Here is a 67,429-nt window from a genome sequence, read left to right on the forward strand (position 1 = left end):
ACCAGAGGGGGAAAACTGCTCGTTGTGTTGGTGGTACTTGCAGCAACCCATGTTAAGGGCTTGCCCAGGGGTGGATTCGAACTACCGACCTTCAGCTTGCTGGACGGACACGCTAACCACTGCACCAAGAGAGCTAGCTCCCTTGGCAGAGCTGATTAACGTGCCTTTATACTGGGGGAGTGCAGTTTAACCAACCTACTCGCTACCACTCGGGACTCACATTCATTTGGTTACATAAGCACAGCAGAAAAATGTCACAACAAGATAAAGGACATAACAATATTTTCACTATTTTATCTTCTTTTTACTAAAAGGTTTTGCTAACAATATCCCTTTATTTGTTTACTTAAGATGCTTTGCTTACATATTGTTTCCTATTGTAATGGGTTTGATTTACTTTGAAAGACTAATACATATTTGTAAGACACAGACAACAAAACAGACTCAGAAATGCAAGGTATTTCCCCCAAAACAATTTTTTAATAAAAATATTTTTCTTCCCGTTAACACACAGGAATATAGTCATTAGGCAGTTAGAACGTTTTTTCCTCCTCTGGTATTTTGTGGATGCTTGAGTTGATGAAACTCCACTGAGAGGGTGACAAAGTACTGTCAGATGAGAGAGAGAAGGAACGAGGAGAAGGAAATGGAAATATGGAGAGAGATGTAAATGTGTGGTTAGCGTTGGCAGAGAGGGTGAGATCTCAGGAGGGGGGATGTCAACGCTGCTACGACTCATCATCTCCTCCACAGATTTTGAGCAGAACCTTCTCATAATCCCCACGGCAGTCAGACTGAAACCACACACACACAAACAGAATGGGGTATTAGCACTTCAGTTGGCGCGGGACATGTTTCAAATCGATCTTTAAATGCCCTGCGAGTCTCTCCTGAAATTCTCCGGGCTCTGCGTTATCTATGAATATTAATTTCATATGATGCCATCTTTCAAAGCCATTCACTCTGAAGACTACAAAAAAGTTTCAATTAGTAGTTTGAAGATGAAGCGCACATTTGAAATGGAAGGATTAAAGGGATAGTTTGGATTTTTTGACATGTGTTGTATGAGGTACTTGCCGACAGTCAGTATTAGTACGGTACTACATGCAGTAGAATGCAGTTTGGAGAAGTGGAGACCAGGGCAGGACTGGGACAAAAAAATCCTGTAGACATGTAGGCCAAGAACGTGGGCAGCAGTTACTGTAACCTGCTACAGTGCAGATTTCAGCTAAAAACAGGGTGTAAATGACATATTTTCAAGTCAACTTGGCATCTCAGGGCTTGTGGAGACTTGGATTATGCCAGGTGAGCAGTATGGAAACATTTTCTGTTTGTTGTTGTTTCTTTTACATTTTTCCTCATGACCTTTTTCACACTCAGCAGACAGCTCTACTTGCCTAACGCAGCCGGCCTCCATTTCTCCAAACTGGGACCGCGCCGGCTGCATGTAGTACACGGACTGTTGGCGAGTAGTACCTCATACTAGCCCGCATCAAAAAGTGTGAACTATCCCTTTAAGAGTGAGTATGCCTACAGTGAGTCTCAGAGGAGAGGAAGCAGCTCTTCTGGGTCTTGGACGGACAGTTAGCTAGTCGTCTCCTCCACAGATGGCCTTCACACAGTCCCCGTGATCGCCCGACAGATCCGACTGGAGGAGAGCAACACAACCAAGGCAGGAAACCCACGTTTTAGTTTACTGGCCACACTGGCTAGTAGGCTAGATCTCCAAATTCAGCAGATGCTTTCACTAGATTAGAATACTAGCCAATTAGGTTTTTCGGTGAAACAGATTGGAGTTTTAGTTGAACTCAGAAGAAGCTGAGCTGCTCTGAAGGTAGAAAGAAATTGATTGGTTGAGATAAAGCTACACCTAAAGCCTCCAGAGCAGCTGTAGTTCCTGGAAATATTTATACAACTAAAACTCCAACAAGTGCTCCATCTGAAGTGTGCATACTTCAGCAGGTGCTCCAACTGAAGCGTGCTTACTTCAGCAGGTGCTCCAACTGAAGGGTGCTTACTTCAGCAGGTGCTCCAACTGAAGGGTGCTTACTTCAGCAGGTGCTCCAACTGAAGCGTGCTTACTTCAGCAGGTGCTCCAACTGAAGCGTGCTTACTTCAGCAGGTGCTCCAACTGAAGCGTGCTTACTTGCCAGTGTGGCTGGGAGAGAAAACAAATGTACTGGCCTCTTTTTGCCTCTCGGGTTCACCAGGTAGGTGGTGTCTTTTTTCCCCGCTTCTACATTATTCAACTGGGAGTGGAGACCCCACCCACCTGGACTGCCCCAAGTTGCAAAATAAAATAGCCCGCAGAACCCCAGCACCATACACCCTAAAAAGTAAAAGGACAGATCCAAGTGCTACATGTATGGAAGAGACAAATTACATATAGGTCCAAAAAGTGCCAAACGTATCCTTTAAGTGTGAACAAGGCATTGTGGGTAACTGTGTATGGATAAGGAGAGCAGTCCCTCACCTCGATAGCGGAGTGCAGAGAGTAGCTGTAGAGCTTCTTGAACTCGGCCCTGATGTCCAGCAGGTCAACCTCAGAGCGACTCACCATGATCCGGTTCACAGTGGCTTCGTCTGTTCCTCCGCCCTGCACGCACACAGACAGACACACACGCACACACACACACACACACACACACGCACGCACGCACACAGACACGCACGCCCGCACGCAGACACGCACGCACACAGACACACACACACAGACACACGCACGCAGACACGCACGCACACAGACACACACGCGCGCACACAGACACGCACGCACACAGACACACACGCACGCACGCACGCACACACACACACACGCACACAGACACGCACACACACACGCACGCACACAGACACACACACACACGCATGCACGCACGCACACACGCACACAGACACGCACGCACGCACACACAGTCACGCACGCACGCACGCACGCACACAGACACACACCAAGGTCCGTGACATCTTACACAGCTCTGTTTCCCTTCTAGTGTTTATCCTGCATTAGCACTGCATTAGCACTGCATTAGCACTGCAGTAGCACTGCAATAGCACTGCAGCAGACAGTTCTTTATGGAATGTTATTCAGTAACGTTCAACCCAAAATGGTAGATCAGGGGTCAGCAACCTCTGGCACCTGAAGGGTTAACCAGTGGCACGTCGGCGCACAGCAGCGATAAGTGCACAATTGAGATTTTTTGGTAGAAATGTTGACATATTTCAGACTACACCAAATACAGTATATGAACAAGGTCTGTCTAAAGGCATGTATCTGTGTTAAAATTCCACAAAACTACTGTTTCTCTAATCAGATCATCATATTTTATGTGATCTCCCTTTGTTAACTAATGTATAATAACTAATACATTTTTAATTTCCATTCACTGAGCATCCCCTGAAACTGTTTGGAGCCCCCCTGGGGAGGTCCACCTCCCACTTTGAAAACCCCTGATCTACAACCTACATACAATCTATTATAATTATAATAATTATTATAATAATTATTAGTAGTATTATATTCACCTTCATGCTGTCATACAGGCGTTCTGCTAAGTAGGCCGGTACATTCTTCACACATTTCACTGGAGGAGGGACAAAGTTATGTTTAATAATGGGGGGATGGTGTTAATACAAAAGTAAAGTTCACTCTCTTAATCATAACCATTTGACCCCCCCCCCCCCCCCCCTTAATATATGATAGTAAACATTTTTGGTGATCCCATCATCTTTATTTTTGAAATATCGAACCGAGAACATATTTCCCCCCACAAACAGATATACTATATTTTGGACTAAAACCCTTCCCAGTACAATATTGCATCAGTAACTAAATTATATTACCAATAGCCACCAGCAGTTCTTCCAGGTCCCCTGACATCTCTCCTTCAATGCTTTCCTGAAGGCCTTTTCCACTGATATTCTTGTATTCCACAAGAGCTATGCAAAGAAGACAAAGAAAGTGTCACTCTAAAGCCTTAATTACTCTACATTCTCTGTGATTTGTCAAAACCAACTCTGTTGTAGGCCAGCTGGACACAAAGGGTTAACATGACGTACTTTGTCTCAGCTGAGGAATGCTTCTGTGGCACAGGATATCAATGAACTTGGCTTCGTCGGTGCCCCATTTCTTCTCCCCGGCATCGTAAAGAGTCTGAAAGAACATTGTCAAAAGCAACACGCCCAACATGGAGAGACACAATTGTGTTGAAAGATGTTTCACATTTTCCCTAAGCTGAAACACTGCTGCACATCATGCATCACAAGCTGAGTGTTGAGAAAGGCACCTTGGCATCTTCTCTGGCCTTTTCTGTATCTACGATGGTGCTCTCATCTCTTTTGCCCTGGAAATCAAACAAACACATTACATTCACATCAGGTTTGGACTCACTTCACTTTCAATTCAGCCAATTAAAGAAGAATATATTCCCAAATTTGAAGTCTTCTGAAGTCTTACATCCTAGTATCCTGGATGAAATAATCAAAAAATGAATGCTCATTCATCAGTGAACCCAGTTTTTTTAATCCACAATGTCATACATTTTAGCTTGAAATTTTGAGACACACATCAATATAACAACCAGCCAATATTTAGATGTAGGCTAAATAGGGAGACAGGTGGACCAGTAGCATTTTTTTTTCATTTATATAAGTGGGACAAACCTCAGCCAAGAGGAGCAAGGCTGTGGAATATTCTCCAGAAACCTCCTTCTTCAGGTCAAGGGTCAACTTTTTCTCTGTTTCTGTTGGGGAAAACATCCAAGAGGAAACAGATGATAGACCTCCTCCAGATACTTGAAAGGAGTTTCATTTCACTCAGGACTCACGAGGACTCACATTCACTCCTTCACACTGGCGCGAAGTTACGGCACATTTCAGGTTGCTATTCAAGTTTTGGGTCGTCTTAAGACCCTTCTAACACAATTATGTAACAATATTCACTGATAAATTGCAAGTGGCAAAATCGTATTGCCTGCAGTGTAGGCCTACGCATGCAACATCATATCACTGCTTGCTATTTTTATTGGATTGTTTGATAAGAATGAACAGACTTCATGATCTTTACCTTCCAAGTAGACGTCACTCAGAGCTTTGATCTGCTGGTTGGATCTGGAGGTGAAGATTTCAATCAAGATACTGTCCCGCGTCCCGGCTCCCTGCAATGTCACAGTGTTACTCCAGCAGCTGATTGTCTCAATTGCACTTAGATCATGAAAAATAATAATAAAGTAGAAGATATGCAGAGATTTAAGTTCAAGATAAACCACTGGGCCGGAAATCTTGGACTCTTCTATGTGTCCTTTTTATGTCATTATTGTGTATTTTGTATGTATTAATATTTATTTTTTATTTTTTATTTTTATTACGATTATGATTAAGATTATTATGATTATTATTATGATGTGGAAACCTCTGCACACTAAAATGTCCATAAAGTTTCATCTCAGGCATCACAAAGTGAATCTGTGGAATGAAATCTCCCACGGATCAAACAACAATAAGGAGAAATGAGGTGGCTGACTTTCATGGCCTGGGTGACTTCATGGCAGTCGAACGCTGCAGGAGGAGTGACCAGTGCCACCAGGATGTCCTCAAAGTCGCCGTGGGTGTCCCCTTTCAGGTCCTCCTCCAAAGTCTAGGGTAAACACAGGGAGAGATGGCACACACTCATTTGTGTACTCGCTCTCGCACAAAACCACACCCATGCTCATGCAAATAGGCTACTGAACAGGCTTCCAGCATCTACAGGTGAGCAACGCTGTAATTAGCTGCTTCTTATCTGGGTCACCGGAGAGGAAGGAACTTGTAAAATGTTGCTGATGCTGCTATTTAAAGAATGCATGTTCCACCTTCTTTTTTTCTTGAAGTGGAGAATGGAAATCTATAAAAGTAGACATTCCTCTCCAGAGGCCATTTTTAAATAGCTCATGTTTCAAAGTAACTAGCTGTTACATAGTTAAAGTCCCTAGAAACCAAAATCCACAAAAAACTTCTAACTATTAAATTTAGGGTCTTATGTGAGTAATTGTGTGCCTCAGAAAAGAGAGAGAATTACTTTCAACCCTAACCCCAAAAATCGACACTTTTCTACAAGGTCTGGATTTCCATTTCCTCATTGAAGAGAGCGGAGCACGCGGTGCTAAAATGCATGATTTTATCACGTCATAAGATTTAATCGAATCACACACACGCACGCACGCGCGCACACACACACTGACACACACACAGTATCGCTGTGCAGCGCAGCGGCGAGTGTGTTCGCCGAGCAACGCGCGAACGCGAACACACACACACACACACACTCCATCTCTCTTTCCTTCTCTCTCTCTCTCCTTCTCTCTCTCTCTTAACGGAGAGAGAGGTCTCCTCCGAGCAGTCTCCTCCGAGAGCGAGAGAGAGAGAGGAAAAGACCTGCTGCAGAAAATACAATCTAAAATATAATTGATTCTCATGACTTTTGCCATGACTGTCAAACCTAAATTTATATACTTTGCGACGTTCATCATCGTTCAAATTTGGCTGGTGGCTTATTAACATAGGTTCCTGTGATGTGATGAACTCAAAATGCTAAATAATAAAAACATATTTCTGGTTTCCAGGGACTTTAACTATGCACCAGGCCTGAGATCCAAGGAGTGTGTAGGACATGTGTGTAGTTTACATGATTTCTGGGTTTTGAAGTTCTCACAGCCAGTTGGAGCCGTCTGTGAGTAGACCCAGCTGGCACACAACGTCATTAGACGTTGATCTTTGGTTGGATGGAGGTCGTGACGTCCGTGACCATAATCCAATGTCAGTCCAACGTCTAATGTCAACGTCAGGTTGACGGTTAATACTGACGACATCTGACGTTGATATTATGTTGGTTTTAAGTTGTGTTTTTAAATAACCAAAATCCAACGTCTGGTAAACGTTGTAATATTAACATCCACACAACGTTAAATTCTAACATCATCAGACGTTGATATTTAGTCGATTTTAAGTTGTGTTATAAAGTAACTAAAATCCAACGTCTTCTAAACATCCCAATATTAACGTCATTATAACGTAAAATCCCAACATCATTAGACGTTGAGATTATGTTGATTTTAAGTTGTGTTATAAAGTACCTAAAATCCAACGTCTTCTAAACATCCCAATATTAACGTCAATATAACGTAAAATCCCAACATCATTAGACGTTGATATTATGTTGGTTTCAAGTTGTGTTTTTAAATAACCAAAATCCAACGTCTGTTAAACGTTGTAATATTAACATCCACACAACGTCAAATTCTAACATCATCAGACGTTGATATTTAGTCGATTTTAAGTTATGTTATAAAGTAACTAAAATCCAACGTCTTCTAAACATCCCAATATTAACGTCATTATAACGTAAAATCCCAACATCATTAGACGTTGATAATATGTTGGTTTTAAGTTGTGTTTTTAAGTAACAAAAATCTAACGTCTGTTAAACGTTGTAATATTAACGTCCCCACAACGTTAAATTCTAACATCATCAGACGTGGATATTTAGTCGATTTTTAGTTATGTTATAAAGTAACTAAAATCCAACGTCTTCTAAACATCCCGATATTAACGTCATTATAACGTAAAATTCCAACATCATTAGACGTTGAGATTATGTTGATTTTAAGTTGTGTTATAAAGTAACTAAAATCCAACGTTTTCTAAACATCCCAATATTAACGTCAATATAACGTAAAATCCCAACATCATTAGACGTTGATATTATGTTGGTTTTAAGTTGTGTTTTTAAATAACAAAAATCTAATGTCTGTTAAACGTTGTAATATTAACTTCCCCACAACGTTAAATTCTAACATCATCAGACGTGGATATTTAGTCGATTTTAAGTTGTGTTTTAAAGAAACTGAAATCCTACGTCTTTAAACGTTCCAATATTAACATCAATATAACGTAAAAACCCAACATCATTAGACGTTTATATTATGTTGGTTTTACGTTGTGTTTTTAAGTAACCAAAATCCAACGTCTGGTAAACGTTGTAATGTTACTGTCCACACAACGTTAAATTCTAACATCATCAGACGTTGACATTTAGTCGATTTTAAGTTGTGTTATAAAGAAACTAAAATCCAACGTCTTCTAAACGTTCCAATATTAACGTCAATATAACGTAAAATCCCAACATCATTAGACGTTGATATTTTATTGGTTTTAAGTTGTGTTTTTAATTAACCAAAATCCAACGTCTGTTAAACATTGTAATATTAACATCCACACAACGTTAAATTCGAACATCATCAGACGTTGATATTTAGTCGATTTTAAGTTGTGTTTTAAAGAAACTAAAATCCAACGTCTTCTAAACGTCCCAATATTAACATCAATATAACATAAAATCCCAACATCATTAGACGTTGAAATTCTGATGGTTTTAAGTTGTGATTTTAAGTAACCAAAAATCCAACGTCTGTTAAACTTTGTAATATTACCGTCCACACAACGTTAAATTAGAACATCATCAGACGTTGATATTTAGTCGATTTTAAGTTGTGTTATAAAGTAACTAAAATCCAACGTCTTCTAAACATCCCAATATTAATGTCAATATAACGTAAAATCCAAACATCATTAGACGTTGAGATTATGTTGATTTTAAGTTGTGTTTTTAAGTAACCAAAATCCAACGTTTGTTAAACGTTTTAACATTAACGTCCACATAACGTTAAATTCTAACATCATTAGACGTTGATATTTAGTTGATTTTAAGTTGTGTTTTAAAGAAACTAAAATCCAACGTCTTCTAAACGTCCCAGTATTAACGTCAATATAACGTAAAATCCCAACATCATTAGACGTTCATATTTTGTTGGTTTTAAGATATGTTTTTAAGTAACCAAAATCCTACGTTTGTTAAACATTGCAATATTAACGTCCACACAACGTTAAATTCTAACATCATCAGACGTTGATATTTAGTCGATTTTAAGTTGTGTTATAAAGTAACTGAAATCCAACGTCTGTTAAACGTAGTAATATTACCGTCCACACAACGTTAAATTCTAACATCATCAGACGTTGATATTTAGTCGATTTTAAGTTGTGTTATAAAGTAACTAAAATCCAACGTCTTCTAAACATCCCAATATAAATGTCAATATAACGTAAAATCCCAACATCATTAGACGTTGAGATTATGTTGATTTTAAGCTGTGTTGTTAAGTAACCAAAATCCAACGTTTGTTAAATGTTTTAACATTAACGTCCACATAACGTTAAATTCTAACATCATTAGACGTTGATATATAGTTGATTTTAAGTTGTGTTTTAAAGAAACTAAAATCCAACGTCTTCTAAACGTCCCAGTATTAACGTCAATATAACGTAAGATCCCAACATCATTAGACGTTTATATTTTGTTGGTTTTAGAATATGTTTTTAAGTAACCACAATCCTACGTCTGTTAAACATTGCAATATTAACGTCCACACAACGTTAAATTCTAACATCATCAGACGTTGATATTTAGTCGATTTTAAGTTGTGTTATAAAATAACTAAAATCCAACGTCTTCTAAACATCCCAATGTTAATGTCAATATGACGTAAAATCCAAACATCATGAGATGTTGAGATTATGTTAATTTTATGTTGTGTTGTTAAGTAACCAAAATCCAACGTTTGTTAAACGTTTTAACATTAACGTCCACACAATGTTAAATTCTAATATCATTAGACATTGATATTTAGTTGATTTTAAGTTGTGTTGTAAAGGCTCTCTGCGTGCGATAGGTCTGCTCTGGGCAAATTGCCGGCGAGACGATGAGGGAGACGGCCGCCCTGTGAAGCATCTGGGGCTCCTGCCTCACCGTCCGCAAAGGCATGTCCTCTGGCTGGCCTGTAAGGGCCAGCTGCTGTGCTGCTGGATGTAGGAGCACGGTCCACTCTGAGCGGTCGTCCATTATGGCGTATGTGTCCAGCCTCTGGTCCCCATGTTGGGTCACCACTTTGCAGACCTTACGGAGGGCATGACGGTTTCCCCATGGAGGTTTCCCAGTGTAGTCGCCCCCCCCCCCCCCCCCCCGGTTCCCCCTGGGGGAGCAGGGTGGCTTGATCCGTCAGGGGGAGCCGGGTGGCCGCTTCTTTCTGGGGGAACGGGCTTGGGGCCCGTTCTTGGCTTCCTCTGCTCGGACTTCTTGGCATCCCTAGAGGCCTTGGCTGGAGTTGTCTCCATGAGCCCGGGCAGGGCCAGGAGGTGAATTCCGGGAATAGGTAATCGTGATGGCTGGTCCCGCCCTCTGGGGGGGTCCCAGCTGTCGTGTCCGGCTATCTTGTGGGAATGGTTGACGCCGGCCGGCTGACTGTGCCCCGTGCTGTTGGTCCCAACGTTCGCCATGCCTACCTGAGTGTGGTGTATCCCAGTGGCGGGCTCGGCGGAGCCGTGCCCGTTGCACTCTATTGCATGCTCAGGGTCGGCGACCTTTGTTGGCGGACGTGTCCTGGGTGCGGGTGTTGGTGGCATTGGCAATGGCCGTTGCCCTTGTCTGGGCAGTGGAACCGGGGGTTGCGTAGTTTAGGTCATTGGCTCTGGGGCTGCCGTGCTGACCTGACCCTGGTCGTGGGAGGTGCGAGGCACGGGTGAAATGTTGAGCCGGGGTGCGGGCACCGGTAAAGTGGGTGGCGCCCTCCGGGGTGCTAACCCTGAGGCCGGTACGCACGCCGGCTCGAAGGACCAGTTTGTATGGAAGTTTATGTGCTTGCCTTGTGTGAAGTGTGAAGTTGCTGGATCTTAGGTAAGGGCTCACGGGCAGTGGTCGATTAGAACCACAGAGATGTCTTTTCAGGCTTTAATGAAATATCAGGCAGATAGGAGCAAGGCAGAAGCCACGTATAGAGCTTACAGATTGCAGAAAGGGGAATAGGACCAAGAAGCATATCATAACAGAACAACACCTTTTTATACCCCCCCACATTCAGGGTATGACACCGTTGGTGATGTCACAACGTCCGGGGAGGTATGACATCATCGGTGACCTCATAAAGTCACGTCTGCCATCACAGTCAGCCTAGACCGTCTGCCATCGCTGATGACCTCACAGGTGAACTCTGACATCATCATCGCTGATGTCATGGCGGTGTCATCATCATTACGTCGTTGGCTCTGGAGCTGCCGTGCTGACCTGACCCCGGTCATGGGAGGTGCGAGGCACGGGTGAAATGTTGAGCCGGGGTGCGGGCACCGGTGAAGTGGGTGGCGCCCTCCGGGGTGCTAACCCTGAGGCCGGGACGCACGCCTGCCTCTGGTCTTGGGAGGCGGGAGGCACAGGTGGAACTGCCTGCTAGCCTGAGTCGTTTTTGAGATATAAGCTTTTACATATTACATGATAAAGCATGCGCGGTGTACACCAACATATGCAGGGTGAACACGGCTGTTTCTCAAGAGAGGTGAGGGCTAGAAGGCTGATCTTTTGGTATGTTTGTGGCACCCCCTGCTACTCTACGACCACCAAGTGTCAGCCTTCTAGCCCACACACAGCCCGCCCACATGCCACCAGGGCTACTTACTATCTAAATTGATCTCAGAAGGGTGGGGGGTGACGCCCCTTGGCCTCGCCCACTTCCATTTAAGGTTATCATTGTAGTTCAGGACCTCCGGCTGAACAGACGTGCAAAGAATTTAGTCATTCTATCCATCCGTTGCAATGCTATGGCAAATTAGCTGTTCCCCGGCCTTCTGAGCGACCCTGATTGGCTCTCATCTTGGCATGGCTTAACGGAATGAAGCGATATTCGCTACACCAGTTCAGGACCTCCGGCTGAACACACGTGCAAAAAATTTAGTCATTCTATCCATCCGCTGCAATGTTATGGCAAATTAGCTGTTCCCCGGCCTTCTGAGCGACCCTGATTGGCTCTCATCTTGTCATGGCTTAACGGAATGAGGCGATATTCGCTACACTAGTTCAAGACCTCCAGCTGAACACACGTGCAAAAAATTTAGTCATACTCTCTATCCGCTGCAATGTTATGGCAAATTAGCTGTTCCCCAGCCTTCTGAGCGACCCTGATTGGCTCTCATCTTGGCATGGCTTAACGGAATGAGGCGATATTCTCTACACTAGTTCAGGACCTCCCCCTGAACACACGTGCAAAAAATGTAGTCATTCTATCCATCCGTTGCAATGCTATGGCAAATTAGCTGTTCCCCGGCCTTCTGAGCGACCCTGATTGGATCTCATCTTGGCATGGCTTAACGGAATGAGGCGATATTCGCTACACTAGTTCAGGACCTCCGGCTGAACACACGTGCAAAAAATTTAGTCATTCTTTCCATCCGCTGCAATGTTATGGCAAATTAGCTGTTCCCCAGCCTTCTGAGCGACCCTGATTGGCTCTCATCTTGTGCATCTAGTCTTGTAGCGAAGCTTGTGGGCTTGCCTCGTGAAGTGTGCTGGATCGAAGTTGAGGGCTCACGGGCAGTGGTCGATCAGAACCACAGAGATGTCGGTCCTCGGATGCGGTTGAAGGAATACCACTCGTGACCTGGCTGGTTGTAGGCAGTCGGTCACGAGGGCCTGGCTGGTTGTAAGACAGCCAGGGTTCAGCTCGGGTTCGGATTTGGTCGTGGTAAGGGTAGACATTATGAAGTAGAAAAGAAGTATATAAGAAGTAAGTATACCGGATACAGCGTCACAGAACACCTTGTATATATATGTTATGTCTGACATCGCCGATGACCTCACAGGTGAACTCTATGCTATGACATCATCGGTGACCCCGTAAAGTCCCGTCTGCCATCACAGTCAGCCTAGACCGCCTGACGTCGCCGATGACCTCACAGGTGACCTCTGACGTCATCATTGATGATGTCACGGCAGTGTCATCGTCATTACGTCATTGGCGCGCCGGTTCGCGAGCATCGACTGCCCCAAGAACAGGCCTAACGGTGGGCCATTATGGACCCTTTTCTACAAGTCTATTGAGGGTAATCTTCAGCCACATCAATCACATGGTTTCCTCCCGGTGTGCAGGGACCATATTTTCCATTGGGTAATGTGGGACGTGCACACGGTGACCTTGGAACTTTGACCCCACATGCCTGTCACTCTACTGAGGGATGGTACGCTCATGTGTATATTACAAGTCTTTGGTGTCTAAACATGATTATGAAACAATAAACTCCCCAAGTCCTTCAGGAAAAAAAGTTCCTTTGATCAACCTCTGCCCTGGGGGCCTGACAGCCCTTATGCCGCTGAGTCCAATGTTAGCAAAACGTTCTCTGAACATGGTAGCACTCCAATCTTTTAATATGTTGTATATGGGTCCCATATGAGTAGATTTGTGTTGTTTGGTGCCAATCGCTTTTCTCGTTTCAAGATTGCGGGCGCTGGAACATACACAGTCGTGCCAAAATGAAATGGCCGCCATTCAACCAAAAATGGATGAAACGACTTGAAACTTGACATAACACCTCATTTCTATGGGTGAAGTAAACCGCAGGACAACACACTGCGGCCCCCACGGACCCCGCCCGCAGCAAAGCACCCCCGACGTTCACTTCACATCAAAGATGCCTTGCCACAAGCAGAAACCGCAGGAGCTACGACATGCCGCCCCCACGGCGGTATTCCTTGGTGAGAGTGTGGCCAGAGCACTCACACCGTTGGAAACCCTTCTACATCCTCAGCAGGTATCTCAGGGTCACCAGCGTTTCGCCCCCCCAGCCTGTACGCCTCGCCTGAGTGGGGCTGCGAAGATTAATCTTCGTCTGTAGAAGGGCTCCAACTGCGAGCTCTAGTCAGCCACACCCATCTTGCACCCCTTCTTCTTGTGCTCTGAGCAGGTTGAGCAAAGAGGTCCAGGGCACTGTGGTTTAACTCCTGACCCCGGTCCTCCGCCGACTAACAAGCAGTACTAATAAACCCAGAGATAACTCTCTGGATAGTATCAGGTGCTTTGCGTTGCTGTAGCTGCTCTTTGCACTTGGTCTTGTACTTGTAGCTAGCTTGCGCAGTGCCTCAGGGTGCCAGCCCTAACACTGTTGCGTGCCGTCTTTCCGAGCTGTCATCCGTTCTTTCACAGATGTCCGTGGGTCTTCCCCCACCGCCAATCTATACATATATTATGAATATATACTATAGTCAGATTTACATTCAAACATAAGTTGCTGCTATTTGGGCTACTTGGTGTTGGTGTGTGCTGTCTGGGCTACTTAATAATATATAATAATAATCATAAAAAAGGTATTCTGAACAAAGTAGCGCTCCGCCCTTTTAACCCACATTTTTTCTTCAAACGACACGAAACGTCAGCATCTGCATCGTTAGACTGTCCTACACAAAAGTATCAAAAGTACCTAGGGTAATTAGGTTGTATTTGTGATGTCATCAGTCACTCGAGCAATTGTGATGCCATCAGTGATGTCACTCGAGCAATTGTGATGTCATAAATCCTTCCTGGCTCACCCTATATAAGTGGAAGCAGTGTGTCCATCCTGGCTCACCCTATATAAGTGGAAGCAATGTGTGTTTTTACATGCAAGCATCCAGTCCCATAAAACACCACTATTATGTTTAGGTAGAGGCTAAATAATCACACCATGTTGCTTGTTTCATGCTCTTTACTTCCCTGCCGTAAACCCACGCTTTTACAACAATGCCGTACATCGGGTGCAGTAACTCTTAAAGGCACAGTAACATGTACCTAAGTTAACAAGGCCAACCAGGCCGTAACATAACGTTATCAGACAACATTTTCTCCCCCCACCCCCCTTTTAAAGAACATAACATTCAGTCCACAACCCCCTGTGTCCCTTATCACCCAGTCACATAGTCTCCATGCCAGGCGGGCGGGACCCTCACTCTGAGGGCGCGCAGGCTGGGGAACAGCCTCTGGCTGTGGCGGTAGGTTACCCCCCACCCGATTTGCTCCTGGTCTGGGCTGCCAGCCGAGCGCCGTCGCTGCAGACAGGGGTGGTGCAGGTGCTGTTGGAGCTGCGACTCTGTGCAGGCGGTTTGCGTGCCAGCGGCTCCCGTTGTCCAGTCTGTACGTGGCCGGACCCAGCAGCTGAGTCACCTGGAGGGGTTCAGACCAGAATGACTTCAGCTTGTTCTGGCGGTGGGGATGTTTAATCCTGACCCAGTCCCCTGCAGACAGTGTGGGGGTCTGTACTCTGCGAGAGGCATCAAACCTCCTTTTCATCTGGGCCTGTGAACCTTGGACCCGGGCTCTGACTTTCTGGAGCCCTGGCCTCTCTTGTGCAGGAGCTGGCTCAGCTCTCAAACAGTCCAGTGGTTGCTTTAGCTTGCGCCCGATCATGAGCAGTGCAGGTGACACCCCCGTGGTGGAGTGCTTGGATGCCCGGATGGTCAGGAGAGTTTGGTTGAGTGCGGCACTGAAGGTTTTCCCTTCCTCCAGGCAGGCTCGGATTCCATTTTTGAGGGTTTTATTTAGTCTTTCCACCCCCCCATTACACTCCGGGTGATACACTGCTGTCCTGATGTGTCTGATGGACCGCAGTGCCAGGAACTCTGATAACTCTGCTGATGCAAATTGGGGCCCATTGTCCGTTGTGATGACACTGGGTAGGCCCCATCGCCCAAACAGGTTGGTGAGGCGGTCGATGACTGTGTGTGTGGTGATGGAGCTCAGTTCGACAGCCTCCGGCCACTTCAAATGCAGGTCATGCACCACCAGCAGGTAGCGCGCATGTGCGGGCGCCCCATGGAGCTCCCCACAGAGGTCAACCTGGATATGTTCCCATGGTGCAGATGGCCAAGGGATTGGAGTGAGGGGTGCTGTAGCCGGCTGGCCTGTCTTCCCGCTCAGAAGGCAGCAGGCGCAGTTACGCACCAGCTCCTCTATGTCAGAGTCTATATGGGGCCACCACACTGTATCTCTGCAACGTTGCTTCACCTTGACCACCCCCAGATGCCCCTCGTGCGCCATGTGCAGTATTCCGGCCCTCAGAGTCTCCGGTACAATGGTGCGGTGGCCGTGAGCGAGGCACACAGCCCCCCAGCAGGAGAGCTCATCACGGACCCGGTGGTAGGGAAGCAGATTGTCGTCCACCGTGGCAGGCCAGCCATCTTGGACATAAGCCCGGAGGGTTTTGAGAGTCTCGTCTTCAGCTGAGGCCTGCTGCAGCTCTGCCAGGGTGACTACCGTGCTGAGGGGCCCATGCAGAATGTTGACCCAGTCTTCGTCGTCCTCCAAATCGGGTGTCACCCCACCCGTCTCCTTCGTCACGGAGACCGCTCTGGATAGGAGGTCAGCCGCTGTATTAGCACGCCCCGGCACAAACTTAAGGCTGAAGTTGTACTGATTCAGCCTATCAGCCCACCTCAGCAGTCTGATGGGCCTGTGCCCCGAGCCCCGGGTTGCCAGCAGTGCCGTCAGCGCCTGATGGTCCGTGCGGATGGTGAAGGTACAGGGCGTTCCACCCCCTCCTGGACCTGGGAGAGCACCGCACCAAGCGCCACCCCAGAAGCATCACAGGTGACCAAGGTGGGTGCGCTCAGACTGAAATGCGTCAATGTGGGTGGGGACGTAAGCTGCTGCTTGATGGCATGCACGGCCTCATGGCAGGCAGGGGTCCACTCCCACACAGCATCCTTTCTGAGCAGCTGGCGCAGGGGGGCAGTTGAGTCAGAGTAGTGTGGTATGAACCGCAGATAGTAGGTGGCCATCCCCAGGAAAGAGGAGAGATGGGATGGCGACTGCGGGTCTGGCAGGGACAGAATGGCTTCAGTGTGGGACATGATCGGGGCAATACCGTCCTTGGAGAGCCTGAAGCCGAGGAACTCGACCTCCGCAACTCCAAACACGCACTTTTCAGCATTAAGTGTGACCCCCTGCTGTTCAAAACGTTGAAAAACCTGCTCCAGGCGAGCATCGTGCAGCGCGGTGGAGGGTGCATGTACCACTACGTCGTCCAGGTAGATGGAGACCCCCTGGATTCCGGCCAGGATGAGTGACATCTTCTGAAAGCAACTTGGGGCCGATGACAGTCCAAACGCCATGCGTTTATATCTGAAAACCCCCACGTGCGTGACAAACGCTGTGAGGCTCATGCTGGCAGGTGCCAGGCGAGTCTGCAGGTAGCCGTGACGTAAATCCATCTTACTGAAGACAATGGAGCCGTGGAAATGACTAGTAAGCTCCTCTGCCGTGGGTAGAGGGTACTTATCCGGGATGATGGCTTTGTTTACATCCGTCAGGTCGACACAGAGGCGCAGCCCGCCCCCCCGTTTCTTGGCTATCACCAAGTTGGACACCCACGGTGATGCGTTGATTGGTTCAATGACATCCCCCTCCACCAGGCAGCGTAGCTCCGCCTCCACTGCATCACGGAGGGCGAGGGGAATGCACAGCAGAGGCTGGATAACGGGGCGGACACACAGGTCAACAGTAGGCCGGTGAACAAATCCAGACGCAGCCCAGCCCTTTAAACAGATGTGGGAAACGGTCGGGCCAGGAAATGGCGACCTGCAGGACATGCAGGCCCCTCGCATCAGTCATAGTAAAGCCCAGGGCGAGGAACAGATCAAGACCCATGATGTTGGCTCCCCTCTGTGTGATGTAGAACTTGGTGTCAGGGGCAAATTGTTGGTCATATCTGACAGGAAGGCGGGCCACACCCAAAGTGGAGATGGGGGAGTGGCCATAACCCGACAGAGCGTTACCTGCTGCTTCCAAAGGCACGTGTTTGAAGAGTCAATCATACGTGCATTTGTTCAGTATTGACACTTTTGCCCCCGTGTCCACCAGGAGCGGTACGCTTGCTCCACCCACACGACATGTGCAATGCTTGAGTGAGGTCTGTGGGCTCTGTATTGTGTTGATTGGAACAACAGCTGTATCTGAGTGGGCAGGAGGGGAGCGACAGCAGCGTGCAAAATGATTCATCATGTTGCAGTTACGACAGCGCTTGCCCACAGCAGGGCATGACTGATCTCTGGTTGCATGTCTAGAGGAGCCACAGTTATTACAGCACTTGGGCCCGCCCTCTCTAAGGCCTCTGTCCACTCTCTGTACATCCCAACTGTCACTCACCACGTCTGCAGCAGCGGTCCCTGCCGTCTCCTGAGCCACAGTCTGAACTGACGGGGCGAATGACGTCACAGGCTCGTGCACAGCGCGGCCCAACTTGCGCACCTCCGATAGAGCCGTTTCCAACTGCTTCCCAATCACTAACGCATCCGCCAGTGTCATGGAGTCTGGCTCCAGTAACAGCCTCTCTCTCAGCTGGTTACAGGACGTTTTCTCTATCAGTTGGTCCACTATAAGTCCATTCTCTAAAACCCCAAAGTCACAAAGCCTAGCCAGCTCGCGCAAGGCAGACACAAAGTGCGCGACCATCTCACCCGGCTTCTGAGCCCTCTGACGAAACTCAAAGCGGTGCATGCGTCGGCTCCTTCCCGTGCTGAAGTGAGACTTTAGGGCCGCGGTAGCTGTAGCATACGAGCCATCCGTTAACGTGAGTGTGGCGAAGATCCGCTGTCCCTCCTGGCCGAGGCAGTGGCGGAGGAGCGCGCACTTCCTATCCTCTTCCAAATCGAGTGCCCCAAAGCCAGCAAATAATCCTCAAACGACCTCTGCCATCGATCCCAGGGAACAGCTGGGTCACTGGGGACGGGTAAAAAAGGTGGCGGCGGCGGCAAAATCAAGTCAGCCATCCTCGCTAAATAGGCTAAATAATCACACCATGTTGCTTGTTTCATGCTCTTTACTTCCCTGCCGTAAACCCACGCTTTTACAACAATGCCGTACATCGGGTGCAGTAACTCTTAAAGGCACAGTAACATGTACCTAAGTTAACAAGGCCAACCAGGCCGTAACATAACGTTATCAGACATAACAACCACCACCAAGCATCCAGTCAGCAATGGGTCGTGCCCGGCCACAACCCATTGCTGCGCAGCAGCTATAATTTTAATTATATTTTATTGGGGATACTGTAATCCTTTAAGGGACCACTCTCATTTGTTTTGAAACCATGCAGTAGCTATAGTAAAGATAAATTAAAATGTGCAATGTGTATACAGTGTTCCTGGCCATGGCATAAGGGGTTATCATACCAGTTTTTTATAAAGCAGGCTCTGGTAATGTTATACCTTCAAGGATTTTAGTAACCACATACTACTACTGATGTTGTAGAGGTTTTAAAGGCAGCCGTGGGGGACCAGTTCCCACCATCAGCTGTCTCTCTCAAGGGCCTGGCTCAGGTCTTGAAGCTTGCGTTGACACGGGTGTGTCTGCCAGGACACGGTCTAATAATCTCTGAGTACTTCTAATTATCCCGTCCTGTTCCGGACTGCTATTGGCTTCGTCTCCTGAATCACTCTGCATGGGGCGTGGTGTTCGTGGCATAGTTAAGAAGAGCTCATTCTACTTGATGTCATACATCGTCGGCAGGGGCATCACATCTGTCATGATGTCACAGGGCAGCATTGTGATGTCATGGATGGACTCAGGGATGTCATGTGATGGACTCAGAAGGCCCAGAATGTGCCCTGGGAGCTGGCCGGCCCCTGGTGTTGATGCGAAGTCTCCGAAACAACTGACATAATTATTGTTATTGTTATTATTATTGTTATTATTATTGTTATGATTGCTATTATTGTGATTACTATTATTATTATTATTAGTATTATTATTATTATTAGTATAATAATAATAATAATAATAATAATAATAATAATAATAAAGTCTGACATTTAGTCATTTCTGGTCATATCAAAATCAAGACTGAGCAATTACAACATTTTGATCAAACACAAATATAAGTAAAATGAATAACAAAAAAGAAGTCAGAGGTCTAATCATAAATCAAAATCTGATTGATTGTCTGTACTACCAACAGGAAAGACAGATCCTCAAGAACAGATTGGAGAGCAATCGAATCAAGCTGGAGTTAAAATAAATATTGCAGTTGAATTCAGGGAATGTGGGGTATAGGGATATATTTTTTTTTAGAGGAAACTGGACGAAATAGAAGAATATAGTCAGGATAGTGTTTTAGAAGTCCGTTCTGATCCACACTCCATTTCAGAAGGTGGCGGTAATGCACCATAAGTTGTTTGCCAACCGCCATAAAACACTACTAGAAGAAGAAGAAGCTGGCCTGAGTTTGAAGTTCCTGCGCGGGTTAAAGCATGAAGATGTTCACTTTTTGGCTCTCATCGGATGGTCTCATGGGATTAGCAGTATATTCAACTAAAGTAAGCAGGAAAGGTAAGTCCACTACTAGTAACAAATGAGGTTAGACCAGCCAAATCTGTGTTTTTAAGTCGCGCAAAGTGACGCTAATGGCGTTAGCATTAACGTTAGCATTGAGCTAACGCTGATGTACCACAGCCTGCCAGTTAACTTTCAGACCATGTCCGGCTAATTTGAATGAGTTTAGACTTATTTTAGTTTAAAGTGTGTTGTTACTAGTTAGCTTGCTAGCTAGGAGTTCTCTTCACAATGCATGGCTTGCAGAAATGGAAATTCGGGGACTGCCCCCTAGTCCGATACCTCACGAGTCCGATACCTCACGAGTCCGACACCTCATGGTTTTGGGTTAGGGTCTGGGGGAGGTTAGGTTTAGGCGTGGGGTGGGAGAGGTTAGGTTTTGGGTTAGGGTCTGGGGGAGGTTAGGTTTAGGCGTGGGGGTGGGAGAGGTTAGGTTTTGGGTTAGGGTCTGGGGGAAGTTAGCCTCTTTTTTCGGACTCGTGAGGTGTCGGACTCGTGAGGTATCGGACTCGTGCCATGGCACCGGAAATTCTGGGCCAAACTCAATTTATTTGGTGCAGGGTAATGGATAGCACAACTTAGTTGTGTCTTCTGATTTACTTCTCAACATGTGCTCATTAGCTCAGTGTCTATCAAAGTGTTTGTATGCAAAATGAGAATGTAGTGGGTAGCTTCAGCAGCACACATTGCTGTGTATTAATGTGTAAATGTATTCTTGTTAAGTTAGCTAAGAAAGCAGTATGATGAAACAGTATGAGATTTTGGTTGATTAAATTGATTGAGGACAAGGATGTTTTTACTCTATAGACCAGGAAATAACTGGGCCTGTAAGATGTTTCCCACCTGCTGCTGCAGTGTCCTCCCTGAAATCCATCCACAGCTTTCCCCCACCTGGATTTCATCTGTCTCCCTCTGCCTCTATGCTTCAGGTAAAATCTATTAGACTTCTGAGTACAAACTTGCTTGAATGATTCATAATTCACTGTATGAGAGAGTGACTGAGACGCTTTTATAGAAATGTCAGAGAAACCTGTATGTAAGTCATGCCTTTGCATATCTTTGCCAACAGCTACAGTGTGTCTAGCCACATATGTTCCGCTGTTCTCTGTTCCTCTGTGATCCACTCTGAACTCGCGTCACACAGCATAGCATAAGGAAATTGGGGAGTCAAGTGTTCAAAACTCTCTGCTACCAGTCTCCGACGTCCAATCACAGATCCAAAGATATAATAATATGCCTATGGAAGCCAGTAGTTTAGGCGGCGGTTTTAATGATATTCCTGCATGAAACAACCTTTAAAAAGCAGTCTTTCCACAGCCTGTGCTGAATTTACAGCAGGGTGTTTGATCTCACTATCATGGTGCATGCGTCTGAGCAAACATACAACATTGCAGTCACACGGATACGGCAGCACATTGATCAAATCATCAAATCAAGTGTTGAACTTGAATGATTTGTGTCTTGTAAGGACATACAGGCTAGGCACCACAAATATGGTGCATGACAGAAATAAAACTGATCTATCTAGTATCTATCCAGTGCACCTGGGAAGTAAAACTTCATGAAATATTATTATATCTTTGGATCCGCGATTGGACGTCGGAGACGGGTAGGAGAGCGTTTTGAACACTCTACTTCCCCAATTTCCTTATGCTACGCTGTGTGATGCTAGTTGAGAGTGGACCACAGAGGAACGGAGAACAGTCAGGCTGGGGACCTTCAACCTGCCTCTCGTCTCAACATGATGGAGCCCAGCAGATACAGGTAGAGCTGTTGTGTGGTGTGTTTCATTTCATGTTCACATGGATGACCAACAGAAGTTTGATGACCACTATTGACAAAGGCGCATTATCTCACAACACTACTATAGACGGTTTTCACAGAATGGCCAGTCCTCCACTTTAATGATTTTTTTAATGCAACAGGAAGTGAGCTGGGGTTCAATTTAGAATGTTTTTGTTGTCAAGTTAAAACCATTTATAATAAGGCATTATGACTGCATACAACCACACATAACATTACACTGCGTCATTGTATGGTAACACACTTGTCTGCTATCTTGTCTCTTGTGTCTGCTTCCAGGGCCAACCAAGTGATGCATCTGCCTCCCCCTCTGTCCAGCCAATGGACACGTCCACTGCCATCCACTCCAACTCCTCACACCTCTTCTGCCCAGTCTGAGGACAACAGCCCATGCTGGACCCAAGTAAGAAAACATCTGCATCTCACACTGGATATGCAGTACAAGCAACTTAAAAAAAAAATCTACTCCAAATTACAGGATTATTATTAACTTGTTGGATTAAATGTGGATGCAGGGGAATGTGATTGGCTCATTGTTGTTATACAATCTCTTTACTTCCACGGTGATAGACAGCTTGAAGTCTGGCATTGTAAGCGTGTATCTAACTTCTGTATCATGATGTACTTACTGCCGGGCACATTATAGAGAGCCAAAGTGAACATCACTTCCTGCCTTTCTCTCGGTACGAGCATCTGGAAAAATATGAATGGGGGTGAATGGTGAGAGACAATACTTTTTTGATCCCGTTTGAATTCTGCCACGGGGTACACATGTACATTTGTCAATTTAAAAGATAACTTTGCAAGTCAAGAAAGTCGCAGTTTGTTCTGAAACTGAAACGTAAGGTTTAGTTTTGTCAATCAACTACATCTCTCGTGTCTCACAATACGTGAGACACGAGAGATGTCTCACGAGAGATGTCCAACCCAGCCCGCAGGCGGGCTGGGTTGGCAAATTATGAAAATATCGCGGGTGCGGGCGGGGCAGGCTCAGAACGTGACAAAGCAACATTATTAAATAATTTAGAGCAATGAAACACGCAGAGTAATTAACCTTAAAGACGTTAACTCTCTCTCGCATGTAGGTACACACAATCAGACAGACTCCTGCTGCACTCTCTATAGCCTACATGGAGTAAAGAAACGTTTCAATGAGGTAGCCTATGTGCTCTCAAAACAAACACTTTGGAAGGATTATTCGCTGTAATTATTATTTGAAGTGTCCATATAATGCCACCGCAGATTTTCTGTTGTGGACTCGACTGTGATCTATTTGTCAACTTTACTGCAACGTGAGTAGGCTGTGAACAATTGAGTGCGCATGAGGTAATTAAAAGAAATCAGACAGCGAGTCTGGCCGTATCTGCAAGCCGTGTGCGCACCTGCTGCACTACTACGTTTAGCCTACTACTGCAACAATTGAGAGCGCATGAGGTAATTAAAAGAAATGGGGAAGAATAAGAACTGTTTCTGTAGCCTGCCTAGTGCCTACCTCTATACCTGCTACCTCCATTTGAAACACTGCGCGGTCACGCCATCCGCACTTTGGGGAAGCGTAGTCGGTCGTGCTATCTGAAGACCATGGATTAATTGAAGAAAGACCGACATGAAAGCAGCAGCGCAACTCATCCAGAGCAGGCCTAGGCTACAACTGTTGTCGCGCAGGGCAGCATGTGAGTGTCTGTGTGTGTGTGTGTGTCTGTGTGAGAGAGAGAGAGGGGGGAGAGAGACAGAGTTATTAGCTGCTTTGCACACCTTGGAAGCTCTGCTGTGCTCCTCCTGCGTCCGGAGACATATTACATTAAATTGGCCGTTGCGGGCTGCTGGGTTGGGCTGGGTCCGGAATTTTCAGATATTTTAACGGGGCGGGCGGGGCGGGCTGGCTCCGATGACGGGTTGGGTTGGGGCGGGCCTTAAAAAAACCTGACCCGCGCATCACTAGAAAGTAGACATCATTATTGTAGTAAGCTAAATTATTTCATACTTGTAAAATAAAACTAGAGAAATTATTCCATTTTCGATTTGGGTCTTTTGAGAGGGGGGTGGGTCGTTCTCGCGTGGGATCCTTACGTCACCTGACAACTTGGTTTTCACTTTGAAAAACATGTCAAAGAAGCTGTCTGAGAGAGCCAAGTCATTAAAAAAATCGATCCTAACCCCTAAACTAAAAAGATTATTGCTCCTAAGGGACCCTAAAGCTGCGTTCACACCGACCTATTAAAGTTTTTCGCTGGCATCGAAAATACGCTCTCCGCCCGGGATGAAATATCCCAGCTCGAGCTAAATTACGCTGGCATCAGTCGCTCCCTGTTCAACGCTGATTGGCTGCCGTGTGAGAGTGTGTCAAATATCACACTGGCTTGGAACAAACCGCTGGTTATTGTGTGGCAACAAACCGCATTGACAGCTGACATGAAGGCTACGTTCACACAGCCAGCCTTAGTGCTTGAATCTAATCTTTTCCCACCTAAGTGACTCAGGTCAGTCTTTTTTATGACTGTGTGAACAGTACAAGTCACATTGAAAGTTACTTTTTTAAAGACGACCTGGGCTACTTTCAAATGTGGAAAAACATCAGATTCAAATCTGATGTTTTGGAATGTGACTCCGGTGTGAACAGACATCTTGCCCATATCTGACTTAATGCTTCAATGTGACTTTTACGTCATTCCAGAGCGACATTCGTCACTATTCTGCACTGGCGGGAGGAGGGAGGACCAGATTGTGATTACAAACATGGAGGACAGCTGCGAGGGAGGTAATCAGTGGAGGAACAGTGAGGTTTTAGACCTCATAAGTATTAGCAAGAAGTAGCAGCTATTGCTCCACAGAAAGCCATTATTAAAAAAAAATCTAAAGGCTCTCTTTCTCCTCTTCCTCGCTATCATCTGCACCTATATGACGGCACGGTGGCTCAGTGGTTAACACTGTTGCCTCACAGCAAGAAGGTCCCGGGTTCGAACCCCGGTCCGTCCCAGGTCCTTTCTGTGTGGAGTTTGCATGTTCTCCCCGTGTCCGTGTGGGTTTTCTCCGGGTGCTCCGGTTTCCTCCCACCATCAAAGAAATACATGTATGTTAGGGTTAATACTCCTGGCTGTCAGTGCCCCTGACCAAGGTACTGGCAAAATAACTGGAGTTGGTCCCCGGGCGCTGCACAGTGGCTGCCCACTGCTCCTAGTTCTAGGAAGGTTCCTAGTAGAGGATGGGTCAAATGCAGAGGATGGATTTCCCCAAGGGGATAAATAAAGGATAACTTAACTTAACTTAACTATATTCCCTGTCTTCCACTGCACAATAACTTGTAAATTGAACCGTAAACAACAGATGAAACAACATCGTCAGCTACCGCCATGTTTACTGCTGTCTTCTTCTGGGTTTATGTAGAACAGCAGTGTGCTGCACATGCGGGTCACTTCAGGTCCGCGACCTGTTCACACTGGAGTCTGATATGGGCCACTTTTAAAAAGTCTGTGTGAACAGCCACACAAAAAATCAGATGTGAGCAACAAGTCAGATTCAAGCACTAATGTTTGCTGTGTGAACATAGCCGAAATGAAGTCTGTACTAGCTCACGTTAGGAGCACGCTGATAGGCTTAGCTTGTAAACAACTACAGTGGCTCGTAGTGGACAAATATCATGACATTGCGTAACGTTATAGCCCCCAGATGTCCGTCAATTATTGTGCCTGTTGACGAGCGATTTAAACAGAGCGACAGAGTGATTCCATAGGGTTGAATCAAGCGACAGAGAGAAAAATAAATATCTCGGTGTGAACACAGCTTTAGGAGCAAGAAATAAATGAGCACAGAATGATTAAAAAATAAGGAGGCTCTAGTTAGTCTCAAGAGATCAGAATGAGCAACAGATTTTTTTGCTATGGTTAGATGGATAACAGTGAAACTATGATCAATATACGGTAGTATTTTTTCTATGTTCTCCAATTGTGTTAACTATTAACTACTACTAACTTAACTACTTTATTCAGAATTGACATCACAACATACGTTTACTTGCATTTCACTTATGGTTATCCGCTTGTGTAAAGTAAAGTAAAGGTAAAGTCCCACTGATTGTCACACACCTGAGTGTGCGAAATTTGTTCTCCGCATTTGACCCATCCCCTGGGGGAGCGGTGAGCGGCAGCAGCACCGCGCTCGGGAATCATATGGTGATCTAACCCCCCAATTCCAACGCTTTGATGCTGAGTGCCAAGCAGGCAGGCAAATGGGTCCCATTTTTATAGTCTTTGGTATGACTCGGCCGGGGATCGAACTCACAACCTCCCAGTCTCAGGGCGGAGACTCAAACCACAAGGCCACTGAGCTGGTGTAAGCACACAAATTGAAATATATCATGAAACGACAATGGTTTAAGCAAGTGTACTCAAACTTTTGACTGAGTAATGGCTAACTTAAGTTCTGGCCAAGGGACAACAGTTGGAAATTAGCCATCTGGCTAACACTGTCACATTGACAGTGATGTTATGTGCACTGTAGTGCGAAAGCATGTGAACTAAGCACAAGGCCAAAACACATGCTGTGTGGCACTAAAAATCATTTTCCAAGGTTGGCAGGTCTGCTGTAGCAAGAGTGAGCAAAATCTCAGAACACTGGCAATTGTACAGGAAAGAGGAAATGTCACAATTAAAAAAAAAAAAGATAGTGGAATATCCTCAACTGTTATGTACACAAGGCTGAATTAATTCAGTGATAAGCTCAGTGTCTTCTTGCCCCTAACTGTAACTTCTGTTCCAGCTACTAATGTTGGAGAAGACTTGCTGCACTCACTCTCCCGGGATGAAATCAACAATCTTTTTCCCGGTCCTGAAAACTTCCTGAGGCTGTATGGCACCTTGTGATGTGAGACAAAAGGGTCAGTGCAGGGAGCACGTCAGTGCAACACCAGCCCCCTGCAGGAAGCACCAGCACCCCAGTGCAACACCAAGATCACAGTGATAACATGTATGTGGTATTGCATTTAATATACTGTATGCATCTGTGAGTCTTTGGATGAAAACGTTAGGCCACGCAACAGCTTTAGTGTCTGTCCAGGGATCTTAGTATTCCATTCATTTGTAAGTGTTTGGAAACCTAATATTTCCCAATACTTTTTTCTTCTGATGTAACCTGCAGCCAGCACCCAAGTGCCATGCCGATCTGAAACCAGCAATGCCAGTCACCTGCAATGAGCACCGCAGAGCAACGCCAGGATAGCAGTGATGAAACATGTATGTATTTTTTAATACTCTGTATGCAATATTGCAACAATACATTAGCCCACAGTCCACATACCTTTTGTTTTTGGGTCATGGTTTCACTACGCATTTTATGCATAAGGAGAAAAAAATGCTTCCATTTCTAAAATGGAAGCATGGAAAATGGAAATGCTTATTAGCAAAAAATCTATTTCTGGTCTATAATATGAAAGTATAAAAAAACACTTGCAAATGTAAAAGTGCTTCTTAGTAGGGCTGAACGATTTGGGTAAAAAATCTAATTGCGATTTTTCTGACCGATATTGCGATTTCGATTTAATTTCGATTTTTTTTTTAATCAAGTTTCAGTGCAATATTAACTGTAATAAATGTAAAACACAATGGAGCATTTGCCTACCACATTCAAACATCACAATCAACAAACTGCTCTATATTATAATGCAAGGATGAGAACTTGGATAAGAATTCCTTCAAGCAACATTTATTTGCTTTTAAACAACAGCTGCAATTCTCTCTGTGTCTCAGTCTTTAACAATACAAACAAAACAAAAAGCACCAGCATCGCTGCAGCTCTTGAAGTAACTGCCCAAGGATCGCTTGGCCTTTTTTGCAGCCGATGGCCTGGCTCCTTCCTGTGCTGCACTTTGAGGCACAGCAGCAGCATCTGGGGGTGATGGCAGCCCTCTTCTCCTGCAAAACACAGACACAACTGTTAAGTTTCACATTAATGCAATTCACAGCACACACATTCATTCACACATCAAATACGGGGCACAGGGCAGGCTATATACACAAGCAGTGTTTCAGTGAAGCCCTATTTTGCAAGGAAAGCCAGGGGAGAGAGGGGGAGGATAAGGAGAGAGGAGTGGGAGAGGAGAGAATTAATGCAAGTTACCTTTAGTGCCACCTGCACTTGTTCCATCTCTCTCTTCACCCGGGCCTTGATTTGTGGGACATTCTCTGCACTTATGTAGCTTGTTCGCAACTTTTCTGAAAAACAAAATAATTAACCAAATTATTCTATAAGTACTACATGGCTGTATTGCATTTTTAAGATTGGAACTAATTATAGATGATGTAGGAGGGAGAGAAAGTAGGGAGGAGAGATGGGGAGGGAGAGAGCAGAACGCTGGGAGAGAGGACATTAGCTACTACAGAATCATTCCATTTCCCAGACTGACAATATATTGGCTATATAATATATTGGGGGGAGGTGAAGAGGGGCATTTAGACATTACTGTAGGCTTACCAAGCTAACGTTACAATACAAGTAGCCTACTGCATTCAGGCAGAGTCAGACTGATAATGTTAAGTGAGAGGGGAAGAGGACATGTAACGTGAGCTAGCCAGTTAGGGCTAGCAAGCTAACTTTACTAGCTAAATGAGCTATCTCCTTAGGGAGAGAGCTAGCGTTAGTAAAGTTAACTTGCTACGTTGCTAGCCCTAGCTGCTAGGCTAAATAACGTACCGATGGCGAGGTGTAGTCTGTGGTGAAGCACTGGAGTCTGGTCCATCTGTTGATTTCCATAGCTTTTATGGCGTTTGAAGCGTTGTCGGCACCGCGCTTGCTTAACACTGTCTAACTAACCGATGCTCTAAATCCAAAGTAGTTCCAGCCTTTCTTCGGTGCTAAATCATCCGGCGGCCGCTTCTTGTTCTTGTTCGGCTGAAGCTATTACACTTCCGAGTCTTGTTAGATAGCTGCCCTTCCATTGTAGAGAATCCAGTCAGTGGCGCACTATTAAAAATCCAGTCAGAGTGAATAATGTGTCAACTTTTGTAAAGTTCGCTAATCGGCTCGCTAGCTATATTCTGCAGACTGCTGCAGCCATGGGGCTGCAGCTAGGTTTCTCCTCCTCCATCCAGGCACGTTTGATGCTGGTGCTGCTGCGTAAACATACGTCCGTCTACTACGGCGTGCTGCTGCTGCGTAACGACGTCACGTAACGTGTACCTACATGCAGTCATGTCACATGTTAAATCGAAGCCTTTGCGATTAATCTAATTGCGTTGTTTCAAATCTCGGTTTCGATTTAAATTCGATTAATCGTTCAGCCCTACTTCTTAGCCATGACTACTTGTAGGATAACCTAGGTAATAACATTACGAGACATTGTACATTTTATTTTCGAAGCAAATAGATAGCCGGAGCTACTTTCCTGATAAAACAGGAAATGTCAGGAAAGTAGTCTCTTATGGGGTTGTGTTTCTGTGGCTTTCTCTTTAAAGCTGGAGTGAGTACATTTACAATTGCTGGAGTGAGTACATTTACAATTTGTTTATATAAACAAATGTCCATTACGTTCAAGGCATTGCCAAACAAGTTCCCACAATGCTGTATTTCTCAATATACCAGAGTTTTCAATCCGACACAGTCGTGCCCGACAGGTAGAATACTCAGGTATACTGAGAAATGCACAGAGAGAGTTATGTGGTGCAGATAGGCTTAATCAGCATTGTGTGAAGTCGTTTTGCAATAGCTGAATATGTGCATAACATAAACATTCGTTTATGTTATGCACTCCAGCTTTAAGCAGCGAGGCCCAGTTCCATGTCTTTACGGTGAGACTTGTGCAGTATATTGGATACTGCATGCCTACATTATGTTTTGTACTTTGTCATTTTCACAATGACATAAGGAGAAGTGTTCACACTGTGATTTTTGTTTTAAGAGTCGCTTTATTGAAACTTGGTTTCAGTATCTGGTCAGCAAAAAAATTATACAAAATCTTTTTCTCCGATTTGATGTATAATGATTGTTTTAACTGTGATGGTTTTTCTAATTGGTAGTTTTCTAATCTTTTACATTGACTTTTGTCATCTAGGTTTCAGAAGACCCAAACGGTTTCCTGCGCCAACAACCTCTATCATCTCCAGTTGTGGTCATCAGTGAGGAAAACTGCATGATCGCCATGGGAGCATGCCAGTGGCGACCTTCGAAAGAGATCGGTTGAAAGAGGGACTTGTCTACCCGATGGCATATTATTATGTCCTACACCTCACTTACTCCAAGTGTGACTCAACAGTGCTCTCAGTACTGCAAGCTGAGATCCACCATGATGCCATCCGTGATGGACATTCAACCCCTTCCTACAAAAAGCCTATGGGCGAATGGAAGGCCTTCATGAGTGAGGTGAGTGTGAGAGAGTGAGGGACAGGCAAATGGAAGGCCTTCATGAGTGTTCTTTTTTTGGAGGAAAAATATATATTGGTCTGCCATCACTGTAGAAATGTCTTAAAACCTTGTCAATTGTTGTCTGAGCTTCAGTTCTGTGTTGTAACAGTCATGTTCTGCCATTTCACATTCAAGACCTTTTAAATGTGTTATTTTTTCGATGTGAATATATATGTTCTCAATCATGATGTTCATTTACGCTGAGTTAAAAATAATTTGCGTGCTTTTAAAAGAAATAATTTTATGTTACATGCATGTGACATTGTGTCCATGTGGGGGTGTGCGAAGAGTGCTCCAAGTGGTGCTCTGCTTTAACTCCCTGTCGTGGGCGTCCCCCCCCCTCCTCTCTTTCACTCATTCAGAGCTTCAACACAACAAACATGGCTGCTGTGAGCACATACGGTCTTGTCTTGGACATGGACAGAGCGAAATATGGGATTATTTTGCTTACGTTACATTGCTGACAGTGACAGGGACTGACACTACATAGCCCGTCAGTAAACAATGTTTAAAAGTGCAGAGGCGAACTGGCGAAGGGAGCTGACCAAACGCCGACAAACATCCCGACTTAAAAGAGCAACAGGTTAGCGAATGTGATCGATAACCTAATTACATTCCCTCAAATAAGTTTTTTATTTTGTGACGAGCAAACATTTTTCACCGTCAGTTTGACGAGGAAATGTGCTCAGTACGAGCGACCCTCTGCCAAGTAACATTATTGAGTCATGACGCTGTTTATTTAATAGGGTGATCTGGTTGTAAAAATAAAACATTTACATCAGAAAGACATTGAAAGCAGTGATTGATAAATGAAATCCAATGTTTTTCTACAAATTGCATCATTGGGAGGTTGATTCTGGCACTCAATATTAAGGGTGGGCAATATATCGATTTTATATCAATATTGTGATATGAGACTATACATGGCAAGGCTGTCCAAACCCTTTTGAATGGGGGCCAGATTTGATAATGTGAAAATACCTGGGGGCCAGCTACTTTCTGTTGTATCTGAATTCTGTTGAATTGATACAGTACATAGAAGTTATGGCAAACTTAGTCTCGACGCCAGACCCATGAGAGTTCTTACGCTGATACACTAGGTTACTGCATGCTGCAGAGCTCTCTCTGGGTCTGGGACACTTTCCCTCAAGAGGGCTGGTTATGGGAGGGAACCGTTCACTTGGCCAGTCATATGCCAGTGATGGCTTCAGTCCTCTCCAATCAGTAACGACTTTGCGATCAGACAACACGGGAGGCGCAGCCCATTTGCTCTCATCGGTGCTACGACCTGTCACTCATTCAATTTCAACCCGCCTTCAAAACCAGCAGTGGCTGTTAACTGGCACAGACTCACTTATGTAGTATACGGAGCGCAGCGATTCAACGTAATATTTGAGTCTGGGGAGAGACTATGGCAAACTAAGACAGATGGAATTGAATGCTTATGGGAGAGGAGAGTGACTGCTGTGAGGAAGATGTTGAAGATGATGATGGCTAAGACACATCCTTGTTTTACTCCTACTTTGACGTAGAAGGGTCAGACTGTTGTCCACTTATTTGAACGTGGGCTTGCATGCCGTCATGAAATAGCTTTAGAATGGAGAGGAATTTGGGTGGGACTCCAAATCGACTGAGTAGGTCCCAGAGTAGCTTTTGATTTACTGTGTCGAATGCCTTCGAGAGATCATTGAAAGCCATATACAGGTCTTGCTTATGTTCTCTGCACTTCTCCTGGATCCAGGCAGTGGTGGCCGATACAAATTGGCACTGACCTCAAACTATCCAATCAGACAAAAGTTGACATTTTCTCGGAAACGGAAGGTCAGATCGAGATGCCTATAAAGGACTATAATATATTTTCTCACCCCAAATCCATCCATGAGTCTCTACGAGTTACAGTTGCAGAGATACGTCCGCCCTGCATGCAGGACTACAGGAGAGACATAGAGGACAGCGAAGTTGGGGGTTTAAGTCACTGATCAAACACTCGATTTCAGTGATTGCTGTCAGAATATAGAGCCATTTAACACTTATTTTAACACAAAAACATTGCTGAATGTACCTTTAATGTGATAATCTAATTTCTTACGTTCTGAAAATAAATCCTGTTTTCTAAAATTCTGTATTCAATGTTGATTTTTTTCTTTTTGTGATACGAAAGTTTTGACATCAACCAGATTTAAATTTCTACCCATGTCTAGCCAACATTGGAGGCTGATGCCTAGCCAACGTTGGAGGCTGATGTCTAGCCAACGTTGGGTTTTGATGTCAACCCCAACCAAAATTCTGTGTCTATATAACGTTGGAGGCTGATGCCTAGCCAACGTTGGAGGTTGATGTCTACTCAACATGGGGTTTTGACGTCAACCCCAACCAAAATTCTATGTCTATCCAATGTTTGAGGCTGTCTATCCAACGTTGGAGGCTGATGTCTAGCCAACGTTGGAGGCTGATGTCAGCCCAAAGTTGGGTTTTGACATCAACCCAATTTTCATTCTCAACCAAACTTCTACATCTATCCAACGTTGGAGGCTGATGTTTATACAACGTTGGGGGCTGATGTCTGCCCAACGTTGGGATTTGATGTCAACCCGATTTTAATTTCCAACCAAAATTCTACATCTATCCAATGTTGGATGCTGATGTCTAACCAACGTCAGAGGCTGATGTCTATCCAACGTTGGAGGCTGATGTCTTGCAAACGTTAGGTTTTGACGTCAACCAGATTTTCATTCTCAACCAAAATTCTACATCTATGCAACGTTGGAGGCTGATGTCTATACAACGTTGGGGGCTGATGTCAGCCCAACGTTGGGATTTGATGTCAACCCGATTTTCATTTCCAACCAAAATTCTACATATATCCAACGTTGGATGCTGATGTCTAACCAACGTCAGAGGCTGATGTCTATCCAACGTTGGAGGCTGATGTCTTGCCAACGTTGGGTTTTGACGTCAACCAGATTTTCATTCTCAACCAAAATTCTACATCTATCCAACGTTGGAGGCTGACGTCTATACAACGTTGGGGGCTGATGTCTGCCCAACGTTGGGATTTGATGTCAACCCGATTTTCATTTCCAACCAAAATTCTACATATATCCAACGTTGGATGCTGATGTCCAACCAACGTCAGAGGCTGATGTCTATCCAACGTTGGAGGCTGATGTCTTGCCAACGTTGGGTTTTGACGTCAACCAGATTTTCATTCTAAACCAAAATCCTACATCTATCCAACGTTGGAGACTGACGTCTATACAACGTTGGGGGCTGATGTCTGCCCAACGTTGGGATTTGATGTCAACCCGATTTTCATTCCCAACCAAAATTCCACATCTATCCAATGTTGGATGCTGATGTCTAACCAACGTCAGAGGCTGATGTCTATCTAACGTTGGACGCTGATGTCTTGCCAACGTTGTGTTTTGACGTCAACCCGATTTTCATTCTCAACCAAAATCCAACGTCAGTTCAACGTTGGAGTCCAACGTCGATATGACGTTAAACTGACGTCCCGTGCCAGCTGGGGAGCGGCCATCTTTAAAATTTTCTTTAACATATTTTTTAAATAATATAAACGATCCTCTTGATTTTTAAATATTGACAACAATTTCTTTCCCAAACTGAATATACAGAGTTTAGTATTAAAAACCCTTGACGTGTCATGAGGACAGGAGTGGGGTCTTACTCTGCCTGTAGCTGCCTGGTACGCTGTGCAAATGAGCTGCCGCTGTGCACTGCTTCTGTGGGTCAAGATGTCGATCAGCGTCTTCTCTTTGGTGCCTAAAAATCAATCAATCAATCAATCAATCAATCATTAAAAAGTATGTTTTCTTGGAGCTGAAGCATCAATAAAGAACACAATATGACCACAGAGCTGTAAATAAGAAAGGTGGGTAAACTTCCAGACAGTGAGCATCATCAGGCAAGCATTTTCCCTACAAAGACCCTGCTCATATTGTGTGTGTCTGTGTGTGTGTGTGTGTGTGTGTGTGTGTGTGTGTGTGTGTGTGTGTGTGTGTGTGTGCGCACGCACGTGTGTATGCGCGTTTGTGTGTGTGTGTGTGCGTGTGTTGTGTATATACCAAGTCCTTCGATGGCTTTCCTGAGAGCCACAGCATCGTCTCCTGCATCAAAGTTGGCTTTGGGCTTGATGGTTCCTCTCTCGCCGGTCTGAAACACAGGAAGTGACTTAATGTTCTACAACAAGACAGGAAGGAACACTCTCGCTTCACCTCACCTGATTATTCTGCTGGAGTGAATTGATGTGAGTGAGGGAAGATCACAACCAACTGTTTCAAGACAAGTCTTGTCCTGAGTGCCATGTGTGTGTGTGACCATATCAGACAGGAATGGAGTGAGCACCCTCTCAATGACACATCTGTAGAAGAACGCCATGACTTTCTGACTTATACTTACACTACATTGATTATCAGCTGCTTTATGCGTTCTCTTGCACAGAACTTAAATCAGTGTAAATTCATCTAAAATCTGACTCTACCATTGCTGTGAAGGAGGTTGGGGCGTTCACGAGACTGTCCAGGTCATCCTGAATGAACAATGAAATGAATGAGTTGGTTTATTTATTCATTTGTGAATAGTCAAAAAAACGTGATGAAATACAGTAACCACACGGAGCCTAGCTCACCCATAGTGTCGCCATGACAACAGGCAGTGTGTGGGCTGGTAGGAGCTGTAGAGTAAACACATTTGAATATTAAGGCTTCTGTTCTCCCATTTATGGTGACAGGCCACGTGTTGCAGCTTTGCCCCATTAAAAAAATTACTAGAAAATTGATCACTGTGATTTTACAGCCGGGTGTTGCTGGAGCATCAGGTTTTTTACAGTCTGATTTATCACATCAAAATAATTCATACAAACTTACTGAGCACCACAGATAGTGAAATAATTTACTACAGGATTATTAGACACATACATTTGTGAGAAAATTAGCTCATCTGTAGGCTATACTGGTAGGCTAACTCAATAGGCTATCAAACTTTAGCTTTTGTTTTACTATTAACATCTAGCCTAATAACTCTTAATTAATCATCATTAATTGTATTAATGATGATTAATCATTAATCTTCACCATACAGTTCAAATGTAACATTACATTCACAGAGAAGACAGAAAGAAGATCATGAGGGAAGAGAGAAAATCTTACCTGGATCTCTGTGGTCAGAACAGGAAGCAAGGAACAGGTATTCGCCACACCTGAAACTAAAATGACAGAAACCTTACCTGACTTGCTTTAACAGGCCACACCCTCTCCTGCTGCTGCCTTCAGGGTGCCTTGGTTCAGAAGTGGTAAATACTGGTTTGCTGAATTCATTTGAGTGCTATCGTTTGGAATCCAAATCATCATTTATATAAAACCATGATAAATAATCTAAATAACTTTTTGAATACCATTTATGTTTTGTCTTTAATCCCCAAAGCCTATATGTATGTTTCTATTGTTTTACAACAAAGTAAGGACAAGGGACATGAAAACCTTTGTAAAGCCTGCTGTTGGGACTGTAGTGCCCCCTGCTGGGAGCTGCAATGAACAACAAGGCTATATGCCAGTCTGTCAGAGAGGACAAAATGTTAATAATGAACAGCATCACTCACCAGCAGTAATTGATAAAAATATGTTTATTATTTCTGGAAGTTACACTGATACCAGAGGGGAAAACTGCACAGAGCTGAATGATTGAATGTACATATTTGTGTACAAGGCCATGATTGGTAAACTCCCTTTATATTTATGTAATCTCCTGACGCAGACCTCCATCACTATACAGCTTCGTTCCACCAGGTGGCTTTCATACCAGGTCCCAAGGGTTTCCACAGAGCTGGGGAAAAAAGCTTTTTCCTATTTTGCTCCCTGGTCCTGGAATAATCTGCAGAGCTCTCTTCATCTAACTACTAGTCTCTTTGGGGAAATTTAAAGCCATGTTAAAAGTCTTTGTAACCGAGAAATGCAACTGCCTAAACTGAGTTGGATTTTAGTCTGTGTATTTGATGTTTGTATTAATTGTCTGTTTTATTTGTAGTTTAATTTTAATTTTGTAACTGTAACTGACTTGTAACTAACCTGTCTTGGCCAGGTCTCCCTCGGAAAAGAGATTTCAATCTCAAGGGACTTCCTGGTTAAATAAAGGTTAAAAAAAAAAAAAAAAAAATGATACTGATGAGATGCACTTATATACAAAATCCCAAAATGATAAGCATTTAGGCAAAACCTCAAAACATGTCCCAAAGCTTCATAAAACATACATGTCCCAAAGCTTCATAAAAAATAACATGTCCCAAAGCTTCATAAAAAATAACATGTCCCCAAAGCTTCATAAAACATTACATACAGAATGTGAATGTATTGGTACATCCCACATGATTCAAAATGATACATAGTAGGCACCTATTAATCCCAACCACACATTACACCATATCACTATTAATCGACATAATTCGTTGTAGCCCTAAAAATCAATAATAAAGTCAAATAACATCCAAAATCACACTAAACTAGGTGTATCTGGATGGTGGGAGGGGGCATGGGAAAAGGGGTGGTAGCTAGGAATAGGAAGGCCTGAGAAGATGGACGGAACTTCACAGATCAGTTGGAGGAGCTGCTGACTTGGGATTCTCATTTGGCAATAACTCTTTGAGACAACTCAGCAGCTTCTGTCAAAACAAGAGTGTGACAAAAAATATGTGAGGTTTTATTTAATGAATACAGCGTACAAAATGGATGCCATAATCAAGGGATACTGACAGACAGATAGCTTGATCCGTCAAACGAGATACTCACATACACCAGCTTTTTGTTTTCTTTCCCGTCTTGGAAAAGTTTGAACACAGACTTCACGCCCAAGAATTTCACCAGAAGCTTGGGATCTAGGAGGGGGAAGAACATAACGTGGGTGAGACGTGCATTTCTAATTCCCACGGATCCTCTGGGACGAATAACGGGGATAAAGTCACGTACATCTGGCATGGATGAGCTGGTCAGCCCGGTGCCTCGTCTCCTTGGCGGCGTGAGGAGCGGCCGCTGCCAGCGGACCGTCCGGCCACTGCTGCTCACGCAGGGAGTCGATGTACGTGGCCATCTCCGCTTCTGTCGGGATCATGTTGTTTAAGAAAGAGTTCACTTGCCTAGACAGGAACACAATCAGAAGTGCATCGTCATTCAAACACTCATTAAGTCATTAAGGAACGTTAGAAAGCAGTACAAAGAATAATTATTTTGTTATAATTTAAATGTCATATGTGATATATTTAGTAGTGTGGACTTCCGTTCTTGTTTAGAAAGCAGTACAAACAAAACATACTTTTTGGTGAAGGGCATAGCACAATTAACGATGAAGGAGTTGCCTGGAAGACACAGGGAAAAGGTTGGCTATGTAAAATCATAACTTAACTCTCATGGAACAAGATCATTATGAGCGATACAATTCTAATTTGAAAACGGAACACACCAGATATTTCTTTCAACAGGTCAAATATGGCTTTGGTGGCTTGCTCCCAGCCGGCCTCCCCATTTGACAAAGTCCCCATGTCCTTCGTTTTGGTCTTGTGAAGTTGACCAAACAATCCATCAATCTGGTCCTCGTTGGCGGATTTTGTTGAGTCTAAGACAAGGCAAGTTTATTTGTATAGCATATTTCATACAGAGGCAATTCAATGTAACCTGACATTGCCAGATGGGGGCGGTATTGTTTGTTTTCACAAAAACCAAAAATTCAATGTGCTTCGTATAAAATACATAAAAGAAATACAAATCTTAAGAAAAAAGTAGTATAAAGAGAACTTCCTGCCTATATTCACTCTTTCCTCCATCCTGTCTTCTCTCAGATAGATATATCAGATCTCACTGCCACTGCTGGATAGATATCAGACAAGGTTAAGCCTAAACTTTAAGCAATCCCTCAATTCTCAATATAGGTTAAAATAGAAATAACCCCACCCCCCCTTCCTGTAAAAAAAATAAAAAAAAATCTTTGTGTCAATGGGTTCTGGAAAATGCGTCTGTCTGCATTGTGATAACATCATTTCACAATTCAAAAGGTCCAATCTGCAGCACCATCACAAAACAGAACAGAACTGAACTGGTTTCAGGAGGAACGGAACATTTAAATCTGGTGAGACTCAAACAGAACCGAACTGGTTTCAGGAGGAACGGGACATTTAAATCTGGTGAGACTCGAACAGAACCAAACTGGTTTCAGGAGGCATGGGACATTTCTGGATTCTGGCTGTGGCTCCATAGGGCAAGGTTGAGTTAGTACCACTGATCTAATTGCTCTGCTTTGTCTTGGGAACAGCTTTCATTACCTGAAGAGTCAAACTACCGAACAAAAAATGTGGTTTCCTTGTCTGCCTCTAAATTCCTCACACAGCTCTGAAGGAGCGTCGCACTGGGAGATCATTTCTCACCGGAGGTGTCAGAGTTTTCGGCAGTTGTGCTTTGTGGATGTGGAGAGATGAGGTTTTCCCTCCTGGCTTCTGTGTGACGGCTGGAGTTCTGTTCAAAAGAAGAAAGCAGAAAGCAAAGCAATCTGGCTGACAGCTCACCCTTCACATCACAGACGCACCTTTATATGCAATTAAAAAATATATATTACCATAAATTTGAATGAGGTTATTTTGATTGTCTAGAATCCTTTCTTCGATATAGCAGAGTCATTCCTTTGTTTTGGTGCCTCCCAAAAAACCCTATGCTTTTACTCAAAGAAAATACTTTTGTGAGACTTGTTTCTCTGACCTCTCCTTCCTCCAGGAAGCCACTAAGCAGCCTCCATGCAGACGCATGCTCCTCTTCACTCAGCAGTTTGTCAAGTGGGCAGAAGAAGTCAAACACCGGCTGACTGTGGCTTCTCAGATCATCAGAAACCAACGCCTGCACAGGGACATGACAAATGTAGGAAGTCTCTGAGTTATGACACTTGTTCAAGTGCGCGTACGTCTACCAATCTAGATTATTCTGCTTTCTTTCACCTGCAGGAAGAGCTCAGCTGATAATCTCATTTCTTCCTGGACCTCATCACTGACTTCCTGCTCTGAGATCTCCAACTCTGGCATCGGGGGCAGGTATGTCGGGTCCTGAAGAAACACAAAAGGAAATGTTTAAAATGTGCATGCTATGGCCAGAGGACTGCAGTGCTTTTTGCATCATCTGTCAATAGATTTTTTTTTCAATCATCCCAAATGAATATTCAATAATGTGGTCAGGTATACATGTTAGATTGCAAATTTGTGAAACAATTCCCTGTGGTGTGCAAGGTCCAAATTCAAGCCTCTATATGTGCTATATAAATGCAATGAACTATTCCTATTCGTATTATTCTTATTAATAATTAAACTAATAAATGCTGAAAAATATGTGAACTCCTTTTCTGGGGATCTGGGGATAGCCGTAGACTAGCACCATGCTTCCTTAGACACATGCGCAGTTGCCAGCCGCTTCTTTTCACCGGACAGCGGGGAGCTTCACCGGCAGGGCGCTAGTGCAACGACCAGGACACATACCCCTAATCCGACGTCCCACCTGCAGACACAGGATTAGCTAAAAAAGACAGACAGACAGACAGACACAGACAGACAGACAGACAGACAGACAGACAGACAGACAGACAGACAGACAACACAGACAGACAGACAGACAGACAGACAGACAACACAGACAGACAGACAGACAGACAGACAGACACAAGATGTAAGTAAAGAAAACCTTTTCTGACTTGGACATCAAGTGGACAATGGAGTCCAGGGAAGCTAATTCCATGTGTGTCTTTTTGATGTCCCACTGCAGGTTCTGGAGGTCGTGCTTCTCTAGGTGAACGGTGAAGGTCATCTCCTTGTTCTCCCACTCCACCTATGGCACAGGCAAAGAGTCTCTGCAGCTCCAACATGAACAACATATCCAAGGACGTGCTTTTACAGAGCTCCCATGATCTACAGATAACCAGTTCCACCAGGAAATTGCAATTTTGCGATTGCAGTAATTAATGCAAATTCAACCAGTCTCCGCAATATTTACAGGCGCTTGTAATTTTTAAAAATGATTGTGGTTTCCGCAAAAATGGACAAACTTGCAATTTTAGCCACTTCCTGTTTTAGTCAGTTCCTGCAGTTTTACCACAAAAAGATCACATAAAACTTTGGAAATTGCATTGCAATTTTGGAGAAAAGCCGCTGCAAAACACACGTTTGATCACAACGGCGGCTAATCGCTTTGGATAAAAGAGGTCGGTGGTTCGATTCCCGCCTCCTCCAGTCTGCATGTCGAAGTGTCCTTGGGCAAGATACTGAACCCCAAATTGCTCCTGATGGTGTGCCAGCACCCTGCGTGGTAGCCTGCCACCATCGGTGTGTGAATGGGTGAATGAACCTACTGACTGTAAAGCGCTTTGGATAAAAGCGCTATATAAATGCAGGCCATTTACCATTTTTACAACAATCTCAAAAAACTCAAAATCCTGGGGGGACTGGATAACTAGCCTGCAGGTCATTCCCCAGCGTCAGTGTTATTTATAACTCACATGAGGGACACTGACATCCCAGCGGCTGGTCCACCACATCTCCTTCATCCTGTCCTTAATGCTGTCCAGGTTCTCCACATTGCTGTCCTCCTAATGAGGTTGATCCAAAAACATCACAGACTCCAAACAGCTACACAAATCAATTTACCAATTCAATAACAGACTCTTTTTTTATGCAATTAAAAAATATTGCAATCAATTTGAATGAAGTGATTTTGATTCTCTACAATCCTTTCTTCAACCATGCTTTTACTGAAAGAAAATACTTTTGTGAGACTTGTTTCTCTGACCTCTCCTTCCTCCAGGAAGCCACTAAGCAGCCTCCATGCAGCCGCATGCTCCTCTTCACTCAGCAGTTTGTCAAGTGGGCAGAAGAAGTCAAACACCGGCTGACTGTGGCTTCTCAGATCATCAGAAACCAACGCCTGCACAGGGACATGACAAATGTAGGAAGTCTCTGAGTTATGACACTTGTTCAAGTGCGCGTACGTCTACCAATCTAGATTATTCTGCTTTCTTTCACCTGCAGGAAGAGCTCAGCTGATAATCTCATTTCTTCCTGGACCTCGTCACTGACTTCCTGCTCTGAGATCTCCAACGCTGGCATCGGGGGCAGGTATGTCGGGTCCTGAAGAAACACAAAAGGAAATGTTTAAAATGTGCATGTTATGGCCAGAGGACTGCAGTTCCTTTTGCATCATCTGTCAATGGATTTTTTTTCAATCATCCCAAATTAATATTCAATATTGTGGTCAGGTATACATGTTAGATTGCAAATTTGTGAAACAATTCCCTGTGGTGTGCAATGAGCAAATTCAAGCCTCTATAAGTGCTATATAAATGCAATCAATTATTCCTATTCTTATTCTTATTATTATTAATAATAATTAAACTAAGAAATGCTGAAAAATATGTGAACTCCTTTTCCCCTCTTCTGATCCAACCCCCCCATTTTCTCCCCAATTGCACTTGGCCAATTTCCCCCTGCTGCCCCGGTCGCTGCTCCACCCTCTGCCGATCTGGGGAGAGCTGTAGACTAGCACCATGCTTCCTTAGACACATGCGCCGTTGCCAGCTGCTTCTTTTCACCTGACAGCAGGGAGCTTCACCGGCAGGGCGCTAGTGCAACGACCAGGACACATGCCCCTAATCCGACGTCCCACCTGCAGACACAGGATTAGCTAAAAAAGACAGACAGACAGACAGACAGACAGACACAAGATGTAGGTAAAGAAAACCTTTTCTGACTTGGACATCAAGTGGACAATGGAGTCCAGGGAAGCTAATTCCTTGTGTGTCTTTTTGATGTCCCACTGCAGGTTCTGGAGGTCGTGCTTCTCTAGGTGAACGGTGAAGGTCATCTCCTTGTTCTCCCACTCCACCTATGGCACAGGCAAAGAGTCTCTGCAGCTCCAACATGAACAACATATCCAAGGATGTGCTTCTACAGAGCTTCCATGATCTACAGATAACCAGTTCCACCAGGAAATTGCAATTTTGCGATCGCAGTAATTAATGCAAATTCAACCAGTCTCCGCAATATTTGCAGGCACTTGCAATTTTTAAAAATTCTTGTGGTTTCCGCAAAAACGGACAAACTTGCAATTTTAGCCAGTTCCTGCAGTTTTACCACAAAAAGATCACATAAAACTTTGGAAATTGCATTGCAATTTTTGAGAAAAGCCGATGCAAAACACACGTTTGATCACAACAATCTAAAAATCAAAATCAAAATCCTGGGGGGACTGGATAACTAGCCCGCAGGTCATTCCCCAGCGTCAGTGTTATTTATAACTCACATGAGGGATACTGACATCCCAGCGGCTGGTCCACCACATCTCCTTCATCCTGTCCTTAATGCTGTCCAGGTTCTCCACATTGCTGTCCTCCTAATGAGGGTGATCCAAAAACATCACAGACTCCAAACAGCTACACAAATCAATTTACCAATTCAAAAACAGACTCTTTTTTATGCAATTAAAAAAATATTGCAATCAATTTGAATGAAGTTATTTTGATTGTCTACAATCCTTTCTTCAACCATGCTTTTACTGAAAGAAAATACTTTTGTGAGACTTGTTTCTCTGACCTCTCCTTCCTCCAGGAAGCCACTAAGCAGCCTCCATGCAGCCGCATGCTCCTCTTCACTCAGCAGTTTGTCAAGTGGGCAGAAGAAGTCAAACACCGGCTGACTGTGGCTTCTCAGATCATCAGAAACCAACGCCTGCACAGGGACATGACAAATGTAGGAAGTCTCTGAGTTATGACACTTGTTCAAGTGCGCGTACGTCTACCAATCTAGATTATTCTGCTTTCTTTCACCTGCAGGAAGAGCTCAGCTGATAATCTCATTTCTTCCTGGACCTCATCACTGACTTCCTGCTCTGAGATCTCCAACGCTGGCATCGGGGGCAGGTATGTCGGGTCCTGAAGAAACACAAAAGGAAATGTTTAAAATGTGCATGCTATGGCCAGAGGACTGCAGTGCCTTTTGCATTTTTGCATTTTTTTTTAAAATCATCCCAAATGAATATTCAATATTGTGGTCAGGTGTACATGTTAGATTGCAAACTTGTGAAACAGGTCTTGCGGTGTGTAAGAAGCAAACTCAAGCCTATCCTCTGCAGACATAAGACAGAAAAAATATAAATCTCTGTCTAATTTGCTTAGAAAAGCGCTCTATAAATGCAATCAACTATTCCTATTATTTGCCGAAGAAATGCTGAAAAACATGTTAACTCCTTTTCAAGAGAATTTGCTTCCCTGTGAAGTGGAGAATTGAACACACAGTACCACCAAATACCACCGTTCCACCAATATGCTTGATGCTGCTACATGCTCATTCATCAGTTCAACCCACTGAACAAGGTTAAAAATCCTCACTGAACACAGGAGGATGATCTAAAAAAAGACAGAAAGACAGACAGACAGACAGACAGACACACAGACAGACAGACAGACAGACAGACACAGACACAGACACAGACACAGACACAGACAGACAGACAGACAGACACACAGACACACAGACACAGACAGACAGATAGACAGACACACAGACAGACAGACAGACAGACAGACAGACAGACAGACAGACAGACAGACAGACAGACAGACAGACAGACAGACAGACAGACACAAGATGTAAGTAAAGAAAACCTTTTCTGACTTGGACATCAAGTGGACAATGGAGTCCAGGGAAGCTAATTCCTTGTGGGTCTTTTTGATGTCCCACTGCAGGTTCTGGAGGTCGTGCTTCTCTAGGTGAACGGTGAAGGTCATCTCCTTGTTCTCCCACTCCACCTATGTCACAGGCAAAGAGTCTCTGCAGTTCTTCAGATTACTTTTTCATGGCAGCCACTAAATAACTAACGAGTTACTTTTCAAAGTAACATTCCCCAACTCACATGAGGGACACTGACATCCCAGCGGCTGGTCCGCCACATGTCCTTCATCCTGTCCTTAATGCTGTCCAGGTTCTCCACATTGCTGTCCTCCTAATGAGGTTGATACAAAAAACATGAAACATTCTGTCATGTTTCAATCAGCTTGAGTTGAATGAATTGTGTCATCTAGCTCAGTGAAGCGCTGTTCTTACCCTGGCTGAGACCTGCTGGCTGTGGACAGAGCTGATGAATCCATCCACATCGTCTCCCTGGATGGACATGACCTTGGCTTTCTTCGGCTTCTTGAAACCTGAAAGTATGACAACCACATATGAAAAGTCAGGGACATCACACAGCTTATATTGATAGCGATTCGAATGGAAAGCCTTGTACTGTGAGTTGATTAACTGCAAGATAGAAAACTCAGAGTTTTCTGTTCCAGAACAGCTGATCTGAGTTGCTTCAATCAACTCTATGTATATATATATATATATATATGTATGTATGTATGTATGTATGTATGTATGTATGTATGTATGTATGTATGTATGTATGTATGTATGTATGTATGTACTGTATGTATCTCACAATATGATCCGGTAATATTATTAGTGTGTAACCTTCAGGTAACCTATACCTCAGGGAACCTTCCCTGAAGGTTACACAAAATACCTTCAGAAAATCTTTGGGGAACGTTCTCTGAAGGTTCCTGAGAACCTGGGTCTGGGGTCTTTATAGAAAGTCCAGTATCCATTTACAGAGGGAGGTGTCGATGATCAGTTTGAAGGGCACAGTTCAGCATTGTGTGTTTAAAAAGGTAACAATTTAATAATTTAATTTAATAAAATAATAATTGAGCAAATTACGCAAGCAAAAAAACACACCTTTCTTTTTGGGGGTCTCACTGTGGAGCTGGCTCACCACCAGCTGGTTCAGGTGGTCTGGGTCAGACAGCCATGTGACCAGCAGCTCCAACCCTGATCACAACAACAAACACATACGACTAGAAACACACCTCTCTCTTTGTTTTTCACATCTAATGTTGGCAGGTTTTGCTCTTGGCTGCCATTGGCATTAAAATATATAAACAATTCACGCTATGAAGACTGCATTCCTACATTAGAGAGAGAGAGAGAGAGAGAGAGAGAGAGAGAGAGAGAGAGAGAGAGAGAGAGAGAGAGAGAGAGAGAGAGAGAGAGAGAGAGAGAGAGAGAGAGAGAATGTGAGAGAGAGAGAGCATGTGAGAGAGAGAGAGAGCTCCTCGCAGCAGTGACGCTATGAGCATGTAACATTGGCTGCAGTGTAGCTGCTGAATGTTGTCAAACTTCATTCATAGTTTACAGTTTACAATGCAACCGGCCGGCTAACACTGAACCGGAACAACAAATACAATTGCGTCTGACACGGAAGATGAAAAGTGGCCGTGGCAACATAAGGTGAATAAAACCTTGTGTACGGCCCTGGAATTTAATGCTTGCTTACCCTTTAAGGCAACAATCTCTAAGGCACAGCGGGTGACCTCTTGGCTCCACAGAGACTTGGGGAAAACGTTCTGAACCAGACCCTCAGAGAACTCCCTGAGAAGCGCAGCCTCCTTTGTTGTGGAGTCGGACCGGGCCTCTCTGACACAGACCACAGAACAGAACCAGACAGAGAGGAACAACAGTTAATACCACATTAGATCAAATATGTTTATCTGCTGTTAAAGGATGGCATTAATTTCATCAACCCACTTTGTATCATATATAATCTCTGTATTATAAGCACATGGGGAGTGTTTTACCTTCTCTCTCTGTTTACCTCAGGGAGAAAATGCTCCTGCTCCTGTCTGCAGAAACTCCGCCCCCACCAGTTGCAAGTCATTAAGGCTGGTTAAGGCTCTCTCAATGCAATTCTCTGCGGATGTGGCATACTTAAAAAATAAAAATAACAGCCGCCCTCGGAGCAGATTCTGCCTCTCCAGCAGAACTTCCGCAGCTCCGTTCTGACGCGTTGTGACATAAATTGCTGTCTCATCTTGCTTGGTTTCAAAGCCTACAATCACCCATGTATCCTGGTTCCCTCATCTCAAAGTCAATGGGATTTTTGTATGGGTATTTTGCAGGGGCGGAGCAACCCTATCAGCCCACGGGGGGCGAAGCTCTTAGGGGGCCCCCCGAACCCAATTTATTTTCTTTTTTTTTACCAATTAAGGCCGGCGGCGAAGAAAAATTTGCCTTTTTTGCATGTTTGAATCTGTTTTAGCCATATTTAGTGGAATATCTCATTTTAAACACACCAATGTTATTGTCTATTGATTGAATTGCTCTCACACTCAGGCCTGGCCTGGCCTGGCATGCAAAAAAAAAAAAAAAAATGGGATGGGAGGGCCCGGGGCACACCACCTTTACGATTTTTGAAGCGTTTTCTGGCGATCGCGATTTTTGGCGATCGCATTTTACGCTTAAAAATCATAAATGTCATAAAGTCTCACCTGTCTGGGTGCTTGGCATTATGCAAGTGCTGGGTCAGGGTGCGGATCGATGCCACGAGCGCTTCGCAGACGTCAAAGTCTCTGGCTCTCCTGATGAGTTTGTCCACGGCGAGGTCAAACTCCCGGCTCAGCACGCGGTGCAGCGGCTGGCTCTCGCCGTAAGGCAGGACCAGCTGGCCGTACGCACACTCAAACACTGAGGAGAGCAATCACAGCAACACACCAACACGAGGAATCATTCAGCGTGACGTCACAACAACAACAAATCACCGCAAAACACCCGGAACCTGCAGCGGTTAACTAGTATGAGTTGTGCCAAACAAATGTTAATATCTCAAAAACTATAGGCTCACGTTAAAAAAAACGCATTTACGTTTCAAAAGTCATAAAAGTGATTCACGTTTGTGAAGATTATCTCTGCTGAACACAAATTACCACTCCCATAAACTTTTGTTAATCACAAACCTTATTTTATGCATTTAAGTGAAATTCCCATTCACTTTCCCACTGAAGATCCAACATGCTATAGTAAAGAACTGAACATACATATTTCATCTTCATCTAAATTTGAACACAGTGATCCTAATCTGACAAATTAAATAAAAGATCTGACCTTGATATAGGCAGCTAGAGAGTACCAATCTTAATTAACCTTCTGACTGTAAAGTAACTTTTCCAGTGGTGAAACAATGTTCCAGTTGGGGTTTGTGTTGCTGGTGTCGGTGTGTGTGGCCCACCTTGTCGAAGAGAATTCTTCACATGTGGACAGTGAGACGCCAGTGGGATTTCAGCTTGTGTACTTCTGCTGCTCTCTCGATGAACAAAGTCTACACTGCTTTCCTCCTGAAAGAGAGACGCAATGCTGTGAATTAACTACATGGGGATCATTAGAATGAGACAAATACCTTGAACATCAACGTGTGTTGAGCAGAAGTCTCCGGTCTACTCTAGAATCCATGATTCTGGTCGTGTTAAGACTTAACACGATTGATTCAGGCCTCTGTGCAGGGGGGAGGGGCGGTTGGACTGACGCTTGGTTCCCGCCTTAAAACTCATTAGGCTATAAGGATTTATTTGACAGCCAAAAGCCCTGTCATTATCAACACACGAAAGGGTAAGTAGGCCTAGTCAACAAATGGTGTTCTAAGTCAGTGGTTCTCAAATGGGGGTACGGGGACCCCCAGGGGTCCTTGAGGGGGTTCCAGGGGGTCCCCAGCCAAAAGGGGGGTAATTTATTTTCGCTATAATTCCATTCATAAGTAACACAATGACTATTTTGGTCATGGGTTTTGTACACTTTCTGTAGGCTAATAAAACATCTAAAAGCATCAATCTTATTATCATATGGGGGTCCGTGGGACAAAATCCTATTAATGGGGGTCCGTGGTCTAATTTTTGTCAGTTTAGGGGTCCTTCAAAAAAATTGAGAGCCACTGTTCTAAGTAATTGATTTGCAAAACACCCATTGCCTGTAGCCAGGCTATAGTCTCTGCATTTTTATCTCAGCGAGGAAGATGTAATGCTATCACATCATCCACAAATGAAATTCATCCACACATTTGTAAAATACTAACCAATTAAAACATGACTAAAGCCAGCTATCACCCATACTGTCAAATCAACACTGGGTGCATGACATCATAATACCTGGAGTATTTTGTCCTGATCCCCTTCATCTGTTTGACTGCTGCTTTCCCGCCTGACGTTTCTGAATAAAGGTGTTGAAAAGCAACAGAGAAAGCACAGAAGTACTGAACGTTCTAGTTTGTTCAATGTTGTTCATTGCTTGTGTTTAGATAGTCCTAGATCTAGCAAGACACATTCTCTGTAGTGTAAAGTCCTCATGCTTGTGAATTAGGGCAATATAAATAAACAAAGTTCAATTTAAACTTACCGGGTCGCTCTTCGGCTATAATCTGAGAAATACCAGACTAAGCCGAGGGTAATGGCGATGGAGCAGAGCCATAAGTACATCTTGGGTTCTTATCAGATGCCTGTTTCACTCGTATGGCTTGGTCTGAGCAGGGTTCTGCTCATCTCCACAGCTCCTGGGCAGATCCACAGGTTTAATACCGAGGACAAATGATTGATTCCACAAAACCCTAGCTGCCAGATGCAGGATTTAAACTGGAAAGTCAGGTTTTCTAATTATTATTTAATAGCCTAAATGTCACATGTGTGAAGGTCCGGTTTTTCAACATAATCATCTGACACCGTAGCCAACATTGCCTACAAACATGTAGCAGCAGGTATTTGATTCACATTGCTGCTCACCTGCAGCTCCTCTGTGGTCCATACAGCCACACCTGCCCTTCACCTGCAGCTCCTCTGTGGTCCATACAGCCACACCTGCCCTTCACCTGCAGCTCCTCTGTGGTCCATACAGCCACACCTGCCCTTCACCTGCAGCTCCTCTGTGGTCCATACAGCCACACCTGCCCTTCATCTGCAGCACCTCTGTGGTCCATACAGCCACACCTGCCCTTCACCTGCAGCTCCTCTGTGGTCCATACAGCCACACCTGCCCTTCACCTGCAGCTCCTCTGTGGTCCATACAGCCACACCTGCCCTTCACAGCTCCTCTGTGGTCCATACAGCCACACCTGCCCTTCACCTGCAGCTCCTCTGTGGTCCATACAGCCACACCTGCTCTTCACCTGCAGCTCCTCTGTGGTCCATACAGCCACACCTGCCCTTCATCTGCAGCACCTCTGTGGTCCATACAGCCACACCTGCCCTTCACCTGCAGCTCCTCTGTGGTCCATACAGCCACACCTGCCCTTCACCTGCAGCTCCTCTGTGGTCCATACAGCCACACCTGCCCTTCACAGCTCCTCTGTGGTCCATACAGCCACACCTGCCCTTCACCTGCAGCTCCTCTGTGGTCCATACAGCCACACCTGCCCTTCACCTGCAGCTCCTCTGTGGTAGCCTGGGTAAACCCATCCCCCACGTGACCTGCTCTCAGACCTGCTCTCAGTCACTAGTTAGTGACTGGGAACTGAGAGTGCAGGTCACGTGGGGGCTAGTCTACGTGGGGGCTGGGTTTACCTAGGCTACCTCTGTGGTACATTAAGCCACACCTGCCCTTCACCTGCAGCTCCTCTGTGGTCCATACAGCCACACCTGCCCTCCACCTTCACCTGCAGCTCCTCTGTGGTCCATACAGCCACACCTGCCCTCCACCTTCACCTGCAGCTCCTCTGTGGTCCATACAGCCACACCTGCCCTCCACCTTCACCTGCAGCTCCTCTGTGGTCCATACAGCCACACCTGCTCTTCACCTTCACCTGCAGCTCCTCTGTGGTCCATACAGCCACACCTGCCCTCCACCTTCACCTGCAGCTCCTCTGTGGTCCATACAGCCACACCTGCCCTCCACCTTCACCTGCAGCTCCTCTGTGGTCCATACAGCCACACAAAGAAAAACACAAATATAGACATAGCCTACTATTAATACAGTACATACTTACGGAACAATATATACATATTTTTACACAACTATTATGTGGACAAAAAGTGTACAGTGTTGCAATGTGCATAAGCAATTTGAGTTAAGTAGTGACTTTATGGGATGGGAGGGAGGGTGAGGAGAGGAGAGGAGAGGAGAGGAGGGAGGGAGGGAAAGGAGGAGTCTCCTAGGCTCGCCAGGACGCCAGCCCCCGATCCATTCTGCGGTGGGGATCCTGTTTCGGGTGCCTTTTCGCTGCGGACCGGATCGGCTGACAGACTGTTCCTGCGCTGGCAAACCTTGTTCATCAGTTTCGCTTGTTAGCGTGCATGAAAGACGGCACTGTATATGTTTTTATAGTCTGGTCTATGATTTATAACGCTGCCGTAGCCGTGACGCACATTGCACAACTGAAGGAAACCTCCTTTGTAGTTGTACGTCACGGCTTAGGGGGCGTGCTCTGTATGGCGGAACCATAAGAGAGTCCAGACAGTAGTTTCTAATCGGACTGTAATTAATGTAACTTCATTCAAATCTTAACGGTTTGGTTAGCTTTACATTTAAAATTTTGGGTGTCGTTTGCCGTCGCCATGCCTGTTGACCCCGACAGTCTGCGATGGGAAACATTAGAAGCATTAAAAAACTCGCCCAAAGGCAAACTCAAATCCAACTCGCACTGGCTGGAGAAGGGCGAGGTGAGTCTGGAGTCTGTTAGCTCCATAGGTTAGCTCACAGTTAGCTAGCGTTAGGTTAGGCCAAGCAAAGTTAACGCTAGGCTAAGAAATTGTTTATTCACTATTCATATTATTATCGTTATTCTTGTTATTATTATTGCTGAAAGAAGTCTACATTGGCCTCTCACTGAATCGGGCATGTTCTGTTAAATGTAATGTGGTTGAAAATCAATATCACGATTATCAAAACGTTTTTTTCCCCCTCAATAGACCAGCGGTTGCTTTTAATGTTAACGTTCGATGGTTTCTCACCAAAGGTGTATGAGACCATGACCAATACTTTCTACCATTGTGTCACTTATGGATGAAAATATAGTGAAAATAAATTATTCCCTTTTTTGTTGGGGACACCCTGGAACCCACATATGGACCCCTGACCACACTTTAAGAACCACTGGTTTAGACAGCAGAATTGTGTGTCACCAATCTCACCATATCATCATCAGTCAGACCTTTTATAGAGCTCATATGGAAACAGAAGGATTGCTGTTAAAGTGTGTTTATTTAACATCGTGTTCTTGCAGGATATTCTTGCTGGTTACATCGAGGTCCCCGGCCTGTCCCCGTTGTCCGGTGTCATCCTGCAGCGCCTCAGTCCAGGTCAGCTGCTACAGAAGAGCTTCTCCCGGGACTCCAGCCTGAGTGAGGAGAGCCCTGCCTCGCTGTCCTCCACCAACTCCTTCCCTTCCATCAACGGGACCAACTCCCAGCCAGGCGTGCCCTCTCTGAAGACCCAGCATGAGCAGGCCAGTCTCCACAGCCCTGAACACCTGCTCTTCTGTCTTGTCTCTGTGTATTGGGAGGGAACTGCCTGCTAAACTCCATGAGTTCTGGGGCCATATCTTACACGCAACTCTTTTTTCCAACATTGTATTTATTGTTTTTCATTTATCACATTTATACAAATTACAATACAAACATCCCATACATATCCCACCTCCCTCCCCTCCCCCCGATAGCACAACAGAAAGATAAACAGACATACAAAACAAAAACAAAAACACACCGACAGACCATGATTCTTCTGGGGGCTGACTAATTTTTACACGCAACTCTTAGTGCAAAGGGCAAATCAAGTTTCTAGCACTCAAAAATCTCCCTTCTTTTCTTTTAATAACAACTGGGTGAGTACATCAAAGGATGTGTTTCAGCGACCCAGTGGTAATTAACCCATTGATACCTGAGGCAGCATTTGTGTGGTTCGCGGTCTTAAAGGGATACGCACATGAATGAGGGATATACATGCAAATGCTGCATCAGGTATCAATGGGTTAAAAGAAAGAAAGTGAGATTTTGAGTACTATAATTAAAGATTTGCCCTTGCACCAAGACTTGGGCGTACGATATGGCCCCTCGTGCTTTAATGTTGCCTAACCTATCGATCACCAAGCGTGCACACCTCACATGCACATGCAAAAGAAGTGGCTGGCGACTGCACATGTATCGGAGGAAGCATGTGCTAAGTCCACAACTCTCGCCAGATCGGCAGAGGGGGTGGAGCAATGAGGGGATTTGGCCAAGTACAATTGGGAAGAAAATGGGAGAAAAATGTCAGAAAAAACTTGATAAAAAAAAAAAGCCAAATGTTTTCCTTTTATCACATATTCACACACTCTTAACAAATATACAATTAATTTCCTGGTGTTGTAGAACCTTGACTAACCATGTTGAATCAGAAAAGGGCTGGTTTTGAATGGACTTTTAAATGTAAACAGCATTTAAAAGCTCTCTGAAACCTGCAGATAGCCTTGTTTTCCAAAAGGCAATATCAAGCTGCAAGAATTTTCTGTGCAGCTCAACATTACGCTCTCTCCAAAAGAAAGAGAACAGCCTGCTATAGTCTTCCCTGTTGTTCACTTTATTTAACTCTCTTCATGTATTGAATGACTTGTCCCATCTTTTCCTCATGGTGACGCGCTGCAGGTTGTCAGTGACGAGGAGGCGAAGGATCCGCGTGTCAGTCCTGTTTCTGGCTCTGTGTCTCCGCCCGCCATCTCCCTGCTGTCGCCCCGAGCCACACAGATGGCCGGCTGCATCCGCCTCTGTGAGGAGAAACACCGCGCCAAGGCCAAGGTGGGTCCAAATCACCAGAACCACGATTAACGCCCTCCCCTTCTCCCACGCCAGTCCCACATGTTCAACTGTTTTACACAGCCAGCTCCTGGCTATCTGACTGCGTTGGGTATCAAGAGAACGTTTGCTTTACAATCTTTTATGTTGAGTAGATTAATTGATTGATTCAGAGTGAATACAATTGAAGTATTTGCATACAAATACGCGGCTGAAATGGGTTTTCTCAGGAGGGTGGCTGGCATCTTTCTTAGGGACAAGGTGAGAAGCTCAGTCATCAGTGAGGGACTCTGAGTAGAGCCGCTGCTCCTTCATGTAGAAAGGAGCCAGTTGAGGTGGTTCGAGCATTTGGTAAGGATGCCACCTGGTGGTGTTCCAGGCACGTCCAGCTGGGAGGAGACCACGGGGCAGAGCGAGGGCTAGGTGGAGAGATGATATCTCCACGCTGGCCTGGGAATGCCTCAGGATCCCCCAGTCAGAGCTGGCTAATGTGGCGAGAGAAAGGGAGGTTTGGGGCCCCGTTAGCGGACCCAGACTTTTTTGTTAGCAGCCCCCTGCTGGAACTGTCTGCTGCCTCCATGACCCGATCCCGGATAAGCGGTTGAAGATGGATGGATGTTGTCAAGTTGAAACCATCTATTGTATTAGCAAACACTGCAACAGGAAGTAAGCCAGGGGCCATTTAGGATGTTGATGTTGTGGAGTGTAAACAGTCTTGTATGTATGTATCTGCTATATGCTGTATTATGCTGCAGAGCGAGCTGGGGCTGCGCCGGGACCTGCAGGAGCAGCTGGTGGCGTCGGTGGCGAGCCGCGAGTCCGAGCAGCTCAAACGCTACGAGGAGTTCATGGAGCTGAAGCAGCGGCAGGAATACCAGTGTGTCAGGGACATGATGGACCGAGAGTAAGACCCGCCCACAAGCTGGATTTTGATCACGTTTTCTGAAAAGATCACATTTACGTCGTCACATCCAAATATGGTTTTCTTTCTCCTCATCCGTGGCAGAACTAAAGAGAGCATCGGGCGCCAAGAGAAGCTGAAAGAAGAGCATCGGCACAGAATGAAGGTATGATGATCCAGGGTTTCTCCTAGGATGGAGTTGTTGTTGTAGCAGCGGTGGTGAAGCATGTGCGCTAAAGCGTGCATGTGGAATTTTTTTTTGCACAAAAAAATTATTTCGCTTGCACCGTGCGCCCCTTCCTAGTCCTGTCCTGTCTAGTAGGAGAGTCAATAAAATTGTATTTGGCAGAATAGGAATCTAGTTTCTTGTTCATATGCTTTACTCACAGGTGTGTGGAATGACCTGGATAATAATACTGTGACATAGAAAACTGTCTTGAAGCCCTAATATGTGTTTTTTGTTTTTTTTACCTCAATACAACAGCTTTTAAATCATTTTGATGGTGTACTGACTTCAACATGTTATGTTGATTTTCTAAGTGAAAATAATTTATTTTATCTTTATTTGCTTAATTTAAGCGTTTTTTCTTTTTTTTGTGGGGGGGAGTAAATGTGACCTGTCCAAAACTTTGGGCACCTTGTTAATCAGTAGTACTTAGTAACACCTCCTTTGGCACAAATCACAACCTCTAAAGGTAATGGGCCGTAGTTGAGATATCAAACCACTCTTGGGTTCTAAATGTGTTGGTTCCTCCTCTCCTCTCCTGGGCTCTGTCAGATCCAGAACCTGCGTCTGAGGGAGGCGGAGCAGCAGCGCGTGCGGGAGGCAGACCTGGAGCGCCAGCGGCAGGTGGAGGGCCGGGAGCGGCTGCGTAACCTCAACACCATCCAGGAGGAGATCCTACAGCTCAACCAGCTGCTGGAGCCCTCAGGCTCCACCCACACCTCCTCCGCCCACACCGCCTTCAGCACCCGAGGGAACCAGCTCTGCTCCCAGGTGTCGGAGGTGGTGCGGACCACGGCCGAGGTCAGTTTGACTTCCTGGCGGTTTGGCTGCTGCTAGGTTCATGGTTCTATTCTATAGTCTGTGGCACACCTCCTTGAAAAGTGGTTTAAGGACCGCCTAAGACACACAAAAAAGCGTTGCAGACATATGAATTGACCAACCACGGACCCCCTTATTTGCGTAAAGCAACTCGTGGGGTGGTACATTTTCCACCGATGCACGCAGAGAGCCGGACTTCAATACAGCCCAGCCAATCAGAGGCTTGCCGCAACTTTTCATGCGGGAAAACCTGGAAATGCTGACTTGTGATTGGGTCTGACCACGTGAGACTAGATTCAGGGAGACTCTGAATTCAGGAGAATAGGTTTTAATGTGTTTATTTAATGTCTTATTATGTTTTCTGTATATTTAATCTGTCGCGAGTATGTGTTCTGTTTTCAAGCCTTGTGTTGAACTAGGTCACAAATGCGGCTCATCTAGCTGTGAAACCCTGTGTAAGCTTTTCCCGTCCGTCTGTCTGTCTGTGTGCAGGGTGAGTTTCCCAGCGTGGACGACATGACCGCGGCCGAGCGAGCGCTCCACCACATGAGGGCGCTGATCCGGCTGATGCAGGAGGAGACCACCAAGGCCCAGGAGAAGAAGAAAAAGGAGCAGGAAGAGCAGGAGGCGTGCAGGTACGGCTGGGCAATATAGCGATATTATATTGATATTGTGATATGAGATGATAACAACACACACACTCACACATTGATTTGACTCTCTACTGCCCACTAGTGGATGTATTGCTTAACATGATACCAACGTGTGAAAGACACATGGGAAGTATGTGGGCAGTGACGGTTGCACCGTTTGAAGTGGACGCATTTATTTTTGGATGAAAATTGAGCATAAATGAGCTATTAGTCATTATATCCACATTACTGTTGATTATTTATCGAAACTCTCATTGTGACAATATTTTGTGAAAGCGGCAATAGTCAGGGGAGGAAATCCTGTCTTTGCATTTTATTTTGAGCACAAGTTTGTTTTTAATAAAAGTGACATCTCCCATGTGGCTTTGGACTTGGAACTAAACATTTAGAAAATACAGAGATATATTTTGTGTATTGCATTCAGCCTGACCCATATCAGCCAGCCCTAGTTGTATTGTTGTTCAGTAGCTTGCAAAATAGCCTTTAATCAAGATGAAAAAGAATCATGATAAGATCGTCGATCATTCAGGATCCTGCCAAAAAGAAAATTGCAGGGATTAAAGTTCTCAGTCGCTACGACGGATTTCAGTCAATTGGAGTCAGATATGTCCCTATGTATATTTTATTTCAATTTGTGTATTGTATTGAGTTTGAATGAAAGCTTTCATTTTGAAAAATTCTGTTTGACTTTATAAAAAGAACAAGTGTTATTGTGATTTATTATAGCCACTAATTGGAACCTATAACATAGTGATTCAGCCTGGAACACAATTCATGCATCATTCCTGGGTGTTTGGGAACTTTAGAGTGAAATGAGTGATTTGTACACACAGCGACCGCACGTTGGAAAAAAGAGGACACTTTCAAAAGCCCGAAATAGCTTTAAAAAAAAGGGCCTGGAAAAATTTCCAGTCAGAAGTTTTGTTCCCCCCCCCCCCTAAATCCCTGAAATTGTCATGTGATATTTTTCCGTATTGCCACCCCTACGCGCAGGATACAGGCGGAACTGCAGGCCCAGCAGGAGGAGGCGCAGAAGAAGGCTGCACTCTCCGCCAAGGAGAAGGCCAGGAGGAAAGGTGAGAGAGCAGGAGGGATGAGGAGGAGGTGAAGGCCAGGAGGAAAGGTGAGAGAGCAGGAGGGATGAGGAGGAGGAGAAGGCCAGGAGGAAAGGTGAGAGAGCAGGAGGGATGAGGTGAAGGCCAGGAGGAAAGGTGAGAGAGCAGGAGGGATGAGGAGGAGGAGAAGGCCAGGAGGAAAGGTGAGAGAGCAGGAGGGATGAGGTGAAGGCCAGGAGGAAAGGTGAGAGAGCAGGAGGGATGAGGAGGAGGAGAAGGCCAGGAGGAAAGGTGAGAGAGCAGGAGGGATGAGGAGGAGGAGAAGGCCAGGAGGAAAGGTGAGAGAGCAGGAGGGATGAGGAGGAGGAGAAGGCCAGGAGGAAAGGTGAGAGAGCAGGAGGGATGAGGAGGAGGTGAAGGCCAGGAGGAAAGGTGAGAGAGCAGGAGGGATGAGGAGGAGGTGAAGGCCAGGAGGAAAGGTGAGAGAGCAGGAGGGATGAGGAGGAGGTGAAGGCCAGGAGGAAAGGTGAGAGAGCAGGAGGGATGAGGAGGAGGTGAAGGCCAGGAGGAAAGGTGAGAGAGCAGGAGGGATGAGGTGGAGGCCAGGAGGAAAGGTGAGAGAGCAGGAGGGATGAGGAAAGGTGAGAGCAGGAGGGATGAGGAGGAGGTGAAGGCCAGGAGGAAAGGTGAGAGCAGGAGGGATGAGGAGGAGGTGAAGGCCAGGAGGAAAGGTGAGAGCAGGAGGGATGAGGAGGAGGTGCTAAGTATAGACTGTTTCAACTTGACAACATAAACACTCTAAATGGCACCTAGCTTACTTCCTGTTGGAGTGTTTGCTAATACAAGATCTCACAGGAAATAAGCCCCAAGAAGCCATGGTTTACAGTGATTAGCGTGTCTTAAACTTTACTTTACTTACTTTATTTGTTTATTTGGACGGGACAATGCACAATTAATGAACACATTGAACATGAAACAGAACCGAGGTCCACACCAAACTGGGTTTTGTGTACCATGACACTCTACACCTGTTGTGTCCTCAGGCCTACAGACCAGAGCTGAAGACAGCACCCTCAAGTGGTACAGGGAGCTGCAGGAGGCAGCCGCTCAGTGTGCCATGTCTATAGAGGAGCTCAATTCCAGCAAGCACGTCCAGGTGGGTTTCTGCCTCTCTGCCTGGAGGGCTACAATATGTTTATGATTATTATTCTTATACCATAAAATACCAATTAGAAGCCGACTTCCAAATTGCCGCGGGTCCCATATATAAGCGGGGTCTGGATACATATTTTGTACATAAAAGCAGGTCCCAATTTGACGCCCGGTTAGTTTTTTCAATGTTTTCTTTTTACCTTTGCGACATCCTGTTGAATGCATCTCCCAAACACAACGAAGAAGAAAAATCGGATGAAGAAGACGAACAACGAGGAAACGAGGAACAACGAGGAAAAAAAACACATGCACGAAACTTGCTGATCAAAATTCGTTTTCTGTCAACATCTGATGATTCTGAAAATTGTGTAGGCATTTCCTGAAGATTTTTATACACTAAAACCGACATCTCTGGTGTAATAATTATTTTGAGAAATGTGCCTATGGTATATTTCCCTGCCAGCGGGCATAGAAGTCGGCTTCTAATTGGTATTTCACCGCACTTTCACATGTGCGCTACTGAAGAGGGTAGGCTCCATGAGTGATGAACAGCGGAGGAGGCAGCGCATGCAGCCAGCGGAGGAGGCAGCGCATGCAACAAATAATCTGCTCACATGATGATCATGTTCTCTCACCTTCAGCGGAGAAAGTTTAGTGGTAAATACCGGTAGGTCACAGTTCAGCTCAAATTTTATTTGATTTCATGTACAGGCCAGAACTGGCATGCAATGTGCTCTGCTGCGCTGAGAGGGAGGCGCGGCTCTCCCCATAGACAAGCAATCGTGTGGGGTGCTGTAGCCAACTCATTAAAATAAATGGTTTAAATAAACAATTTCATACTATTTACAATCTTTGCTGAGCAATATTTTTGTACAAAAATAATTAAAGCAGGTGCCAAACTGCCGCAGGTCCCATATTGACGCGGGGTCTGGCTACATATTTTGTCAATTAACGCCCGGGCTAATAATTGGTATTTTACGGTAATCCAGCTTAGAAAATCCCACCAGCCAGCAGCTAAACGCTAACACATTTGATCTTAAAGGCGCTTTTTATACCTGTGTAACGTCGTTACATCGTTGTGTTCCATCATGTCAAACACACACGAGCGTGCGCTGTATAGTTGCATGTTATCATTTGCGCCAAAGAACTTAGATTGGTAAGAACCAAAAGCTAATAGCTTGTTCCACTGCAGCATCATGTTGTAAAAATAAAAAAGCAGAACAGTATTGAGTTTTGCTAATTCCTCACTTCACTTCTGTAACATTAAAACTAAAATTTGTCTTAATTATTGACCAATGTCTGCATTTTTCTTCTCTGTCGACTCGCTCAGACGAAGAAGTTGCGGATGGAGCTTCAGAAAGCAGCCACCATCCCGGTCAGTCAGATCTCCAGCATCTCCGGCTCCCAGCTCCGGGAAATCTTCGACAAGATCGACAAGCTGCTGTCGGGACGGGCGGTGGTGTCGGGGGGGAAGTCCATCTCCACCTCCGAGCATCCCAAGGGCCTGGACTATGTCAGCAACAAACTGGCTGAGAAGTTTGTGGTGAGTCACTCACATCGCATCTGACAAATGACGCAGCGCATGCACGAGCATCATCTGACTGATTATGGAGGGGGCGTGTCAGTTGAGCTAGCTTCAAATGCATTTTTTTTTCATATCTCAGCTTTGACAGACAACTGAGAGCTTCTATTAGATTGATTCCTTTTTTTTACGTGATCAATTCTGAACCTAATGAGCCCTAAGCACCGCCCACTCCAACCCCAACCTCCCAAAAAACAGCAAAATGGCGATATTTAGGATTTGGATTGAAACGAATGTCTACAACTTTTAGATGCGTACAATTACAGACTACCATAAGCACTAGTATGCACATAAGACATAAATTAGATAGTTGAGTTTTTTTTGTGGATTTTGGTTGCCAGGGTCTTTAACAGCTCATAAACAGCTGATGATGGCTGTGTGCTAAAACGCGTCCGTTGTGTTGATAGCCAATACCAATACTAATGAGAATTTGGTCGGACTGGCGTGTATCAATTGACCAATCGACCAGAAGTTGTCAGCCCTAATCACACTTTGGAATACTGGACAGGGATTACCTTCCAAACTATTTCTGATATCACAAATCAATAATCATACATATCATAGGCCCACGCACTAAAATGTGATTTTCAGTGAGCACAGAGAACCTTTCCACTTTCAGCAGATGCATGTGAAAACAGCCTTCTAGTGTCAAACTCTGCTCACAGACATCATTCTGCACAATCAAGCTCAAACAGCCAACTGAAGGAACAAGAAGAAAAACATATTTTTGATTGGAGGGGTATATATTTAAAAATCAATAGGCTTCATGTTTTTTCTAACAGGTCCTGAATGTTACCTCTTCTCTCTGGAAATAATTTCTGTTAAAAATAAATAAACGAAACCTACAAACCCAGAAGAAACCAAATGGCCAATTCCACTAAGTCAGCCATGTGTTCCCCTGCAGAAACAAGGAGAGGAGGAGGTGGCGTCTCACCATGAAGCTGCCTTCCCCATCGCTGTGGTGGCCTCCGGCGTGTGGGAGCTGCACCCGCGGGTGGGGGAGCTCATCCTCGCCCACCTGCACAAGAAATGTCCATACGCAGTGCCCCACTACCCTCCTATGAAGGACGGCACGTCTGTGGAGGAATACCAGAGGTCAGAGGAACACAAATGTGCCTTTTCTTTACAGGTCCCTTTTTGTCTCATGTCATTAGCGTTAGTTTATTTTAGGGCTGCTCGATTAATCGAATTGTAATCTAGATTACGATTTGGGCTGTCCACGATTATGAAAACAAGATAATTGACATCAAACGATTTTGCGGCTCTTGTCTCTCTCGTTCTGTCTTGTGTTGTAAAGCAAGCGCTCCCCTTCCTTTGCTCGGCCCCTCCCCCAAAGCACACCAGCTCGAGTTGTGACTGTCGTGGGAAGAGCCACAGGCTTTCTCCTCCCCGCTTATTTCACAGAAAGAGAGCCGCTGGTCGAGAAGAGAGGTAAAACAACGTATGTGGGGTGGAAACACTATGGTTTTGCCGAGTTTAAAGGTCCTTACACTGCGCATATCTTGCACTGTTTGTTCCAAGTCTGTGGCTGTGACAGGTGGGTCAAAACTCGCATCGCAATTCCGTGCTGTATATTCGCATCGCTCTTGATGTGTAACTGATGAGCGATGCGAATATACAGCATGGAATTGCGATGCGAGTTTTGACTCACCTGTCAAGATATGCGCGGTCGTGGCAGCACCCCGCAATGACCTCTCCCTCTGTTTAATCTCTTGAAATCCACTCACAAAGTGGTCTATGACCAAGAAATAACGCTAAATGAACAAAAAGACATCTAGTTACTCCTGCCACAACACAGTCATCGATTCAGGACACTCTTTACAATGCGACCGCATTGATATGATGCATGAATATGCATTCAACAGCTAACGATCTCACAGATAAACATTAACAATAGCCTATTATGAACCTAAACGTAAGTCGCTTTGGATAAAACCATCTGCCAAATGAGTAATTTAATGTAGCCTAATGTAAACGAACGTTACTCAATAGCGTTCTCATTTGGTTAGATTTGAGGTTTAAGGACTACTAATTCAGATGTTTACCAACATATTGAATGTAGATTAATAGTTGCAGTTGGTTGTGGCAGTTCACTGCAACATAGTAGGCCTACATATACTGTATATTTATTTTAGTTTTTATTTTATTTCTAAATCTTTGCACTTTTATTATTTATTTATTTATTTATTTATTTATTTTATATTTATTTATTTTCAATTATATCTAAAATCCAAAGACATCCAATGTTAAAAAGAAAAGCCAGTGTCAATGTTCAATAAATGCATGATGTTCTCAATGTCAATGATGTCAATAATCGTGTTAAATAATCGTGATCTCAATATCAATCAAAATAATCGTGATTATGATTTTTGCCATAATCGAGCAGCCCTAGTTTATTTACACATAGAGAGGCAACGTGACCGCCTACTTCCTGCTTCAGCACTGTACCAGAGATTTTCATCCGCCATTTATTTTCCCATAGACATTTCGTAAAATGCTTATAAAAATAGTTGTACTTGTTCAAACCAAACGGTTCAGATATATTTAGAAACAGGAGAGACCACATAACATTTCACTCTGACTAAAACGTATAAAAATTGCAGATTTAAAGAAAATATTTTTTCTATGTAGTTTTGGTCCCAGTGAAATGTTCTATGGTCTCTCCCGATCTCTCCCAACAGGATCCTTGGGTACCGTGTGGATGACTCCGGGGTCGAAGGTCAGGACAGCTTCCTGAAGAGGATGTCTGGAATGATCCGCCTCTACGCTGCCGTCATTCAGCTGAGGTGGCCCTACGGCTCCAAGCAAGGGGTACGTACCTACCATACCACAGCACCTACAAGTCCTTATTGGGGCGTCCGGGTAGTGTAGCGCTAGATTCCCTGCCTACCAACACCAGGGTCGCAGGTTTGAACCCTCGTCTTGCCTGCGGCTTAGTCAGCCATCCATACAGGCACAATTGGCCATGATTTTCATAATAGTCATAGCAAATTATCAGAGTTCAGTTATCAGTCATATTACTCATTTGCAGTGCTAGTGTTCCCTAAATGATCACTGAAAAAAATCCTGTATTCCTGACGATTTGACTGTAGAAACTTGGAAACTGGCTGTGCCATTGGTCCCATGTCTATTCTCTATTACAGTGGGTCACAGTCTGTTTAATTAGGCTATCATGATAATACTAGAGTGGAGAAAAGCCATGATCAGCACCGATCATGAGAGAAACGCATGGAAGCGCTGTGTTTTGCGTGAGGCTAGCGCAGGCTAGGTTAGGTTTAGGTCGGCTAGGTTTGTGAGGCTTGAGTCGGATTCAGATCCACTACCAAATGAACATACGTAGCCTACATACACACTCTCTCTGTGTGTGTGTTTTTTCTGGCGAAAAATAATCTTCAGATGTCGACTGCAGGGGTCTACGGTCATATTGGCGCTGTCAGCATGCATTGTTTTTAATCATTTGAGCGGCGTGTTGAGGGCGAGTTCTAATTGCATTCCCCACTGTGTGAACATTTAATTTAATCCACAGCAAAATGCAGAAGTGTACAAACAGTCCTCAGTTACTTTTTTTTTTTTGCATTGTTTGTTTTCTGTTATTTTTTTACACCCAACAATGTCTTAAAAAATAATAATTTGAATGAGAAATTGCATGTTTAAGTTGGCTGTCCCTGTTTGATTCTAACACACTTGTATGAATTGTTGTGGTCCAGCCCAGTCCTCACGGTCTGAACCACGGCTGGCGCTGGCTGGCTCAGATGCTCAACATGGAGCCTCTGGCCGACGTCACGGCAACGCTGCTGTTCGACTTCCTGGAGGTGAGTCACACGGGTCACACACAGGTCACACACGGGTCACACCGGCCAGGAGAACCACCGGAGGGTTATGGATAAGAATGTCAACTGAATTCCTAAATGTAAATGTTCCTCGTCCTGCAGGTGTGTGGGAACGCCTTGATGAAGCAGTACCAGGGGCAGTTCTGGAAGCTCATGCTGCTGATCAGAGAGGAATACTTCCCGAGGTACGCGCTGTGAATTTTGAGTTTTCTGCATCGGCCCGTAAACCACAAAGTTAAGTTTCCCTCTCTGACCGCTGACATTTTTCTCCGTCCAGGATCGAGGCAGTGACCAGCACGGGACAGATGGGCTCCGTCATGCGGCTCAAAGAGTTTCTGGAGGTGAGATGCTGGTGCTGCTCTGCACAACACAGTCCGGTTTAGGAAGTTACATTGCAGCACGGTCCGCCCATCAGGGCTGCAACTAACTATTATTTTCATTGTCGATTAATCTGTTGATTATTTTCTCAATTATTAAAGCGAAGTTCACACTATACAATACTATTATTATAATATTATTAAAGCAAAGGTCACACTATACAATACGAGACCTAATTTTCCACTTGCTGAGAGGTTTTGGAGCTCGCCGACAAAAGTCCCCAGATCAGAGCCAAATCACGTTGGCTTGGCGTTCGCAAATCGGCGCTCTATAGCTATGGGTCGACTGTTGATCGACGCACGCCAAGGGCTCGTCGAGAGCCTGGAGTCTGAGGAGCAAAGACGAAGAAACTCCACTGTAGATGGTGCGAGCGTGTGTTTAGCTGGCTAATGAGCAGACCCGTGTGAGACTGCGTTTCCTTCCTTGTTCTTCCATGGAAACCGGTGCTGCTCTTGCATTGTGTTTTCGTGACAAAACGTGGTTTGGAGACCAGACAGACTCGGGGATTCTCCTGGTGAAATATCATGTAATGTGTGATCCCCCTGCCGCCACTCAGTCATATAGTGTGAAAACCACTCAGTCATATAGTGTGAAAACCACAACTTCAAGACTCCCCATTACAAGACGAGTGTAATCTAACTAAACCAGGGCTTCTCAAAGTGTGGGAGAGCGAGCCTCCCCTCAGAAGATAGAGACAGCAATTAGTCGGAAATAAGCTCCCCAACAGATAGAAAAACATGATAGAAAGAACTGCTGCCATCGGATTTGTGAAACACTCATTAAAAGAAAATCACGATTCGATGTGATCGGCAGGTTTGTCCTCTGACAGCCTGAGTTCACCTCACTCACCTCAACAAGGTGGCCAGACAGACTGCGGGAGCTCGGCCCCGGGCTGATTCGTGCGGTGGAGGCTGTGCAGCCAGCATGATTCGTGCGGTGGAGGCTGTGCAGCCAGCATGATTCGTGCGGTGGAGGCTGTGCAGCCAGCATGATTCGTGCGGTGGAGGCTGTGCAGTCAGCATGATTCGTGCGGTGGAGGCTGTGCAGCCAGCATGATTCGTGCGGTGGAGCAAGGCCAAGTTAGCTGCGCATTTTCTTCTCTCCTATTCCCCCCCCCCCCCCCCCCTGTCACCTCGTGTCTCCCCTGAACACTTTTCAGTGTTCTACCGCTGCTCTACTCTGACGCCATATTTACACAATCTCTTACACAGACATTTTTCCTTTTTTATCATGAAAATCTCTACTCCTTCTTTGTCCAAAACACCAAATGACTCCACTTTGTCTTCCTCATGCAGACGTCGCTCCGCAGCAGACAGATCAGTCCACCTAAAGGCCAGCTGAGCTCCATGTTCTGGAGGTCCTGAGGAGGGCGCTGTGGCAGGAAACCGGCTGTGGTTCTGGACTCTGGTTCTGGAGGTCCGCTTCGGTTTGGAAGCATCTTGTTTGTTGGCAAAATTGTGGATGTTCCCCAGTGAACATGGAAATGAAGCAGCCGGTTTTACCTGCATGCTATTGTTATTACTCTGGAAAGCACATTTTATCCTTTTTTTTACTTGAGAAACTGTTCCATTTAATTTCTAATAGGATTATTTGTGTGCATTGCGTTTCGGTGGTGGCATTAAAGGGATAGTTGTGATGTTTTGATGTGGGGTTGTATGAGGTACTTGCATACAGTCAGTGTACTACATGCAGTAGGTTGTATGAGGTACTTGCATACAGTCAGTGTACTACATGCACTAGAATGCAGCCAGCACCGTCCCAGTTTGGAGAAATGGAGACCAGCCACATCAGGCAACTACAGCTGTCTGCTGAGTGTGAAGGGGCCATGAGCAAATACATAAAAAACAACAGAAAAAATGCATCAAATGCTTCTATACTGCTCACCTGACATAATCATAGTCTCCACAAGCCCTGAAATGCCAAGTTGACATGACAAGACTTAATTTCCACCCTGTTTTTAGCTGAAATATAACCATGTGCAGCTGGAAGCTGACTTTTTCCCCGTCTTTATATAGTTGGAGCACCTAGCTCCAGTGACGATTTCAGCTAAAACAGTGTGAAAATGACATATTTTCAAGTCAACTTGGCATCTCAGGGCTTGTGGGGATTTGGATTACGCCAGGTGAGCAGTATGGAAGCATTTTATGTATTTTTTCAGTTGAGGTTTTTGCTTATGGCGCTGTTCACACTCAGCAGACAGCTCTACTTGCCCGACGCGGCCGCTCCCACAGGCCCAGCGCTGTGAACAAAACCCCAGCCTACTATGGTCAGAGCTCAGCCATAGTTCGAGATAAGCCTCCAAGAGCCTCTGTCGGTGTCAATCAAGGCTCTTCTCGCCTGTTCACTGGAGACTGCCAAGCATCGCAGCAAGACTCCTTGAATTCAGCAACATCTGGCACTGTCCAAGGTCGTAGAGTTTCTGAACGTACCTCCTTCCAAAAGCCACAGAAACCCTCCCCCCTTTCCTCTGTGAGTGGCACAGGAAATGTCCAAGGAAGCTACACTCCCAAGGTAACTAGTGTGCGGGTGCCTACAGGTCGGGGCAAGCTTGGCTACACCTCCATTGCTCAGAAACATTGCTCAGTGTGGTCCCATTTCTTCAAACTGGGACCACACTGGCTGCATTCTACTGCATGTAGTACACTGACTGTATGCAAGTACCTCGTACAAACCCACATTAAAAAAAATACTAACTATCCCTTTAAGTGTTCAACTTATAATTGTGCATACTTTGTAAAATGCCTTGCGACCTCGCTAATATTTATGTTTTTAAAACGCACTGTGTGGGTCTAAGAATTGTTTTTGATGAACTGTCACTGAATTCCTGCTGGTGAAGAGAAATGTGAACTGCTCTGTATGGGTTTTGAACAAATACAGCTGAAATTCTTTGGTCAATGTTTCAAAAACAAAGCATTTGACTCAAAAGCAGAAGTGTTCTGCAATCAGATGTTAGAAGGTGGCTCAGAGCTGAACTGAATGTGCTTTGCTTTGATGCCAAGTATTGTTTTGCAAGAGCAGGAGTCAGTTTGTTCAAATGGTGGATATATTACAGAATATAAAGGTGTATCGATGTCAGAGAGCCAATATATAGACTATATATTACAGAATATAAAGGTGTATCGATGTCAGAGAGCCAATATATAGACTATATATTACAGAATATAAAGGTGTATCGATGTCAGAGAGCCAATATATAGACTATATATTACAGAATATAAAGGTGTATCGATGTCAGAGAGCCATCATAATAGTTGTACAGAAATGTCTCGACTCAAATGCACAAAACATTATAATGCATCGCCACTGCAGTCTGAAATAAAACTATTCATCAGTTTAACTGGAATTTGTCCTCCTTCGGTTTGAGTTCAAGTTTCTCTTCTGTTATCGTTGATGGACTTGAAATGAACTTTTGCTCATCTGGCTGCAGCGATGTGACAAGACCGACGGGAAGAAAAATCCTTACACAATTGGCAAATGGAGATCAAGCGTTACTGGATGAGGTGGAATGTGATGGGATAGTGGGGGTAGAAGCCAATTCCTCACTAATAAGTCTTACAGACCTAAAACAGTGTAATGTCGTTAAACTACATTATATGAGACCCATTGACAACGAAGCAACAATGGAGAGAAATAGAGAGTGAAATAGAAATAGAGCATGCTACAAGCCCTGGAGTTATAGTCACTCCAAATTACCAGATCAGGCGAGTGACCGAACAAAGAAGGCGGGGGGCAAGGTCGAGACCCATTAATCAAGAAGGGTGGGAGACAGAGTGGAGACCCATTAA

The 67,429-nt window shown here is 44.8% G+C and overlaps 2 protein-coding genes across 3 annotated transcripts; one reads left to right on the plus strand and one right to left on the minus strand.

Moving 5' to 3' along the window:
- Positions 1–471: 471 nt before the first annotated feature.
- On the minus strand, positions 472–35,614 carry anxa3a (annexin A3a). Of its 2 annotated transcripts, XM_083644095.1 has the most exons (15): positions 35,573–35,614; positions 35,053–35,097; positions 34,906–34,953; positions 34,490–34,577; positions 34,093–34,187; positions 5,522–5,635; positions 5,066–5,156; positions 4,663–4,742; positions 4,287–4,343; positions 4,060–4,153; positions 3,844–3,939; positions 3,526–3,584; positions 2,474–2,596; positions 1,535–1,648; positions 472–794 (listed from the first exon to the last, which is right to left on the minus strand). In XM_083644095.1, the coding sequence occupies exons 2-14, from the start codon at positions 35,065–35,067 to the stop codon at positions 1,589–1,591; spliced, it is 1,020 nt and encodes a 339-aa protein (XP_083500221.1). In that variant the 5' UTR covers positions 35,068–35,097; positions 35,573–35,614; the 3' UTR covers positions 472–794; positions 1,535–1,588. The 2 variants fall into 2 exon arrangements, with proteins under 2 accessions (XP_083500221.1, XP_083500220.1); XM_083644094.1 differs by lacking the exon at positions 1,535–1,648.
- A 15,220-nt stretch (positions 35,615–50,834) lies between these two features.
- gle1 (GLE1 RNA export mediator) lies at positions 50,835–66,942 on the plus strand (the record flags this gene model as incomplete). The annotated part of the gene is made up of 16 exons (XM_083644716.1): positions 50,835–50,939; positions 51,503–51,724; positions 52,902–53,051; positions 53,804–53,952; positions 54,055–54,115; positions 54,728–54,976; positions 55,487–55,629; positions 56,641–56,723; positions 57,746–57,858; positions 59,185–59,397; positions 60,341–60,531; positions 62,118–62,247; positions 63,144–63,248; positions 63,369–63,451; positions 63,544–63,607; positions 64,940–66,942. 16 exons carry the CDS (start codon positions 50,835–50,837, stop codon positions 65,006–65,008), a joined length of 2,130 nt encoding a protein of 709 aa, XP_083500842.1. The 3' UTR covers positions 65,009–66,942.
- Positions 66,943–67,429: the final 487 nt, after the last annotated feature.

This window comes from Poromitra crassiceps (assembly GCF_964638095.1).
Source record: "Poromitra crassiceps genome assembly, chromosome: 10".
Classification (NCBI taxonomy): Eukaryota; Metazoa; Chordata; class Actinopteri; order Beryciformes; family Melamphaidae; genus Poromitra; species Poromitra crassiceps.

Coding starts and splice junctions, on each gene's coding strand:
- anxa3a (XM_083644094.1), bottom strand. Junction 3,585..3,843: donor AGAACTGCTGGTGGCTATTG/GTAATATAATTT, acceptor TCCCTCCTCCAG/TGAAATGTGTGAAGAATGTA. Junction 2,597..3,525: donor GCCTGTATGACAGCATGAAG/GTGAATATAATA, acceptor GTGTGCGTGCAG/GGCGGAGGAACAGACGAAGC.